The following is a 69,652-nucleotide window of genomic DNA, read 5'->3' on the forward strand; positions in this document are numbered from 1 at the left end:
TGTGGAAGATAATCAAATGACTCTATTGAAAGAATTGGAAAATTGCCGCCAATTATGTACATGTCTAATTCGCCTTTAATTGAATATAGGTCACCAAACTTTTAATTTTTTGAATTAATTTATTAACCTTTGACATCATATTCAATTATGTGGCTTCATTCACGTCCTAGTCATACATTATATATAACATCATACATACATACACATATATATACACTGTTTGTAGACTTTTCTTTACATATGTGCAATCAGGAAACACAAACTTCTAATACTTAATTTTTTTTCTTTTATAAACGTTTTGTGAGGAATAAAAACTCTCACTGAAGAACTTATCGTTGGGTGTGCTACACTAGTTACCTAGCCAGAGTTTAGAAAAGCTGCAAAAATTCCTAATTCAACAACTACTGCATTCCAAAGGAAAAGGAGAGCTCCTACGGTGCGGTAAGAAGTCACAATGGTAAGAACTTCAGTTGCCAACTAGTTACACAATTTACAACTCATGATAACCAATATCCTTCCAAAATCAAAAAATTAGAGAAAAAATGATACAAAAAATATATATAGGATAACCTACGAAAATATAGTTAAAAGAATTACATTCGATGACTAGAGTAAAGCACTAAATTACTAGCAGGAGCTATGTCCAATAGATACAAAATGCAGATTCCACCAGGACTAAGTCAACTTTCTCCACAAAGAACCCTTAGAAGATGCTAACGACTTCACCTTGGGGAAAAGAAAACCTGCCTTAGGGGGGTTCCCATCAACGAGTGAATTCTCATAAATCTCTTTACACTCTTGAACAACCTGTTCGACAAGAAAATACTCATTAGATCACGCCACGGGAAATTTTCACGCATACATTTAGCATCATGAAAAACCAGAACTAAACAAAATCTGCGGATTGGAAAGAAGTTCGATTAGATGCTCAAATATGAAAAAAAAAAAATTGAATCTTAAAAGTTTCCCTAGCTCCCTACGATTTTCCTCCAATAAAACGAAGAAGGGACAACACAAGACAAACTTCTGAGCCAGCAAGTTAATTGTTTTTCCCGGATATAACCTAACAACAACACATGCATGCAATCTTTGCTGCTATGACATTCTTCCTTTGGTTATTCACACAACCACAGGCCAATCATGTAGCTTGTCCATTATGGAGAACTTTATGGAACACAATATTGGTGATTCGTGAAGCTCACATGCACGCTGTGCTGCTTAAAACCAGAAGATCAAAACCTGAACCCTCTGAATTATTAGCTTTCCAAGGTCTACACCACCTATATTGACCTATATTTATTTACATGGTTGCAGCTTGAGTTCCTTATATAAAGCTAAAATATCTCTTAGTTATCTTTCACCATTTGCACTTGCTTTTTCACTATTTCATATACATTTGTACGACAACCATTACAGATGATTGCATTGGGTCAAGAGAAGCCGTGATGATCTTGTAGATTTGATTATGACAAAATTATGGACAGAGACCAAGCAGAGGAGCCTCTCTTGACAACTCTGATAAAAGAAGGGACTATTCTGCCAAAAAATAGTATGGCAATCACTTCACAAGGACGTAAAGTCGAGAATTAGGGCACGAGAGAATTGGATTCGGTTAGACTCCAAAAATGCTCTTTTCTCCCTATGAACTTAACTTGCCAATTTACATTAGAAGAATGAGAAATGAATAAAGATAAGTTCCAAAGGATTTGCAATTTTCCTTTTCAAGTTGCAACTCTTCCTCTCTTTATACTGTCCTATTTTTCTAAGGTAGGTAATTCTACGCGAGGAACTTCGACCACTTGAAGTTGCAAACCGACAGCAATTAATTAGTTCACTTGATCAGATTATTCACATAAGGTTAATGGTGAATAGTATTACTAGATGTCTACTCTGGAAAACTTAACCAAGACAAAGAAATCAACAGTCAATGTCCCCTAATATCTCAAGACAAATTAACTGAAAATCTGGGCATACCTCCTTAGCGTCCTTTCGTGGTATCCCTTCTCGGAGACCAACAAGCTTCTCAACCACTTCCGGCTGTCATTATGGAATGAGAACATTGCACATATAAATTCAGCAAGTTCAATACACATCATTGCAGACAAGAAGCAAATCAGCAAGTCCTGCTCTAATATCTCTTCATAAAGCTTCGCATTAAGAAATAAACATCAAACTGGGTTCTCCAACTATGCCAAAATGGAACACATGTCGAAGCAACATACCGGGCAGTCAGGTTGATGTTCGAGAATATTGGTGTAGATGAGGGTGAAAGTATCAAGGCTTTCAGCAGATGCAAGTTCTCTCAAATCACTCAGTATTCTGACTCTGTTCTCAACTTTCTGTGGCAAATTTCAAAGAAATCACGGGATGGAAGCATTAGTGAACAAAATAATAAAATGCAGATGCTACTACACTACAGGAATTATAGATGTATTTGACGAGATTGAAGTCACACTTACTGAGACATTTATGTACTCCCTAAAGAAGTCCATCAGAACCTCTTCATCCAGCCTCATCCGTTCAATGGTTTCTTCCTTGATATAATTTCTCTACAATCACAACCATTACCAATTCTTCATACTACAAGGAAAGCACACCAGAAGCATTGTTGATATTCACGCAAAAATGATCTAGCTATGGGCAATGCCCAGATGAACCTTTCCAGGACACAGCTCCATCAGACAGGAATTTTATTACCTAGATTAGTTCCATGGAAAAGCATATTATCATAAGAAAGAATCAATGCCCAACCTGTGTCAAAAGATGGTCAACATAAAGAACCATTGTTTCCTCCAAGCAAGATTCAACAAACCTCCTAAAAGATCTCTCTTCAATGTACCTTGAGTAAATAGAGCAACAATCCAGCACAAGGTCAGCCTTGGAACTCAGGCCACATCACATGATGATTTTGTAGATAAGAATGACAAGTAATTGTTTCTAAAGTAACAGGACCATAATAGGCAGCCATCAGCACGCTTACAACCAAGCAGACAATTCATCGAAAGTTATTAACAACACAGCAAGCCCATTGAAATATTCATCATTTATCCAAACATATTGAGATTAGTGGCACGTTAATGTACTATGCGTACTTAACAGAAAAGCAAAGAAGCTTCAATTTGGGGCATCTAATGTTTCTGCATCAGATCAAATCATCATTTATCTCTCTTACCAAGACTGAGACCTTAAGGAACCGAAGAAAAACGCTTCTCATATATCACTGGTGCATTCAAGCAAAGAGAAATGCTATTGGACACCACAGACAAGAACTTGACATTTATGTCACCATTGTCTCTTTTACCATTAGTAAAATGAAACAAGAAAGAAGCATGGACAAAAGGAAATCAGTTATTCTGATTGAAGCGAGTTTGATCTTAACAGAACAGACTCTGAGTAGGAACAACTCAGTACAATTGAAGGAAGGGAAGATAGGTGGTTAATGGCAGCATGATGTCAAACGAGCAGAAGTTAAAGTTATAGTATGATATTTCAGTCATTGATCAATTAAATAATGTTTCAACCAAAAAAAAAATCAATTAAATAATGAGCACTCATAATAAAGATGAAAATAACTTAGTATTATTGTTATTTTTTTTTAGTTTGTCTTTCTATTTTTCTAATTCCTTCAATAATTTTTACGTACTAACAGATTCTCTTTGAATTTATTACTTATCAAGTAATATCTTGTAACTTTTGAAACCCACAATTTTAACCAAACATTTTTTACTTGAAGATAAAAACAACAATTTATTGTCCAGAGAGAAAGCAATGAATACAGTTGACATAATAACAACGCGATGTTGATCAACTGCGCAACTGGACAATTTTTTCTTGCATCAAACTTGGTTTGTAAACCATGTGGTTTATAAAAAGTCTATATAAATAAATCCACAACATATTCTATTCCTTTCAAAAAAAACAATTGTGAGATGGATGATGTGTGCATTATCTTTCAAAGTTTGATCACTTAACACTCAAAAGCATTCTTGATTGTTACATAATTGACAATCGCATAACTCAAAAGTTTATTGATGACAAATTTCACTTTCTCCACAGTGTTGTGTGGGATCTCTTGCTAGTATAAGCATGAATGCGCCAATAATGCTTGAAGCATCCAAGAATGCTTAGAGCATGGGGAAACCTATGTACTTTATAGAAAAGAAAAACCTTATAGCAGCACAAGCTCAGGTAATGAGACCTGTGGATAAAAATTTGATGAGAAGAAACTTCTCTCAATACTTCACTGCATTGCATAATGTCAAGTCAAGCATCAATATTGGATGCACGCCAATGGGACCCTACAAATAAGTCTAATGGCGGTTCTTAGATTTCTAAAGGTCGCTTACATGAATTCAAGGCACAAACGTTGTCTGTTCCAACATAGAAAACTAAGCTGACTAGCCTTATGCTTATTTGCTATTAAAGTATCCCACATCGTTTGTCTATGGGGTTTATAATGAGCCTTATTTTCATGTCATCTCTCTCCAGTTATTGGCTTAATATTTTGATTTGGACATTCTAACGTGTTATTCGAGCCAAGTTTCGCCCCAGATTTATTTCGCGTGTGAGGCTACCCGTTCATCTATTCGACGTGTCGTTGGCTATCAGATTTGCGAGTGACAATGGGCGTTAAAATATCCCACACGCTTGTCTATGTCGTTTCTATCGGCCCTATGAGATTATATGAAACCACCGCTAACTGTTCTAAAAGTTTAAGCTGTTAGATGAAAGCATGATTAATATTTAACTATTCTACCACTCCTCCCCATGCTTAATATGGTCTTTTTGCCTAGTTCTAAGCATGAAAATATTTGATTGGGGAGACAAATGGGTCGTAGAAAAATTTCAACTTAGGACCTCCCGCTACGATACCATGTGAGATTATGTGAAACCACTACCAACTGTTCTAAAAGCTTAAGTTGTTAGATAAATGCATGATTTAATATTTAATTATTGTATCAAGCCTTGTATTTGTGGTTGTCTCGCTCAACATATTGGCTTAAGCTTTTGGGTTGGACACTCTAACATTTGCAAATAACAAACAATCACGAATTGAGAACAAAATCGGCTAGAGCAAACTAGGGTGCTGCTTATATCCCAGCACAATGCAACTCCACTATCACAATCAGCAGGGATCTCGCAAAAGACACGATATTAATAGAATTTAGTGGCATAAAAGTATTCGAGTAGCTCACTTCACTTAGATAATGTTTGTTGCATCCTTTTCTTTTTCAAAGAAGAGAAGAAACAATTACTGCTTTGCCGTTACTGTTAATGCCCAGACAAGATAAGAACTTCTTACTTAGACAATGTTGGAATAAGCTCACTGAATTTTATTGACCTATTGGCTCTCAAGAAGAGTCAAATTGGGCTAGGCAAACCCATTTTTTTGTGCATTTTAGGTCATCCACTATATATGCATCTGCAAATGGAGAAATAATGACGTTTGCTTAAACTGAAAGAACTTACATCTTTACATCTGTAAAATAATCACCAAATGTGGCCACTAAATACTCGGTAACCTGTCCTTCATACCACTCTGAAACAAAATAATGAGAGCACATAAATATGAAATCATAAGCCATATAATTTGAAGGATACATCAACAAGGATTTAATTATCAGTAGATAAAGCACCAGATCTCCCAAAAATACCAGAACAGTAGTAAAGCCAATTACAATAAGTACTACGGAGCAACAGTTTGGCCAGCCACGCAGTTAATGGGATGACAGTGGCAGCAAGGAAATTAGACATGCAGAGGAAATGAATATTTTAAATGGATAGCTGCTGCACGAAGAGATTATTAAGAGATAACAAATGATGTTGAGGCTCGGAGCATCTACAGCTAGTCTAGAAATTAGGATCACGAAAACTGAGACTTAAATGCACCAAAAAAAAATAGAAGCGCCTGAACAAAGCTAAGGGTTTGAACTGCACCAAGAGGAAGACAGTGAAAAACACACGAGAAGCAAATTGAAAAAAAATTATTACAATGGATATAAGCCCCCTGTTAGAGTAAATTGAATTGATAAGCTGCTACGACACAAAACCATTTAGAGAGTGCATCAAGATAAGAATCTCAATTTCACAGTGATCACCAAGCACAATACGAATAAGGCCTGCTGAAATTAATAACAAGTGAAAACTTCACTTTCAAAATGGAGAAGGTAACTCTGACAAGTAAAATTTGTTGCATGAAATGATTTTTAAATAGTGAAAGCCAATTCCAAGCGCTTAACTAAAAAAGGTACCATTTGATAGATTCGTTATGATGGTGGCGACTACTTTTAGCACCAGAAGCTTAATATAGTGACTAAGTAATTACGCAAAAAAAAATTAAAGAGAAAAAAAAAGGCTTAAACAACATAAAAGAATATTGAGAGCTTTCAGCAAACTTCAAGATAATTGGTAGAAGTTCCCAGTTTATGTTGCCTAACGTTAAAAATCGCCAGACAAATCCACTTCACAATCTCTCATCCCCCAAAAGAAAAGAAAATCAACTAGCCCCACAAGATACTCCATGATGTACAGGAATAATAGAGTACACATATGTTATGGTATGTTGGCAATGCTCTTCTGCACTGAGAATTTCTAGGGTGTGTTTAGATCTTCCGAAATTTGCTTTGTGCTATCCACAAAAGTAGCTCTTTTAAAACTAATGAAATAATTACAAAGTAACTCTAGCTGTCCGTAGTAAACAGTAGATATACAGTTACAAGATAATTTCAAAGAGCTAGAGTGTTTGAAGCTAAATAACATTTAACCTAAAATGCTACAAGAAAAGGTTAAAGCAAAAGGCTAAAAGCAAAAGTCACTCCAAGCATACAGTTATGCTGCGAGTAAACAGTTTGTAATGTACATAAATCAAGGTGATATATTCATTTTACCTCTCTGATAAAGCTTAACAAGCAGCTCTTGCACTCCGGGATCTTCAAAAATAACACTAACAGTTTGATGGACAGCTTCCTGACATTAAATACAAGCCTTCAGTTGGCGGCTTCAGAAGTCCAGAAAGATGCATCACAAATTGCTATTATACCCGTAGTAGCAGGGAAATTAATCATACAATAGATCTATTATAAGATATGCAGAGTGATATAAAAGAATCTGTCAAGCCAAGCATCAGAATCAATTATAAACTAATGCAGCACAAACATCAACCAGGTAGACATAGATAGCAAATAAATACTTTTTCTAAGTTCTAATATAGGGGTGAATGTTTATGCATTGCAGGCCATATACTAGTTTGCCTTCTTATTTAACAATTGTTTCCACGATATTAATATTATGATGGTTTGGCGTGGTAAATGTTTTGCATTAGGATGTAATAGTGGTTAAGTGCAACTTCAAGATGAAGTGTTTTGTATGCAAACGCACGCTCATACCATGTATGTGACCACAACAGAAGTGTCGGGGTAATAATATTCATAAGCATCAACATACCTTTGCTACCTCCAAGAAACCCTTGCATGTGTCTTCAAAATTGACCTGTCCATGCATTGAAAAGGTTAGTTGTTACCAGAGAATATGCCAATCAAATACAATACATCTTTAATGCACAAACTAAGACGGAGGCAAGCGCATATCATTGTGGGTGCCTAGTACCATAGTGCGAAGATTAATCAGGTAATGTTATGCTTAGAATGGATCTACCAGTCTTCAGAAGATTGGCACACCCTCAGTTCCTTTCAATGTACTCATACTGGTATCATTATATGCAATTCATAATTTTGCTGGTGAGCTGGCTGATGTAGTAACTATCATGGTTGAAATGCTAAAGGATTGATCGCCTGTCTTACATTCAATTTTTTAGCATTGCATCTAGCAATACAACATTCTAGGCATGTGCTACGACAAGCAACAATCTATCAAGCTTTACATTTTCTAAATGCACAAGTTGATCTGCTTACAATGTAGATAAAGCACTTTTTCCCAACTTCTGATACAAAGATTTATGCAGCCAATATGCTAACATTTTTGGAAAATTGGGATCAAAATGGAGCTGTAATGACCATTGGAACGACATTGAAGTATAAAACCTACATTATCCATAATACTGGGATAAAACATGCAGCATGGAGATGAAGGCCAACCTGCTCTGCATAATTTTGTGGAAGCGCTTCCATAGTGCTGTTGCTCAGCTCCATTGCAAGGTCATAGCAGCGCAAATTGTTGTTTATCTGTTAAGAGAGGAAGGGGAACCATAAGTTGTAAAACACAAGCATGTAACAACATCTGGAGAGAGGAGACAAGCGAAATCTCTAAGGGGACCAACCATCGCACATAGTGATTCCAAGCCAATTTCAGAAGCCGGTTCCTCAAGTCTTTGTCTTTCTGCTGCTTGAAAATCAATCATAACCTGCAGGAAGAGATAAAAAAGATAACATTTGCAACATCTACAAGTCAATGAAGATGATTAGCTAACTCACGCGGCAAAATACTATAAAACCATATGAAGAAACAGAAAAGCATCCAAGATTGAATGCAGGATAGGAACCATTTTGGTGATAAACTTAATGGCATAAATGTTGAGGTGAAAAAACCATTGACTAAAAGGGAAAACCTGAAATATGATATGCAACAATAGCAGGTTCCTGTCCAAAATTATGGAAGTTCACCTGGTTTTAGAGAGTAGGCATAGCACAAAAGTCATCTACTGACATTATCCCATGTACATACAAGTCTCCCATTTGATCTCCTTGCTTCCTAGTTGCAAGGAGGTCAAGATACCTAATGACACTATTGCATATCTATGCCAGCTCCTAATAGGCCCACATAGTTTTTATTGACTTCAATTTATCTCTGTGAACCACCAATTATCATGCTTTAGTTCTCCAAGAGTAACAGCTTCACTTAATGATGTCTGTCTCAAGGTGTAGACATAGAGAGCGCAAACATATGCTCCTCAAAGTCTAATAATTATCACATGTTTAAATGGTCCAAATGAAATGGTAATTGCTTAGTTATGCATGCTTTACTATAATGTCTCAACTAGAGATTGTTTGAGACGATGACCCAAAAAAGAGAGACAAATCATACCGTGGTTGCACAATTACATATAATCACTTAGTTATGCAGTTGCACAAATTCAATATCTTTCTTTGGACTCTGTCTTGTCCAACTTGGGCTGTAGAAAGAATCTGCAAAGAAATGACCCTAAGGCAACATGTTTAAAAACATTTCAGCAAAACTTGCCTGAATAACAGCCAAAGCAATTCTGTATAGCATTAGATCAGTGCTATTGTCTCGGACAATTTGAACTTGCTCTCCTAGAATCCTAAACAAATCAACAGCAGCTGGTGTATACAACTTCCCATCTTCAGTTTTCTTTGGTGGATGCTTCTTATCAGCCTCGAGAATATTCATATACCATTTCTGGAAAAAATCATAAAGTAAAACATGTTTCCAAGATGCCCTGGCTCCTATAAGTTAAAAAAACTATTCCACAATCCAAAAATAAGGAGTGCCAGACATAAACTCACCCGCGTAGTAGCTTGCATTCTTTCAACATATGAGTTCATAAGGGGATCCATGGAACCACTCTCGGAACAAACTTGTGCCAGGGACTCATCAACACCAAGCCCAATCATATTATCTTGGAATTCAACTACCCAACCAGTTACCTAGAAGCACTTTATCAGCATCACAGTTGACTAATGAAAGAATAACAGGTGCCCATACAAGTCATATCACAGTCTCCCCAAAAGGAATGTTACTTGCATTGAACTCGTAAGTAACAAAAGGTGCAATAATATGACCCCTATGTGGCACTGAACTACCCTTCCCAATATGTAGCATATTAATCAAGTGTTGTTACTTAGAAATTTGCTGCTAATTTCCTGCATGAAATTACAAACAAGTGTTTCAACTGAATGGTTAGCATTTATTTCCAAGTAGACTATCACATCTACCTCCTATGAGTTCTTGGGAGTCCAAGGAGGAGGCAAGTATAGTAACTTCTTCAGGAGTTTGATTTTACCAAGGTTGCTGGAAAAGATTACGGGGTTTTATAGATTGATTACCCCAATTTTTAGTACATTGAAGTATAAAAAAGGCAGCACTTCATACTTAACCAACCACCATTCACAAACTGAAGTTGTTGCTGGAGATTCCTTAATCTGTTGAAAGTGTTGGTGACAAAAAGTAAGTACCGAAAATAACTGTCTGGCGGTAGCTTGTATTCACTGAGGCCAGAAACTTAAAGATAGGTAATAATATTAAGTGAAGATTGAGATACCCTTTTTCAAAACTAAAGCTTTCTGCTGGTTTCTTTAAAATTTGCTACATAGCTAGAGCAATATAAATGAGATTTGGAATTGGTCAACCTAGTCATATCAAATTTCAGTTATCCAACAAAAAAAAAAATCTTGAATTCATTAAGTTAAGCCTCACTTGTTCAACGTTTTTCAAACAATGCAATGATCTAAGGCCACATCCCAAACTTTGGGGGCATACTGCTACAACTCCCATATTTTGGGGCCTTTGCTGTGGATGACCCAACAAGCAAAAGAAGTTTATCACACCAAAACGACAACAAAAAAGATAAAAGACTGTTTGATTAAGCATGTTTGTCTTTGGCATACATGTGTATTGGGGGAGGGAGGGAGGGAGGGAGGGAGCGAGGGAGGGAGGGAGGTGGCAGACGATTAGAACTGCAGAAAATGTCAATTTTCTGTGTTTCTTGAGCAAACGATGATACTTTGATGCTAACAGAAAAGCATGATGGATCTTTTTGCAGAGAATATATGAATAACTGGAAAAACGAAGCTTTTTCGCAGACTCGTGGGGATGAAAAAAGGTTCAATTTAAGGCAAATTGTTTTTTTTTGGGTAAGGCAAATTTAAGGCAAATTGTTCTGTCCTGTTTTGACTATGAAAACTAAGGAACATGCATATGATGATGTCGCTGTGCATCAGAAAAGAGTACCTTTAATATCTCTATATTTGTTAATTCATTTGCCCGATCGCTGAGCAATCTAAGCATCTGAATGAACCGCTCAGTATACAAATTCACCATGAGCTGGAATATTTCATATCTGCCCATAAGAAGAAAATAATGACAATTTGTCTCCATAGAAAGACATCACGGAAAGAGAAACACAACAGGCTTGTAGTTGAAACACATTACAGAGAATCAATTGATGTATGCAGAACTAGTCTTCCAAGTATGGGGAAAAAAGGCAGTTTTGCACATGGATAGATTGGTTTTGAGGCTCAGTGAATATAAATAGCACCGGCATTAAAACCTATAACCAACATGATAATATGATACTTATGTGTGTGGGGTCACATGCCAAAAGGTGCCAATTTGATCACAAAAGTCATTTATAAGCACCAAGCACGCGAATCATAACTTTGCAACCAATGGCCTAATACACAAGAAAGCAAAATTAAAATCTAGCAGTTGAATCATGCACATGTTATCTGATCAGAGAGATTAAAAGATTTCTGGTGAAGAAAACAGGTCGCGAGTAAATGTCTACTTCATCCAGCAAATGACAATTGAGTTATGTCAGGTATGCCAAATGCATCTTCGTACCTATACTATTCATTTTACATAAAAATCGAACCCCAACAGTCAAAACAGGATCAAGTTAAACGTATAAATCGCAGTCTTTATATTGGTTAGTTGGCCATGAAAAAAACATGAGGTGATCTCCAAGAAGAACCATTGTAATCTCAACAAAGAAACATTATACAAGGAAAGTTAACTCAACATACATGATGCCTGACAATTTAATAATTAAGCAAAAGATTTCAGATCTTTTATTCGTACTTACAATGATCTGGTACTCCAACTCTTATATCAAAGGGGAGTACTCAAGTCTATTGGAGAGGACATAGTGTAGGTGTGTGTATGGGACACTACATCTCAAGCTCAACAATTGCAAGTCCATGTCCTATTGCATAACTGTGCAAGTTTTGCTAGTGAAAATGCACGTAACCTTATGTTATAATGTAACAAAGTTCTACAGCTGGCCAAAAAACATGAAAAGAATAAAGTTCTGCCATTCAAGTTTTCTAGATTTATACAACAAGACCATTTATCCTCATCCTGATACATAGACAAGTCAGGCCAAGATCCATACCCCAATATGCACCAATCTTAAGATTGAAAAGATGTCCTAACATAATCATCAAAATAGGATCAACCATAATACTGATAAAGATACGCTAAATTGTTAGAACACAAACCTTGGAGGAAAACAGGGAGCCACATAGTCATATATATCCCCCAGCTCTTCTCCAATCTCCACAAGAAAAGGAAGCGTCAAATTAATAATAAAAAACCAACTCAAATAGGAAAAGAACAGAAAGAACACTTATCATCTGAGCATGGCAACATTATAAGAAGACCACAAACATCACCAATTATCTAAATAACAATCAAGTGAACAAGGACACTTGTTTGGCCAAAAGGCCCTTATCAAGTCTGATCTCATTAGGTTAACCAACTCCAATGCTGAGATAAGCAAAAATTAGGTAAAGACCATGTCATAAGATGAGGCCAACCACGAAGCATATCGAATGATTATCAGTTCTTTGATTGAGCAGATCAGTTTAGCATACCATACGAGCTTCTTCCAGTGCTGCTTTCAAGTCCTCAAACACAAGCTGATGGACATCAGACAACACAATAAGACATTGCAAAGCTGAAATATTTGAACATCTCTTCTTTCTTAATCACAAAAAACAGGCATCTTTGAAGTACCACGGTCAGAAGCTTGTTGAAACGTTCTTCCACCGTTTTTCTAATCTGCTCATAGCATTTATCCTTGTACCCTTTTCCCTGAACCTTCAACTTCTGCTGTGTAAGGTTTCGGGAGGAAGCCATTGAATTGGTAGATTTTCTGCAAGCAATAAGGAAACAGATACCCAATTGTTAATAATCACCATAATTGTTACAAGAGTACAAGTTCCTGTTGAATCAAGTTAAAATGCATCTAACTTGATAAATCAAAGAGCCAATGCTGTTTTAAGAAGACCAAAAATTGAATACTGGAAGTAAGACAGATAATATCATGTAAATGAGTTACTTGGCACTTCTACGTGGATTCGCAATCGATGCCATTGCTCCACCACCCTCAGCCTCAGCTGCTTCCTCAGCAAGTTGTTCGTCGAGGATCTCTTGCATTTCAACGACCCTATGTGACATACATCGGTGAAACATCATGGCTTCATATGTAGAGATAAATTGCGTAAGAAATTGGAGAGAATCGCAGCTCATTGCTCTTGCTCAAGAACTTTTATGCCTGCAACATGTTGCACAAGAACCTGCTTCATGTCCACCTACTAATTTCTATTTGCATACCGCATTAGATTGGCCAGCTTTCTTCTCCATCATATTAGATTGGTACGTTAGTATCGATTATAAGTAACCACCAAATCTTCCCAACAAAGTACTTTCAGGTTATCATAAATCCATCTTGAACTGACTATCTCATATATGCAACAAGTCAAAGCAGTCTTGCCACCAAAGTACATGACACAAAAAGATTACAGAAGTGATAAAATGGGAGGCAACAGCCTTAGATCAAAGACATTGATAAAGCATGCCCTCCCGGAACATACCTCAAAGCACGGACCAGAGTTTGTGGGCTGCAAAAGACAATGCATAAGTACGTGGTCAGTTCTAGATCAAAGAGGTATAGGATGCACGATGTATATATGTTCGGTTTTTGAAAGCTGAGGAATACAAGCAGTAATTTGTCAGCAAAGGCATCTATTCCTAGGTCCCATATGCAAAATGTCTTCGAGGACGTAAACACAGAAAAGGCCTCATTGTTATCCATCTTTCTCTCTTGAGGCAATTATCAGTACATCAAGTAGATAATATCAAACTATCTTCCAAATATGGAAAGCCTATATAGTCATGCAGGTGCCACATTAATGCAATCTTGTGAAACCTCAAGGGATAATGTCTTTAATATTTTTTCCTGTTTGATTGACCTAAAGATCAACAGTATATTTGGAGTGAGTTCTCGTTTTAGCTTTTAGCTTTTAAGGTTTACTTTTAGCACGTGGGACTTTTAATACAAACTCCCTATAACATTGGAAGTCATGAAACTCATGAGTGCGCGGTAATTTGTCAGCAAAGGTATCCAAAGATGGTATTCAAAAATCTAGGTCACATTTACAAAATGTCCTCAAGGAGGTAATACAATCACAGAAAAGGCCTCTTTGCTATCGTCCTTTCTCTCTTGAGGCAATTAACAATACGTCAAGAAGCTAATATGCAACTAGCTTCCAAATATGGAAAACCATATTCTCCATTGTAATTCATGTACATGCTACCTAAATGCAATTTTATAATACCTCCTGCGATGACATCTTTTTCTATTACTAGCAACAATATTTTGCTATTTGATTGACCTAAAGATCCACAGTATCTTTGGAGTGAGTTCTGGTTTTAGCACTTGTTACTTTTATGCAATACAAGCTCCACAAATCCTTTCAGGTGCATAATCATTAAATTGGAAGTCATTTAGAATTATTCCATTATTTTTTACCAATCAAAACATCTTTCCAGTTATTACAGGAAAGCCAAACTACAATAGTATTTTGCATCATATCATAAGTTTCTCTGACTAGTATCCGGCATCAATCAAGTTCATCTCCTCCATTAGCCTAGCCAGAATGGGAACATATGTGCTTATCAAGCAGAAGTAGGAAAAGAAAGAGAAGAAGCAAAACATCATCATTTATCTCATTCAGCCAAGATTAGGAAGAAACTGTCCACAACCACCCAGACCAAGAAATCTTAAATGTCTCATTCAACACAATGTTTGTCACACTAATGCATGTCGAACTCCTGGTCAGAGTCAAATGGCAAACCAAATGGAATGATAGTAAATTCTATTAAGCCCATAATATATCAGGCAACACACAAACTCTCAAGTGCAATCCACAACAAACAAAGGGTAACTTTAAGTAATTAGCCTAGCACAATTCATATAAATCATGAACATGAGCACCAAATGCGTGAATAACCCCTAGTGCCCAGGACAATAGACTATCCACACAGCATAAAAGGTCTTTCTAATCTTTAAGTAAAAGAAACCTACCTCTCTTTCGAAAGTTTATAGAAGTTAGAAATATGGCCCCATAATGTCTTCTCAAATGTCTCCCATGTGCGATCTACATCTTCAAAATATTCTCTGGTATTAAAAGAGGAAATCAGAAAAATCATTGCATCAAAAGAAAGTCATTCACAAGCAAAAGCTAAGATGAAGAGAGTCAATCCTTATCTCAAGGACCAAAATTAACTTAGAAATATTTTCTTGCAATCAGCATAACTTAGAGAACCCTTAACATAATAGCAATCATCAAGAGTGTGGCAGTATTGAATAATAAATTATAGAGATCATCAACTTCTTAAATTGATTGCTCTGAAATGCCTATGCCAACATTTAACAGAAAGGAAGCAGCTTCCGTATTTCGGTATCTGACTATATGGTCAGATTGAAGTACATGATCCTCATTCCCAATAGAAATGATCATTTAAAAAAATATCCAGATTAGAAAAGACATCTGAATTTGTTGCTTTTGATTAGTATTTCCTATATTTATCTTAAAAAACCATGATGAACAAGAGAATGAAAGACAACCTCAGTCTGCCAACCTCATCTCTATGCGATGCTGCTGCAGCTAATGCGAACCTTCGCTTCCCATCTAAAGCAGTTAACCTCTTGAAAGTATAAATGAACATGTAAGTACATTTTCACATAAAATCAAGTCATTGCACTTGAAATTTATTGAAAAACACTAACTTCATAAGTGTTAATCAGCTCTTTATCATCACTCAAAGAATCCCGGGCCTCAGATGCTTCAACAGAAATGGACATCATGCCCTCTATATCCTGCATTAGACCAACAAGTACGTCATTTAGCCAATAACTATTGAAGGGATGGACAAAGGTCCAAAGACAACAAAAAATTGCAAATTGATATAGATTGACGATATTCTGGTCCTAGGACAGTAGCCATCCTTCTATTCTAGATGGATATTTAATGACCTTCTTTATCCAATCTCACCTACAGGTTATGTAGCAGCAATATATATTTATTTATAGAGACTATCAGCTTTCCCTAGTAAAGCTGGTATAGGAGTAGCTCAAGCACACACACTATTGGACAACAGCCTTCTGAAAAAAGATCCTTTAAGCTAATTAAGTAGCCGGATCCTTCCATCACTGAGATGGCAACTAGGAATATAAGGCAGTAAAAATTCTGCAAAGCCACGACCAACTGATATAAAAGCATAAGTTGCTAGATGGATGCGTGATTTAGTGTGTAAATGTCGCAACACTCCATGCAGAGGCTGGAATTTGGCGGGAGACTGAAGCATGGAAATATAAAATTAGGGAGGCAAACAAAAAGCCTCAAAAGATGAACTCAGGACCTCTTACTCCGATACCTAGAAATATTTGTGAGGCGACTACAACATGCTCCAAAAGCTAAAAAATGTTAGATGAAGGCATGATCTAATAGTTGTGACAAAGGCTAAACTTAGTCTTTTAATTGGTAAAGCAAGGGAAGAAGATAGTCTTTTGGCTATCATGACTTCACTCTCATCAGACCTTGGAGTGTGGGAAAGGAAAAAAGATTCAGCATGGTGGCTGCCTGAGTCCACAAATGACAACGATTGACGATCTGATCATTGTAATGCCGAGAAAAGGACTGACCTTCAGGGTTGTAGTTAAGTTGTTCCTGGTATTGCTCAGAATCTTTATTTGATCGTGATTCTCAATCAAAGTTTGACATTCTTGACATAACCTGATACGAGAGGCCAACAACCAAAGGTATGAAGCTAAAGATACACTGAAAATAGGATGAACTAGCAGATAACAGACAACAAAAATTCTCCTAGAATAACCGCCAAATCTCTGCTTTATTTATATTCCACATATGGTAATAGACAATCTGTTCTATCAGCAAAAAGAGACTCCATACTGTTCAATAGAAACGAAGTTCTCCCTTAGCTGGCCTATAGTCTTCTGAGATAAAGAAAGAGACTCAAGCCCAGACTGCGCCTGCTCAACCTGTAATCAATGGGTGGAGCATAATCAGCATATGCTCAACTACACCACAGACCATATTAAGATCCCAAATGATAACCGAAAATAACATGAGGTAACCAAAGTGAAAGCAAATTCCGTATATGAGGAATGTACCTGCTCGGCAACCATCGTACTGAGCTGCGCATCATTTGCCTAACAATGAGGAATACAGCAACATTATATAGCAAACAAACGCGACCAACTTTCTCGCGTTGACAAGGGACGAAATCACCACCCAAGTTGGACAAGTAGTTCAAATTCGGATTCGGATTTGGAAATACGAATTTGCGTATTACCTGTTGCCGCGCGATGTAGTCCGCTTTGATCGAGGCGATGGACTGCAAGAGCTCGGGAAGCGGCAACAGCTTGGCGACCTCACGGACCGAAGCTTCCTTTGCTTCCACGCCCAGATCTTCGGCCATCATCTTCGTCGATCAATCCCCTGAGGACTGCACAGTGACGCGAAGCTCAACTACAACTCCAGAATCGCAACCAAACGACCGACCAACCGCCGCCGGAACCTCGCCATTCTTCCAGCAAGAGACAGGAAAATGGGAAGATTTACCATGAAATTCGAGCGCGGAAGTCCGAACAACAATGGCGATCCTCGAGACGATGGTGAATCCTCCCGGTCAAGTGAAGCGAGTTTGGATCTGAGAGCTTGTGTGCCGGTTCGAACAGGTAAAGATTGGGATTTTGCAGGGTGTTTCGGGGAAGCAATGAGAAGAAGAAAATTCTCCGGCTCTTGCTTTTTTATGATTTTACCCTCAGAATTTTTATGTGCCTTCACGGGGGGGGGAAAAATAAGATTGTGCGAAACAATGAAAATTGTTTTGGTGAAAAACAAGTAAATTTACTTTACGGAAAATAAATAATTATAAAAACATACTTTTATAAACTAGTCGTGTTTATCGCCTAAAATAATTAGTTAGTCGATAATAATTCATGTCTAAATATTTTCATGAACAATAAAAAAAATATGTTCGTTTGTTCATTTCTCTCGAGCGATGTATCATTTTTCAAAAGGTATTATTTTTTATATTATTTATTTATAGCGAAACAAATCCATTTAATTGCATTTTGGATATAGTTCGCTTTTATTTTCATTTATAATCAATAATATTAGTAAACAAGTTTTCAATTTATTAATTAAGGAGCGGGACACTACGACATAGGTAATTTGTCCGGGATGGATGCATCCTAAAAAGTAAAGGTAGTGGGCGAAGATAGGCTCAAGCTAAGATTCTACTCGTGAGCGTAATGGTATAAGCCTACTTGACAGAGGGACCGATTGGTCAAATAGAGAAAAAAGTCGACCATAGTCATTAAAGAGATCGGTCAAATAGAGAAAAAAGTCTACCATAGTCATTAAACATCTGTTAGATATAAGTAGTAGTCAATTTTTTTTTATTTTATTGCTCCTTGATACTTTTCACTGAGACTATATGGTTAAATAAAAGATCGGTTAGATAAAATCAACAAAGAACCACATTTTTGCATTAAAATTTATATATAAAAAGCGCAATGAACATACAATACAACTACATAAGTTAAAAAACGAGATAAAAAAAGGAAAAAGAATTCAAAGAAGCGATACAATTGCGTGAATTTTAGGACATGTATGACCTAAATGAATTGTTGTTCACAGTGAAACTCTTTTTAATCGCTTTTCAGTGATTAATTATTTTAAACGATACAATCAATTATTTTAAAACCATTCATTTTTCATAACGAAAAGGTGAAGCCATAAAAATTAATTATTGAGAAACAAAGCCATAATAGTGAACATTGAACACGCATATCTTTTCTAATTAAATTTAAACCTGAATTTCTTTGAGAAATACGACATACATAATACTTGGCGGATGGTTTAATAAATAGTGCAAGGCAAAGTTTAATTAATGAAACAGGAAAGTTTAATTCATCTCAGCAGCTTCTGCACATCCACGTTTCTGGGTAAATAAAGGGAGGGCCAACAAAGAAAAGGGAAAATAGGAAAACGAGCATACAAAAGTCGCCGGTGGACTTTTCTCGTGCCGCGACAGCCGCGATTGACCGACAGCAAACAAAGTTTGACGTCTTCCTCATCCAGCGTCTTCATTCCACCGAAGGAGAACGGAGACGACCACCCAGCCCTGTCCAACACGAATTCTCGCTCACTCCCTCAAATGCTCCGCCAAGAAGACGATTTGCGTGCTTCTCCATCATCCCCGCTGATGGACGAATTGCAGCAAATGATCTCCTCCACCATCGTAACCCGATCCCTCCTCCTCTGCCTCCCGCTCCTCTTCCTCTGTTCGTCGGCCTCTGCTCAAGTCTCCCTTGGCTCGACCCTCAACGCCTCCAACCTCGCCCAGGCCTGGCCCTCCCCGAATGGGACCTTTTCTCTCGGCTTCGTCTCAGCCGCCGCCGACCCTTCATCCTTCCTCGCCGCCATCACCTACGCCGGCGGCTCCGCCGTCGTCGTCTGGTCCATCGGCTCCGCCGTCGACTCCTCCGGCTCCCTCCAGTTCCTCTCCACCGGCAACCTCCGGCTCGTCAATGGGTCGGGCTCCACCGTCTGGGAGTCCAACACGACCGGCAAGGGAGTGACCTCAGCTGATATTGATGATACCGGCAACTTGGTGCTCCGGAACGGCACGGCTTCGGTCTGGTCGTCGTTCGCTCACCCGACTGATACGATCGTCCCCTCGCAGAATTTCACAGTCGGTCAGACCCTGCGAAGTGGGCTGTACTCCTTTAATCTATCGAGCTCTGGTAATTTGACCCTTTGGTGGAATAATAGTATCGAGTATTGGAATCAAGGGGCGAATTCGTCGATCCAGGGGAATCTGACTCATCCCACCCTGGGATTGCAGTCTATAGGGATTCTGTACATATCTGACCCTTCTTCGAGTAGTCCTGCAACCATGGCTTACAGTAGTGATTATGCGGAAGGGAGCGACATTTTGAGGTTTCTGAGGTTGGATTCCGATGGGAATTTGAAGATTTTTAGCTCGGCGAAGAATAGTGGGAGTATGACCTTGAGGTGGGCAGCTCTTGATCAGTGTAAGGTCTTTGGGTACTGTGGGAATCTGGGTATTTGTAGTTATAACGACTCGAGCCCAATGTGTGGGTGCCCGAGCCAGAATTTCGTGCCAGTCGATCCGTACGATAGCAGAAAAGGGTGTAAGAGGAAAGTAAACATAGAGGATTGCCCGGGAAGCGCGACGATGTTGGAACTGGATCATGCTTTGTTCTTGACCTATCCGCCTGAGCTGTCCTCACAAGTTTTCTTTGTGGGTATATCGGCATGTAGGTTGAATTGTCTTGTGAGTGGTTCTTGTACGGCTTCAACTTCACTGTCTGATGGGACAGGGCTGTGTTACTTGAAATCTGTGAATTTTGTAAGTGGTTATGAGAATCCGGCATTGCCGAGCACGTCATATGTCAAAGTTTGCGGACCAGTAGTCCTGAACCCATCGTCACTGGAGGGAACCGGCAAAAACAAGGGATGGAGACTACATGCTTGGGTGGTAGTCGTTGTTGTTTTGGCCACAGCTTTTGGTTTAATCCTCTTGGAGGGTGGTCTGTGGTGGTCATGTTTCAGAAACAGTACCAGGTTTGGTGCATTGTCATCTCAGTATCAACTCCTCGAGTATGCCTCTGGGGCTCCAGTCCAGTTCACATACAAGGAGCTTCAAAGAGCAACGAAAGGGTTCATGGAGAAACTGGGTGCTGGAGGATTTGGGGCTGTTTATAGGGGAGTCCTTACTAATAGAACAGTCGTTGCGGTTAAGCAGCTAGAGGGAATTGAACAAGGGGAGAAGCAATTCCGGATGGAGGTGGCAACCATAAGTAGCACACACCATTTGAATTTGGTGCGGTTGATCGGCTTTTGCTCTGAGGGACGTCACAGGCTCTTAGTCTATGAGTTCATGAAAAATGGTTCTCTGGATGATTTCCTCTTTACTAGTGAAGAAAATTCAGGGAAGTTGTTGAATTGGGAGCAACGATTTAATGTTGCCCTTGGGACTGCAAGGGGAATCACATATCTTCATGAAGAATGTCGAGACTGCATTGTTCATTGTGACATAAAACCTGAGAATATTCTTTTGGATGAAAATTACAATGCTAAAGTGTCGGATTTCGGCCTCGCAAAGCTCGTAAACCCCAAGGATCACCGGTACCGCACATTGACGAGCGTGAGAGGCACAAGAGGGTATTTGGCGCCTGAGTGGCTTGCGAATCTCCCGATAACTTCCAAATCAGACATCTATAGTTATGGGATGGTCTTGCTTGAAATAGTGAGTGGGAGGAGAAATTTTGATGTTTCTGTCGAAACCAACAATAAGAAATTCTCCATGTGGGCTTACGAGGAGTTTGGGAAGGGCAATGGTGAGAACATTATAGACAAGAGGCTGTTTGGTGCTAATCAAGATTTAAACATGGAGCAAGTAATGAGGGCAATCCAGATTAGTTTCTGGTGCATCCAGGAACAACCATCGCATAGGCCGACTATGGGGAAAATTGTGCAGATGCTTGAAGGGATTACAGAGATTGAGAGGCCACCTCCTCCGAAGGCAGCAGTTGATGGGTCCCATAGCGGAAGCAGCATCAATGTCAGTAGCAATATAAGCGCACTCTCGACATTCGCAGCTTCAGCTCCTCCTCCTTCATCTTCATCTTTCCGAACTTCTGGAGTTTCACCTGTTGCTTCAGGGAGAGATATGGAAAAGGCATCTTCATCCCATCTTAACTCAGATTCAAAGTGAACCAATCAATATCACGTGATCATTTTTGTAAGACAGAATGAGCTCTGGAAGGAAGTTATATCCAATCTGTATCTTAGTTGTACACTGTCTATTTGCAAAATGCCTTGTTATACCAGCAAAGCTGGCTGTGGGTAGATGAGCATCTTAAGTCTTGTGTATGTATATTTCCTTTGTTACCTGAAACTGTGTATTCCACGTCGATAGCTATAAAACTTTTGAGCATTTGTGTCTTTCAAAAAGATCATGGTCTCTTTAAGATGGTGACGGGCCAATTTGATAGCCCTGTGCTGAAGGAAGATTTTAAAATCAACTACTGTTACTCATGAGGAGGATCCTGGGAACTTGCTGCGGGGAAACTGCTTTGGTAAGAAAGGTGCTAATGGAAGTATTTTGCAGATTGATACTAAAACTGCTGCACAATAGTGAAATGAGTAGAACACAACAGCACCAGAAATGCACATAACACTTGCTCTATTCATTAAAGAAAACTATAGAAATGGGCACGCATTTCAGGTAAGTGGAGGGTGCTGTGTTGAGTAGATACTTTATAATGTGATTTCCCTTCTAAGTCTAAGTAGGCAAAGGGTTTACAGTTGCTGCTGCCTATCCACTGTGATGTTAGTTGATCTCGTGTGATGCTGTTGGATCAGGACTATAAGTTTCTTTTAAATATAATGACCCATGAGCTTTGTTAGTTCTGGATAAGTTTGCGCTGCTATTAATTGTTCCTTCTCAATGGTGTAACTGCACTGTTCCTTGATCGTATCATCTAAATTATTATAATTGGCCATAATGCCACAACTGTGATTCATCCTTTTTTCCACCGTATGGGTGATTCTTCGGACGGTGCCGTCGGATTCATGCTTAATTTTACATCTGATCATTGGTTCTCTGCACGATTGACAACCTTGTTTCCATCAACCACCTGTTTTCCCTCCCTCCTGTGCTCGGTGTTGCGTATACAGTTATACTCAAGTCTATGTTGTGAACTGGTTGTACCTGCTTCAATCTGGGTGCATGTTTGTCTCATTTTGGTTATGATAAGAACACGTGACGGCATGAATGTCAAGTTTTTGTCTGATAATGTCCGATGGGGTGATGCTTTCTTTGACCCTGTTAGATGCTTCACAGAGCAAATGAAAGAGGTTCTGTTTGGTGCCGAGCCTTTTCCTCCAGTTCTTTAATGACTCATGATATTCAGTAAGACGATGCAATCTCATGTCATGCAAACGCAGGAAAATTGCTTTTCAATGCTTTTATAACGGATAGTACAGTCCCCTATTCTTTGACTAGTAACTACATTCTCTTGGACTGTTAAATGCTTTTATGAGGTTGCTCTGGTAATCTTTAAACTTCAAATGGGTTTTTCGGCACAATTTTGTGAAGGTTACATAGTTTTCTTTTTAGATTTTGGGTTGAATTAGCATGATCAGGGCTGCCAATATTAGTGCTGTCGTTTGCATTCATATTGAGCATTCCGTCAAATAAACGCACTATGATCCAAGTTCAAACACCGACAGCTTGCTGGTTTCGTCTTTGTATTTATTTAGGTGGATCAAAGAGATACCACTTAAGAGGCTTGCCAAACCTTGCTGCGAGGAGAACGGTGCCTGTTTAAACTGATCATCTCTTACAACGGGTTTCTCCACTTTAAGACGAACCCTCTGGTGTCAATTTAATATGCTTTTGCATGCCATTTGATCTCCGAAAATGGTTCCAGTCTGGTAGGGCAGGGTTAAGGAAGGGTTCAACCGGGCATCGCCCGATACCTAAATCGATTCTGCATCATCTGCTGGTCTTCGAGTTGGTGATGTTTGGCTTAAATCTAGAAGGGCTGACTCTGCAATCTATCAATACACTCCATAGCCAAGCTCACCTTACAGTTCCCTGAGAAATTGCTAAACAGGTCCATGGTTTCCCTCTAGCTATGATATCGAAGTGGCATCTGGTCTTTTGATGGGACAGGTCATGAAGGATATCCGAGTCATCCGTCATGTACTAGGTTGATGGCTATTGCAAACGAACTGTTCTGTTCTGGTTTTGTCACCTTGTCTCATGGCCCTCATCACTGTACCTTGGACTCTGGTGGAAAGAGACATCAGTTGCATTGTAACGGTAGACTTTCTTACCACAACATGTTAAATTCTTCAGGGGGGGCAAAAATTAATATGTTAATTGTAATCAAGCCCATCACCTTTATAAATATATGACTTCCTTCTATTTCCAATTGCCAGGGGTCAAAATGAAAAGCATGCCTGAATGTTGGGGGGCTAATCTTATAACCAAAATCGACGCGAGGGACTTAGTTGAAAAAATAGGAAAAAAATTCATATCAGGAATGAAAGTGAAAATCCACCCAAAACATTATTACTCCCTTCTAGAAAATCAAAATCGCTTTCCATTTTCCACCGCACAAAGGACCCCAGTCAAGCCAACACAGCGCCGGGGAGTTGTAGCCCGGCAAGATTGATGCACATGCATAAAGTTTGTTTGACCCGAGAAATGCCACTTTCTACATTTTTGGCACTTCTCATCATTGCAAAAGGCCATTAACTTTTCAATTGGGTCCCTCCACCAATATTTGAGGATTGTGATGTTTTTGTTCCTTGTTTTCTTTGAATGTTCCCAATTAGTTTGTGAGGGACCTTTAGAGCAATGACACCACAAGATCCCCCCCAACCATCAATAGAAATATCTGTATGTGGTGCCATAAATATCAGAGAGTGGCCAGTATCTGCTAAATTGTCTCCTAGCAATCTTTTATACCTATAATTAACTCAAACATAGATAAAAAGAAAAGTGAGTACAAAGGAACGTTTATTTCACGGGAAACAATTCGACAAAATTTTTTTTATCGATAATGAAAAATATCATGTAAAAAAACCGTATTTTCATCGTTTACGAAAATGTTTAAAAAAAATTATTATCGATAATGAGAAACACCATATAAACGACCATTCCAAGAGAAAACCTCAGCACGTTATTTCCGAATGCTCTTATAAACCGAACTACATGTAGTATGAATACGTAAAAAAAATGAAGAAAAAGAGTAAAACAAAAATACCGATTTGATTGGTATTGAAATTGAAATACACCATTTGTTGTAATTTCTATTTATACATAACCATCGGTATTTGATTCCGGGGAACATGGAAACGCACGTGTGTGAGGAATTGGATATGCCAATGGTCGCCCCCACCTTTGAAAAGGAAAGGGTGCCATGCTTTTCATAAGCAAATACGTTATAAAAATTGGAGGATCTGTTCTGACCGATAGATTTCAAACTTAAAACCTATGACAAATTTTATTTGAAATTGCTAGTCTGAGTTTTCATTTTCAGCTATATTTATAATTAAAATTTTTACTTTATTAATATTTCATATTTATTCGCGTGTCTAAATATGAGTTGTAGTAAATAAGTTTTAGAAACAAACGGTCATCATTAAAAGTGATGATTGAATATAATCGTTCAACTAAAAATATTGGTAGAACTTGGATAGACCCTGGAACCTATGATATAATAGGTTTCGGATTTCAAAAAAATGATAAACATATTCCGATTGATAGATTTCGGGTTTTCGGGAGGAATCTGCACGGAAGAAAATTAGATTGTTTCTAACTACTTGGTATATTGATCCAACGTTTCAACTTCTCACGAAACAAAAGAACCTTGTGGTGATAATCAACATCGATAGCCAATTGCGGTATGCATCATTTATAAAACGAATATAATCACGATAAGTAATCACGAATTGTCGGGATACTTAAGATATGAGTATTTCGAAGACGTAGGTTTCGAATTTGTCATTTTTTGTGAATCCTGTTTGGGGGCTTACGTGGGCAACTCGTCAAAGCCAACATAAAAAGAAAAAGAAAAAAAAAACCGCTATCATTTTATGTGAGAATGGAAATCTGCAAACGACAACTTGGGCTGGCAATGGCTAGAATTTTAAGGATAAAATGGTGCTTTTCTTGATGAGTTATTTGACTGGACAATGCAATAAAAGGGGCACGTACGAGGCCAGCACGTGTAAGAACAGGAATGAGACAAACTTGAGAAAACTGGGGGCTGCGTAGTTGGCAAAGACGTCAAGATTAGACAAATTGGTACCATCGTTTGATGATGAGACTGAAATATATAGATGAAATGAAAGCTAACTACGCGTATGATAACATTTCTACTTTAGAAATTAATTTTTAATTAAAATTTAATTTTTTTACTTTTACTCAAAAGTAAAAGTTGATTTTTCTATTTTTATTTCAAAAATCGATTTTTGATCATAAAAATTCGTTTGGTAATGATTAAAAATTTCTACTTCTAAAACATTATTAACATAATTTTTTTATGAAGAATTAATGTTGGTGGCCGAAAATTTTCTACTTCATTTTTAAATTTTTTAAATTTCTTTTTAAAAAATTATTATTGATATTTTACTTCAATGGCAGGAAATGGCAACTCGGTAACGGCGGCCGGCGGAGGGCGGTGGGGGGTTGTGGTGGTCAACATCCACGAGCGGCGGCCAAAGGCGAGAGGCGGCGAGCGATGGTCAGAAGTGGTCGCGGGCACCGATGGGCGATGGCCAAGGATGGTTGGCAATGGCGGTTGTCGGTGACAATCGACGGTTGCCAACAGCAGCGGTGGGTGTTGGTGGTTAGCGATGGGCGGCGGCGGAAGTCGGCGGAGGCAAGTTTGATCAAAAAGAGGGTAAGGGCGTAATGAAAAGAAGGTGAGACAATTAGTACTTTGTAAGGTTTTCTTTTGTCCAATAAGTACTTCTTGAGTTGAGAAGCTACTTTTGTTAACTTCTTAAATAGGGGGAAAAACAACTTCAGAAGTGAAAATTCACTTCAGAAGTAGAAATTTCTTTCAGAAGTACAAGTTTTTACCAAATGGATTTCTACTTCGGAAGTTATATTACCAAACGGATTTCTACTCCAGAAGCACTCTTGAGTAGAAATCCACTCCCATAAGTGTTATCATGCGCACCCTAAATTAATTTTGGCAAAGGTTGACAGCGGTGGCAAGGCCCTTGTCTAGTTTTCTTTTTGATTTAGCTTAGTTGTTAATCTAATTTAAAAAAATTTTGGTCTAAAAAAATAAATTCAGACCAAAATAATGTCGTTTTAGCCTTATATTTCTTGTTTTAGCTACGTTAGTACCATGTAAAAAATATAAAATAATAATAAAAGTCACTTCAATATTTTTCGTTCGCCAAATTGGACGAAGTTAACGAAATGACTTGGTTACACTAATTTGACAAGTTTTAAGACTTATTGCATTTTTTTTAAATTAGAGCCTAATTATATTTTCGTAGCAAGTTTTAGGATTTCTAGTTTACTTATCCCCACAAAATTCAAAAACTTCATAAGGAAAAATAATAATTACAAAGGAAAGGAGTCATTCAACGAAAGGGAGTCTAGGAGAAACTCCAAATGCAAGAACGAATCCAAGAAAGCCAAAGTATTTGCTTCAAATGCAGAAAGCCCGGCCATATCAAACTGGAGTGCCCTTTGTTGAAAAGGGATGGAGCAAAATCTGTAGATGTTTCACTAAAATTGTGTGTTGACCCAAATAGTGAAAGATTTTTCACTAAAGGTCGATCTTTGATTTTTTGGTAACGGTTCAGTGACGATTCGGACAAGGATTAAACTATGTAACAATGATGAAGTGGTAACGGTTCGGAGACGATATGGACAGAGATTGAACTGCATAACAATGATGAAGAACAATAAACTTAAATGAGAAGAACTATAAATACCGAAAATTGAAAATATATTAACAAATCGGATATACATGGAGAACTTTTTATGGTGCATCCTTCTAAAATTGGGTGTTGACCCAAATAGTGGAAGATTTTTCACTAAAGGTTGATATTTGGTTTTTTGGTAACGGTTCGGTGACGATTCGGACAAGAATTGAACTGCGTAACAATGACGAAGAACAATAAATTTAAAGGAGAAAAACTACAAATACCGAAAATTGAAAATATATTAATAAATCGGATATACATGGAGAACTTGGTCTTCATAAATCTTGATTTTATGGTGCATCCTTCTATAGTAATCACACACTACATTTTATAATAGAAGGCGCTAGCCTGACGGCCTAGCGGCATCGTTAGTCATTTCTGATCACACAATCTGTCAATTAATGAGTGCTTTATGCAAAATACTCGATGATGACGTGCGGATCTATGATTGAGATTGTATTATTCGTGACATTATTTTTCCTTTTATAATCTACTAAAAATAGTTGCCTATAAACATTTTATAACTATGCATGCGATTACAGCTGCAATTCCACAATTCTAGGCCCCATGATCACAAGTCAACATTATCCATGAGTGGTTACAACTCCTTAAGTGCCATTGGACTTAAGGTTGGCATAATTGTCTTCAATCGGCATCTTCACTTTATCCTTTTCCTTCATTTCCCTGGATCTAGCACATAGCCAAATTCGCTATGACGTTGGCCATGTTGATTTTATCATTGAATCAATATGTTTGTTGAGCATTCGCCATCATATGTTGATAGATGTGTATTTTACGGTCATCGATAATCATTTTTCATAGTCATCGATGAAACTTGCCACACGTTGATAATTGCATTATATAGCCGCCGGTGACTGTCACGTTACTCAACCAAATCGATGTCATGCCAATTATAAAGAATTGGTCTCTTTTTTTTTTTTTTTTTTGGGTGTAAACATGCAAATCCAGTTACAAGGATACAAATTAAGCAAATACCCGTTTCATGGCTGAAGCGGATGTCGGCGAAGATGAGGTAGATTCTGAACTTATATACCACAAAATGCATGAAATGCTTAAGACAGGGGAAAAAATTTATGAGCTTGAAAAGGAAAATTCGTTTTGAACTGAAAATAATGATTTGCAAAATGAAGAAATTCTAATACTATAGAGAGAACGAGATTCTCTGCGAACTGAAAGATTCTCTATTGGCTCAGGAACTTTGGAAAGGATTTCGGTTCATCGAATTCCTTTGTATAACACAAAAGTAGGTTTAGGTTTCGTACCCCGACAAAAAGCAAGAACCTTTGAGTCTTTGACCGAATCAAAAGAAGAGAAGAAATTCGATTTCAAAAATACAAAAACCCATTGTCGCTCTCATTCTAACCAAATCTAAAGGTGCACAATATCCGTCCTCCATGCCCTTTTCTTTTTGTCTAAATAGGACAAAAAGAAATTGGCAAAACATCCTTTTCGTAGCCTAAGTTGTCACGTCCTTTGCTTCTAACAAAGGAAGGACCACGGTTTGTGTGGGTACCAAGGAAATAAGTAACATCTTGATAGTAAGTGCTCACTGCACATTGCAAATGATCTAACCGAATTCATCCATCTCTCTATTGAAATATTACTGGTCAACCAACGGCTAGTTGCCTGCGTTCAGTGTTGCTACCGTGCTTGGTCTTTTTAAGAGACGATCGCGCATTACATCATCTAGTTCTTGCATATCGATGTTATTCGTATCGTTTTGACGTGTCGAAATATAATGTTAACTATGAACTTCCTACGTTGTATTCCATGAATCGTGACGTCTCTTTTTATGACCAATTACTTTGCGTTTGTTGCTACGAAGTCGCTATTGGGAAATATGATGAATGAATGGGAAGAAATAGAATCACACTTTGAGGCGTGATAATACTCTTTGTAAGGAATTATTTGCCCCACAACATTGCTAATGATTATTGGCAAAAATCCTCATGGATATAATAAAGTCTTGGAATGAGAATATCAAATAGAAATTTTGATATTTCCCAAAGAACTCTCAAAGGGAAACTAAAATGGAGGAAAAAGTGTAAAAAGAAAAGCCATAAACTTATTGCATTGGTATGGATTCGGTGATAAACCTTTTAATTGTACCAATTTAGTCTTGAACTTTGCATTTGTGCCAATTGAGTCCGTCCGGCCAATTTTGTTTAGAAATTGTTGACATGGACATTGATCGTCCCACAGGCACGACCGACGCTAATGTGAACTTTTTCATATAATTTTTAACTATTTTTTATTTTTTGATATTTTATTGGTTTTTTCTTTTTCTTTTATTTACTTTTTTTATTATTGAGGGTTGGCGAGGGCATTGTAGCCCTTGCCATACCTCGACAAGGGTCACTGGCCCTCGCCTTTGGCCGGCGGGGATCTCGCCGGCCCTCAATAAAAGAAAAGAACAAGAAAAAAATCAAAAAAATTTATCAAACATTAAAAAAATGTCCATGTCGGCGTCCGCCGTACCACGTAGGATGATTGACATCCATGTCGATCATTTTTAGCTAAAATTGGCTGAATGGACTCAATTGGCACAAATGCAAAAGGTTTATGACTAAATTGGCACAATAAAATGTGTAAAACTGAATTGGTACCAATGCAATAGGTTGAGGGTTTTTTTTTTTACACTTCAAAAATGGATGTTGATGTAAGTGAATATTGCACATAATCATTTGACACGTAATATCATGTATGAAAATAATACAACTCAAAACTGTATATTCGAACACAACTCTTTATGTCCGAAAAAACAGGTTAATTCGAACAAAACTTTTCATTTCTACAAACTGTCATGTCTGGAAAATTGCAACCTTTCAAAACTTGTAAGAGCACCTAATAACTGTTAGGCAAAATATATATTCATAATTAATAATGATAAAAACTAATCGTAACTCCTTTGTGAACAATTTCGCTAGGATACAACAGTTATTTTATAATTATTAAATTTTAATTTTAATAAATATAAATAAATAATCATTGATTAGTGCCTTCATTTGAAAGCCTCGAATAGCTTTTCACTTATATATTGGCTCATAATCTCCCATATTTTGTATGTTTTACAAGCAAACAAATAACAATTGTGTTACTTAAGGTTTAGGGTTTAGGGTCATGTGTTAGCATGAGTTAGAAAGATCATGCGATTCGTTAGACTTAGGTACCAATCAAATGCTTGCAGATCTCATCGAGAAAGGGTCATGAAAATCATGGGAGAGGAAGGGCACTCTCACTGGTTTTTAGAGATGATCTGAGTAGAATCCCCCTCCATTGCAATGGCGTCCGTCGAAGCCTTTTATTGTTTTTTCCCTTTCATGATCATGTCTTGAGAGTTTTTTTTTTAATCAGACATGTCTTGAGAGTTCAGAGGTTAATTCTATTACGGATTATCCGAGAAATGTAGTACATGGATTGGTGGATTTTGCATCGGAGGAATAGGAGTTATCAATTCCATCAGTTTGTGTCCCATGTCGGGCTATTGCATTTTCAATTGAAATCGAGATAGGCTGGATTTTAGTTGTTAATAGTACCTCATCGCTTTTAGGTTCTATTTATTTTTGTGAAAAATGAATGATTTGAAAAATATTTTTTCTAAAAATGATCGCTTGTAATTCCTTTAGATTATTAGTCAATGGAAAGTGTTTTCCTTATCGACAATAATTTATGTCAAACATTTTCGTAGACAATGAAATATTTTCCGTCCATTTATTTTCTTAAGAGATACAAGATATCATTTATTTTTAAAATGACTTCTGAAACACTAATTTTCCGTGAAACAAATGGAATCTTTAAAGTAATCATGGATGCTTTTGATAAGACTACCTTTGCAAATAAGGAAGTGAGAGGGCGCTTTCTACATATTATACCGATAGATCTTATGATTGTGTTTGGTCGATTGTATTCAATTTGGGACGGGTTCGTTAAAAATGTAGTGATTGAGAGCGGTATGATGAACTCGCGTATAGTGTGACCATGAAACTTCTAATTTTATATCCAACCCAAAGGTTCAAGCCAAAATCGACCTATAAGCATGTATAAATAAATAACCCATCATATCTTTAGGAATGGGAAAAGAGCCGAGTTAAGTGAGAAACCAGATTCTATTGAGGTAAGGACAAACTCTCGTATTCCTCCGTTAAAGCAAGAGTTAAAGTTTAATGTAGATGGTGCATGGAAGGATAACAAAGGGGCCATAGGTATTATTGCACAATCAGACGGAGGCTTGGTTGTTCAAGCATGGAGAAGACAAGGAAGATGGAACTCAACATTGGAAGTGGAAGTTGCAGTTGTTCTTCTCGCTTGCAAACTTCCGCTTGCAATGCTGCTCAATCTCTCGACATTCACAAAGCAGTCTTCAAAAGTGATTGCAAGGTGTTAATAAATGCAATACAACATAGGTATCTTTGCCCTTGGTGCCTTCATCCATTCATTTCGGACTCTCGTCTCCTTCTAAACAACAACCTAGGATGGATTTTGAAATGGACCAGCAAAACATATAATGGAATTGCTCATGAGCTCACAAATTGGGCTTTTCATTAGATAGGAACTATATCTTCTTTTCTTTATAATAATCTCCCATCTAGAGTGAAAAATAAAGTATTAGTAGAATCTTCTTTCATCAATTATCTTCATGTGGGCTCCTTTTACTCCTTGTAATATTTGCCCAGCTTTGATGGAATAAAAGTGTTTTTCTAGTGGAATAAAAAAAACCCATCTTATTTGTATTTATTAAGTGGGAGCACATCATAATTTATTGAGTCTATGCATGCTTATTATTAGTAAATAGGTAGAGAATTTTGGTCAATATAAATTATATAGTAAAAATAACTAGTGATGTGTACTATGATTGATTTTTATGTCAGAATAATTAAATATTAAGTCATGCCTTCATCCAACAACTTAAAATTTTAGAACAGTTAGCAATGATCCCACAAAATTCCATATGGTATCGGAGCAGAAGGTTTCGAAAAGGCCAAATCAAGAGCAGTTGACAATAGTCTTACAAAATCTCATATTTTATATTTCACAAAATATATTTATGTAGCATCCAAGGCAGACATCGATACAAAGGTTTAAAAAAGTAGGAAATTTTCACTTCAATCTACAACATTGGTGTTAAGCCAATTTGTTCAATAACATGCACCAAAGTAAAGAATATGATAATCCCCAAATTTCCCTGAACATCTCTTACAAATTTAGTTCATATACATTCCTAGAAATCTGCTAGCGGTCTTGCGCGCGAGAATGCCCGAAATTTTTTAACCCTAGGGATTGGTTTTATATTGCGTTTATTGTAAAAGATTGGGCTGAACACAAAGATTCTATTTAGATAGACATATTTATCTAGATATATAAAATTAAAATAAAATAAAATAAAAAAAATTCAAATGCTTCTCTTGTTTGTTCTCGTTCGTTGTGTCGGATCCATAATTAATCTTATGGGTTTATAGGATTGGTGTATTTTTTGAATCCCTTAGTTTCGGATCATGAATGGAGCCAAGTATCACAACCTCTCCTACCCATCTCGTACATTGTCCTTTTCGTTCCGTGGATTTTACGAAAAAAGTTTTTGACGAAAGAGGACAAATATTTCTCTTTTCTTTTTTCTCTTTTTTTTCCTCATGTAAATTTGACACGAGATGAAGGATTGGTAGTGACTTGGATGATGGCTATGGTTCCTGAAAAAAAAGCCAAAAACAGGGGGGGAGGGGAATTTATTTTTATTGTGGGTGGGGGATGAGAAATAAATTCGTTTTCGGGCCGAATCTGACATGGCCACCAGTGGGCCCCCACCCTTGACCGGAAAACGGGGTTCATCTCACGGTCACGTCGCTTTCCACGGTATAGCGCGAAGGGGCGTTTTGACTGCGTTCGGGCAACGGGCAGGGCCCCCCGCTTCGGGCAGTCTCCCTCCCCCAGCACGCCTTCAACACACTCACTCACTCAAAAAAAAAAGAAAAAAGAAAAAGCGAGAGAGAGAAAGAGAAAAAAGGTTCTTAAACAAAAGATGACACAGCACAGCGAGGGACTCTCTTCCTCACAAGAACGCTTATCGTGCAGGTGAAAAAGTTGCACGGAGAGAGAGAGAGGAGGAGGAGAAGAAAAGATGGATTCGAAAAGGGAAAGGGTTTATTTGAAATGGAAAGTGAAAAAAAACGCAATTTTTCTGAAATTTGTTCAGTGAAATTTTCAGTCTTAGCCCCCCTCTTCCACCACTTTTGGGCCTTGGCAGTGCTTTTGGCTGTAATGTGATGCCTCTGGATCGAAGTTTTGTCTGGGGATTTTCGTGGGTTCTCTGCTTTTCGGCGATGGGTGCTTTGTGCGAGTGATTCCAAGCAGTTCGGTGCGAGATTCGAGTCGGTGGTGGTGCTTTTGGGTTGTTCTTGGTGATGGTGTGTTGGACGCGGGTTTGTTTCTTGGATCTGGGAAGATCGCTTCGGTGTTAGTTCTGGAAATGGAGAGAGAGTTTTGCATTTCGCTCTTCTTGGTTCTTTGTTCATCATGGATGGTGCACGCCAACATGGAAGGTTTGTTTGTATCTCTCTGCTTTATTAGCTCAATTTTTTGTGCTTCAAGAAAATTTTGATCTTTTTCTTGTTCTTCTGGGTTCGTTCGTGATAATGTATGTGGCCTTTTTTTTTTTTTCCTTTTCTTTTGGGTTCAATATCGCTCTTCTAAGATTTTTTGGGTTGCGAATGAGTAGACCGACCATTATGTGGTCACTGTTGAGGATATTCCAAAACTGTAATTGCTGTGTTTATGCTTTTTTCTACTCTTGTTAAGTTTTTCCATGACTAACCTTTTACTCGTGGACTTAAATTGAATGAGTTTGGTGGCTTGATAGTCTCTTTTTGGTGCAATTTTGTTGCCCTCATTTAGTTGAAGCACTTTCGGTAATGTCTAGAAAGGCCATTCGAAGCAATGCTATTATGGAATGCCTTCTCTTTATAATGCCGGTTGCATTTTTAGGGGGATAATTTCAGGTCTTGTTGTGCAAAAAGTAGAATGAGGCCAGCCACTGCCAGTAAGGAAACAGATGTTAGATGATGTCGGGTTGACATGATTCATGAACTAGTGCAAGTAATGAAGAAGTTGTTTCCTGGAGTAATCTTATTGCCTTTTGAGAGGTTTGGTATGCTATTCACTTCACAGTGCATGGTTCCCTCTTCTGTGATATATGCGAGTGAGCTGCCTACTTTTTTTCATCACAGTGGTCTTGGAAATTGGAAAGGAAATACCCTTTTGCTAAAAAAAAAAATAATATTCATGCTAATGGTTACTGTCTGAAATTGATTGACAGGTGATGCTTTGCATAGCCTGAGGACAAGCTTAGAAGATCCCAGCAATGTCCTGCAAAGTTGGGATCCCACCCTTGTCAACCCTTGCACATGGTTTCATGTCACATGTAACAATGATAATAGTGTTATAAGAGTGTAAGTTCTCTCCTATTCTTGTGTTTTTTAATCTTTTCAGAGGGCTTGTCATGCATACTGGTGGAGCAATTGTTAAAGCTTTATTCCGTGGGCAGTTATTAATGAGGTTTATTCATTTTGACAGTGATCTTGGAAATGCAGCTCTATCTGGTCAGCTAGTCCCTCAGCTCGGTCTTCTTAAGAATTTGCAGTACTTGTAAGTTTGTTTGAACTTTGAAAAGACTAAATTTTACACCTGAAGTTCATACAGCCTTGATTAAAAAAAATGTTAGGAATTTCTTTTTCATTAATTTGTTTGAGGTTTTTCACTCCTTGCTAGTTTTTCCAAGTTGTTGACTGCCAGTTTAGCATGTTGTTGTATGGTTACTGTAGGTCATTGTACAACTGAAACGTGCTATGAGTGCTTAAGAGGACTTAGTTGAGATAAAATTCCTGTATAAGCAGTAATTTGGTATTCGTTACTGATGTAACTGCAAACTTTCCTATAGACTAGATGCTTGTCACAAGTAGCAAACAAAAATATTACTCTGAAAGCATTTGGGCCTGGGTTTCCATGTTGTCAAGGACAAGAGTCTCAGTAAAAACTCTTCCATTTGCACTTCACTGCCTTTTGTACTTGTGCTGCCTAGATACTTTGTAGACATCTGATCACCAATCCAATTGCTTTTGGCAGGGAACTCTACAGTAATAATTTGAGTGGGCCTATTCCTAGTGACCTTGGTAATTTGACCAGCTTGGTGAGTTTGGATCTTTATATGAACGGTTTTTCTGGTCCCATCCCAGATACATTGGGCAAGTTATCCAAGCTGCGCTTCTTGTGAGTTTTCATCTCCTCCCCCCAACTTTCTGAAGTATAGAAGCAACAGAAGATCATTAGCTACTTAGTCTCAACACTCTAATATATTTCGTGCTTTTACTCTTGTTAACTCTTACTTTATTCTTATTGAATTTTGTTTTATATGCCCCTGCTGACCGTGGGATTTAATTGGTAGGTGATGAAAAGAATTTTCTGTTTTTTTATTAAGGAAGTTATGCCTGTTAAATGATTAGAATTCAAAAGTTTAAGCTATTCGGGGTAAAAGCAACATGCAAGCAGATGGACTTTTTGAAGGGGGATGAAGGAATTGAAATTTGGCTCAGATGCCATGTGGGAGGAGTCACTCTAAAGCTAAGATAATAGGTCCAGCAGGGTACGTATGTATATTGGCCAGGACAAACCTTTCTGACAAAAAATGTCAGAACTTTAGTATGAGTTAGAATGATGTAAAACTGTGCTTTATAGTTTACCTCTCGCCTCTAATAAAATGGCAAAGGATTTGCATTTGACACAGTACTCAATTCAATCTATCTCTATCAAGGAGATTGCCGTTGTAGCTTTACATTTTCTTAACTATTCTTTTCCAACTGTATTTTGATCATTAAGCAAAACCATAGTGAGGCATCAGGAAAGGAAATACCTTATTCCATTAGGGTATAACTAGTGGTATTTCTGAAGATTGCACATTGTGTCTTTTACTTGAAAATAGAAACGTGAAAAGTGATTGAACTGAGGAATGCGTCCTTAAAATCTACTTGGTTGCTAAGTGACCTCCAAGCATGTGGACTATGTGATAACTGGTTTTCTTGCTTTAATGCTTTCTAAAATAAAGAGCGCATCTTGGGCTCAATGATTTGTTATTTTTTTTTCTTATTTTATTTAAATGTTTCTTTTTCTGGATTTAACAATGCGCTGAGAAAAATTTTGTGGAATGATAGGCGGCTCAACAACAACAGCCTGACAGGTCCAATTCCGATGTCTTTGACTAATATCTCTACCCTGCAAGTGCTGTAAGTGATCTCAATACTTGTGGATCAGTAGCGCGAAGAATGCTAGACATGCAAAATAATGCGTCTTTTACGACTCTTTGCAGGGATCTATCAAATAACCGTCTGTCAGGAGAAGTTCCAGATAATGGTTCCTTCTCCTTGTTCACTCCTATCAGGTTATTGAATGAAATTTGATCTGAGCTGTTATAATGATTATTTAAGAATCCACTTTGAACTTGATTTTGTTTATGCAGTTTTGCCAATAATTTGAACTTATGTGGGCCAGTTACTGGGCACCCTTGTCCGGGTTCTCCTCCATTCTCTCCTCCTCCTCCATTTGTACAACCACCACCAGTTTCTTCACCAGGTGATTGTCCTGTTATTGGTTCTTCCGATTTCTTTCAAATCATGAAGCCCTTTTTAATTGTATAGCTGCAGCTTGCCCTGGATGTTCCTGTAATAGTATAGTCGGCTTCTCTCAGAGCTACAGTGAACCAATTTAGTGGTGCAAAGCTACCAATTCAAATGCCATATGAATTTTTGTTTAATAGCTTGTTCCTTGTCATCTTCTTACCATCAATTTGACTCCGGATAGGTTCTCGGCATTGTTTAGTGTACCTTATTATAGCATCGATTGAATCATAAATGGATCTAGTAGCTTAGATAGATCGAAAAAGCTGTGAATAGGGCTTCAGTTATTCTTTTCTCAAGATAGTTCATAGGGAAGGCAACTCAATACAATAGGTAGCTCGAGCTGTTAAAGAAGCTCAAACCAGGTGGCCTAATCCAAGAATGCCGAATCCTGGACGGGAGAATAGGTTCATCTGGAATATGATACTTGATTATCTTTATTGGGGAATTGTTCATTTGTTTAGCATTGCTTAATGAGATATACATGCTTTGAATGTTTATACTCATATTCTTAGAATGCTGCAGGAGGGAACAGTGCAACTGGAGCAATTGCTGGGGGAGTTGCTGCGGGTGCTGCCTTACTCTTCGCCGCCCCAGCAATTGCCTTTGCATGGTGGCGCCGAAGGAAGCCCCAAGAATTTTTCTTCGATGTGCCGGGTTAGTGATTCGGAAGGAGGTTATTATTTTCCTTGTAATGGATATGCAGGGTTCTCATTACTTGCCTCTGAATTTTCTTTTAACAGCTGAAGAGGATCCAGAAGTTCATTTAGGACAACTAAAAAGATTTTCACTACGAGAACTGCAAGTTGCGACAGATAGCTTTAGTAACAAAAACATCCTAGGCCGCGGCGGATTTGGTAAGGTTTACAAAGGACGTCTAGCTGATGGTTCTCTTGTGGCTGTAAAACGGCTGAAAGAAGAGCGCACACCTGGGGGAGAGTTGCAGTTTCAAACAGAAGTAGAGATGATTAGTATGGCGGTCCATCGTAATCTCCTGCGGTTGCGTGGGTTTTGCATGACTCCTACTGAGAGACTTCTTGTTTATCCCTACATGGCTAATGGAAGTGTTGCATCGTGTTTAAGAGGTAGCATTCATACAACATTCTTAAAACATCTAAGGGTGGATACTGCATGTCCTAGTTTAACGTTTTTTCCTTGTAGACCTTCAGAGTATAGGGTGTTGCCAGGAAGTGCCTTCTCTGCAGTCTTGCATATATAACGTTAGGATGCTTTGTTATCACAGGCTGCAGTTAATTGGACAACTCAAACGATGTCAATATTACTTTTGTTTATTTCTTTGTAGAACGGCCTCCATCTCAGCTACCTCTTGATTGGAAAACTCGTAAGCGAATAGCGTTGGGATCTGCCAGGGGTCTTTCATATTTGCATGATCATTGTGACCCTAAAATCATCCATCGTGATGTAAAAGCTGCCAACATCTTGCTGGATGAGGAGTTTGAGGCTGTGGTAGGTGACTTTGGGTTAGCTAAACTTATGGACTACAAGGACACCCATGTTACAACTGCAGTCCGTGGAACTATAGGGCATATAGCTCCTGAGTACCTCTCTACAGGGAAGTCTTCAGAGAAAACTGATGTCTTCGGTTATGGTATCATGCTTCTAGAGCTGATCACAGGGCAGAGGGCATTTGATCTTGCTCGACTTGCTAATGATGATGATGTCATGTTGCTTGATTGGGTATGTGTTGGATATGACATTTATTGTTTGTCTGTGCTTTCCTTTGTTATCTTTTTCCTAGTGGCCAACAGTGTTATAATCTTTCTTTTTCAATTTTGCAATATTGAAATTCTCTTAAATAGCATCCTGTTTAGAGAGATGTCCTCTTTTTTTCAACTTCAAAGGACCTATGAAAGTTAAAGTTAGCTGCACTCCTTCAATAGATGATGCCTTTATGATTGTTATATTAGCTTCTTTAATTAGTTGACTGGTTATTTGGAGACAGGGAATTTTGTTTTTCCTCTTTCTGTAATGAATATAATGGGTTTAGTAATATGTTTTTTTCTGTATACAGATGAGCTAACAGATCCACTTACTGATTTCGATTTGCATTGCCATTTGCCATTTCCTGTAGTGGGTACATAAGTGACTGTCGATTGATTATTTTCCTATCTGGACCAAGATTTATGTTACCAAACTAGGCATGTCATATACTACACAAACTGATGCTAGATGAATTATGTTGCTTAGATTTGGCAATAGTAACCGAATCTCAAGAACAGATGAGATTTGTTTGCCTTTTTACTGTGTACAGCCCTGAAACCTGTTGACTTTGCTATAGAAGCAAGGTTCCAGTACAATATCTCCAAGCGTTATAGTGTTTCGATTTAGTTGAAAGGACTTCTCAAATGCTTTCACCGTGTACTTTATTCCTGAATCTTTTTTTGACTTTGTTAGATAAGCAAGGTCATAGTACAACACCTCCAAATAATTGAGGCATTTGTTGGATCTCTTTGAGCCATGCCTTTTGTTTAGTCTCTGCTGTCTTTTTCAGCATTCCATCCTTAAAAATTTGATGATCCCTCCAGGTGAAAGGACTGCTCAAAGAGAAGAAGTTAGAGATGCTGGTTGATCCTGATCTCCAGAACAATTACGTGGAATCGGAGGTGGAACAATTAATCCAGGTTGCTCTTCTATGCACACAAGGCTCTCCTGGTGACCGCCCCAAGATGTCTGAAGTGGTAAGAATGCTCGAAGGTGACGGCTTGGCCGAGAAGTGGGACGAGTGGCAAAAGGTGGAAGTCCTTCGTCAGGAAGTGGATTTGGCCCCGCATCCTAGTTCCGACTGGATCATCGACTCAACAGAGAATCTACATGCGGTTGAGTTGTCTGGTCCAAGGTGACCCCTGCATAGTTCAAGTAAAGAAGGCAATTACTTACTACTTTATTATTATTTTTTTTTAGTTTGAAAGTTTTTCTTTTACCTGCTTAACAACCATGTGCTGATTTGTCTTTGTGTAAGCCCAGGGGCGTTGTATTCATTACAAAACTTGTGCATATGAGCTTATCTTGTTTGAGGTGCATTTGCATCATCTCATCTGCTGCTGCTCTGCTGATATGATTTTGTTATACACAAGCAGTTTTGCCATTTGGCAGACTAGTCAAACTCCTCTATTTCCATGGTTGGGATGGCAGCGTAAGCGGGGAGGAGGGAGAGAGAGAGAGAGAGAGAGAGAGAGGGGGTCCTAATTTCTACTTAGAATCACACTTAGAACTTGGCAAAGTTGCCTAACTTGGATTTGGAAAATCGATAGCTTCTTCCAGTTATGGATCAGAGGAGCTCCCTCATTGGAATAACGATCTATCCTTCTTCTTAACATGTTTTCCTGAGCTTTTTCTTCAATGTTTTCTGCACTTTTTATGTTCCTTCTCAAAGGCAGCAAAGTGTAGCAATCATTAAAGAAATGCTCAAGATAACATTTCAGACAGTGTCAATTTAGCTTCTCCGGGTAAAGCGGCTTCTTGGATTTTAGAATGTCACCCACCACGATTTAGCACGATATCATCCCATGCCAACAGTATTTCCTGGGTCTAAAGTGTGGATTGTCGTACAAATTTATGTCTCATGGGATGAAGAAACGTCATAACAGCTAAATGGATTCAACGTAGTACCTGAAAATTTCATGTCGGGGACTCGAACAACGGGTCTACTGCCCCCATCATTACTTGGGCAAAAGATATGAACTTTCGTGCTGTCACATGATTTTAAGTAAAACTCGCATAAACTTTTGAAGCTGTGAGTGAGACTTTCTTCCCCCTACTTGTTGAACCAGCTGGCAATGTGGTATAACCCCTCTGGTTCTCTAATAACACCGGGAGAGGATCGTGCAATACGATTCTGGGTTTCTACGATGACATCTTAGAAGAGCCAATCTAGGATGGTTGCAAAGGACCACCAGCTTTGAAGTGTTTGTAGAATGCTACTGGTACTCATGGGGTCGTCCATATGCATCAGTCAAGACAGTTCAACGAATCGAAGAACGATGAAGATCCAATAGCATCAGCCATAACTAACAATACTTTGGGTAACAAGCCGCTGATTCAAGCAAGAAGGGGAGCAAAACACTGCCTTGGTCCCCTCTGCAAGGATTTATCCGAACATTAGTCACTAGCTATCAGCCCTGCTATGCGAAATGCAGCAAGTAAGATGAGCATGCGTATCAAAAGTCTGTGTGATTCGCAACAATATTCGATTTACATGGCATAAACCAATTGTTATCGTCATGTACTCCTATCGGATGCTCCTGCACAGAACACCTCAAATACCAGCCTGCATGGATGAATTCAAAGGAGCAATTATCATCATACAGCAACAATTTTCATAATCCTCATGTACTTCCCTATACAAAAGGCCGATGAAAGCTAAACAGTGAAACAATATGCAACGGGCCAACTCAACACAGTAGCATATAGAAGTATCTCACCAAACTTTTTACAGACAAATTCACTCATGGATCATATTTTGGCCGGGAATTATCCTTGAATGAATGGGAACCAGATCCGACATCGATGCTCTGTGATGAGAACAAGTTTGGGTACGAAAAATATGGTTCATCCATTGAGGTGGATCTCTCAGGCTGGTGATATTCAGAGTTATGCTCGTGAACCTTGTGATTGGACACTAACGACTCAGTATTAAACTTAACCTCCTCAGGCGGTGGCTGATTTGACACACTGGACTCCTCCAGGTCTTTATGAACCACTTGGTCATCCAACGAATCGAAGCTCTGATCAGAATGCTCCAAAGATCTTTTGTGTTCGAGTTCAGGAGTTGGAGCATTAGCAGACTCAGGTGTGGCCGCATAAAATGGGTTATCAGAATCACCCAGGACTGCCGATTTTTTCCTGGTGAGCTCAGTGATTCTGACTTGCGCAAGACTAGCTGCAGAACGGGCGGCAGCTGCTGCACGCTCAGCAGTTTCAGCAGCAGCTTGAGCAGCAGCAAGCACATCTTGAAAATCCACATCCTGTGTGTCGCTCTTTGTCCTTGGAAGAGAGCATGGAGGAGCACTTTCTCTTGCACAGAATGACGCGGATGAAAGTGATGGGGGAGAAATAAATGGCAGGAACTGTTTATCTTCCTTGACATCAACAGAACTGTTAGCAGTTTCATCTTTGCGGTCTATAAGATTCTCTTCCACTACATCCTTGGGATCCAAATGCTTCTGAAGGGACAAAGTTTCCACATTTCCAGAGAGCTGTGAAGATTCATCACCAACTTTGTGGTCGGCAGGGCTCGCAACAACTGGATTGGGTGGAATAATCTCTGGTGCTGAGGCTGCATTTGAATTTGGCTGTACTGAAATCTTGGGAACCTCCGGAAAATCCAATGAATCAAAGCCTGTATCAGAATCGGGCTGTTCATTAAGGGCATGATCTGGTGTTGAGTACAGCGAATCATCATGCTTCTCTTTAGGCAGGGGTAATTTAGATCCACTTCCAAACTGTGTGGATCCATTCTGCAATAGAGAGGTTGCATATGAGATGCCAAGTTAATGTAAGCAATGCCAGGAAAAAATTGAAAAATGAAAAACCGCTATTCACCAGCAAATCTTCATGGGATTTGAAAAGCTCAGATTCTGAGGCAGCAGGATCCCATTCTAACCCATGCTCTTCAGCAATTTCTTTAAGAAGCTTTAGTTTGGCTTCAGGGGCAGGGGCTCGAACTGATAGCAGCTCGATTAACTACAGTAAAAGATATGTATTTCGAGATTAACCAACTGAAAAAGCTACAGATTACTCGTAATTAGCAAAATAAACTGGAACTTTAAAGAACCTGTCGATTAACTCCACAATCTGGCATAAGTTCAGTAGCAGCAGCTACAAATTCTTTCCCATACTTTGTTGCAAATAACATCTGAACCTGTAGCAGCTCCGTTAGATCGGCACATCTGGGGGCAGCAAAGCACACACTGGATATTGCTTCTTTTAGGTCAATAGGACATTCCCTGTAGAAAGACCAAATTCAAAGATCAGTTAAGGCCGGTTGGCCGAGAGAGAAAAAGATCAGGTATGCCCATCGATGCTACTTACAACACTGCTGCATGGCAAGTTACAGAACAAGCTACAAGAAAATGCAAGGGCTAATGAAAATGCACTTGAAAGATCCAAAGTTAATAGTGAACCACCAACTAAAACAAGCAAAGACCAAAGCAAAAAAACTGCAAGGAAAGACGAAAGCAAAAACATACTGAGTTTTGGAACTTGAAGCATTAAGTGTTCCATTCAATTCATGTTGCAAAAGATTGATAATCAAATTCTATACTGGCCATACATATATCTCATGGGGTTGGGTTGTGTTGAGGGGGCTTTAGAAATAAAGTGAAAAAGAGACAAGCAGAAGCCATAAAAACATCCTCCGGCACATTGTTCAATTGGAGAACTACTAATGAGCAATACACACTTTGATTCTACCCTTCCAGTTAGCTAACTGAACTTTTTAACTTAGTCAACCATTGCCATCATTCCCTACAACAAAGTATGCATGAGGCGAGGAACGACCAAGCCAAACCACAGGAAGTTTCATTAAGCTTAGGCAACTACACGAATTCTTGCCAATTGACTATACTTTCTTAAAGGTTAGACTTCAGACATAATCTTCAACATGTCATCCTTCACACAGCAAAAGATTGAACCATGAGTGAAGCTTCCCAGATAGTTTAGAGATTACTAGGCTTAGCCACTCATTCTAATCAGTCTCAACATACTAAAAGAGCACAATTTATTAACATCACAACCTCTGTGCCTCAATGATCGGAAGGCGAACAGAAATGAGCTCACAAAAGAGCTCTAGGATCTCTTGAGCTGCCATCATTTTCTCTTCTCTTATGATATGCTCCACCTGAAAAATTACGAATAGAGAAAAGATGAAATTTCAAGTATGAACAGAACTTTCAAAGTCTTCCAATCAGCAGACAACAGGCATATCCCAAAATTAGGATCAAGAGTTCACTAACTGAAAGTCGCAAAGGTTTAGCAAAACAAGAAAATACCCTAATACGAGCAGTAGCTTCTTGACCGGTTTCAAGCAGCTTCGCAATGTCACGGCGCATCTGCTTTATCTGAATCTCCCTCCTGTTCCTCAGCAACTTTATCCGAGGAACGGTCAACTTCAAAAGGGTTTTACTGCAAAACACAGCACGAAGTACAAACATCAATACACTATTCAATGCCAAAAGGCTATGAACCAAAGACATGTCTCCACATCGATAGAATCTTCGAACTCGGCAGCATGGAGGGCAGATGAGGATATCAGCCAGAGAGAAACAGGAGTCGGCATCCGAATTTCAAATCAACTGAACACAAATCCCATTTAACCCACCTGAATGCGAAGTTCCAAGCAATAAAAGAAACAAACATGCCCATCTAATCGAAAAAGGAAAACAGAAACAAGATTGAAGACCATAGCTCACGACCCGGTCACAAGAACATTAAAGGAGAAAAATTGAACCAGCTTGAGAGATTGAATTACCATTTTGCAGCTTTGAAGCCCTTCGCGAAGAATGAATCCAGCATCGACATGGTTAAGAAACCCAGATCACTGCAGACCCAGAAATGCACCAGTCAAGACACGCAAGAAAGTGAGGGAAAATCTCTGATCGGCCGCTACTTATAAAAGAAACCCAGAATCAAGCGATCTCGACTGACGCAAGAACGCAATCAATCAATTAAAAAGGAGGGAGAAGGATGACGAGGGAGCCAAGAAACGACGAAACCTGCCACGCTAAATGGACGCGCAGGAGCCAGTTTCCTTATGCAAGAAGGTTCCTCCGGAGGGTCCGTGCGTAGGCTCTGGGACTTTCGGATGCCGACTCATAAACTCGATCCATCATTGAGCGCAGCGCGTCGGTAAAAAAGCCACGACAAAAGTAAATCCATGGTCGCTGCTTGGTTTAATTTTGGCTGTCTATCTACTTTGGCTTTTTCTCCACTGAATTACCCGATCAGTGGGGACAGTTGCTGACGTATTCTTAACTTACGAAAGCCCAAACAAAATCTCTCTATGCACGCATTTCGTACGTCGTAGAATGTCTGATTTGAGTCATGAAGAATCAACCCCCGTGTTAATCTACATAAGGTGCTCGGCGTACGCTCGATGAGATTTGAGTCATAGAGAATCGGCATCTAAATTTTGGAGTCGCGGGTAGTAGGAGTGGTGATGGGGTCGAAGGTCTACTACGCCCGCTCATGCTCGATCGGCCCAAAGAGCCGTTCGGAATGTGCCTGGATGAGTAATTCGTTCCTTACGCTTGGTCCGTCCCTAGCTCACCCAGCCTAGTTAATTTGGTACTGTTGAATTTGGAAATTTTTTGATCGCGGTTGAGTCTTTGCCAAAATTTTTTATGCTTGGTATTAAGCTAGCTCGCTCAAAATTATGTAGAGATGATCGTAAATTTTTCAATGTATTAGGAGATTCGATCCTTAAATACCTCCAAACTGTCTTGTTTCTTGGTTCATGCCTAATTCAAGGTTAGGTTTGAAGGACCATATTGAAAAACTCAAATATTACGTAATGCAATTTATCTAATCGCTTAAGTTGTTAGGACGTCCGATAATTACAGTTTGATCGGGGATGGTAGAAATCTAGATTTCATCTAGATGAAGCTAGGAACATGCGTCGGTCTTGGTGACCTCGCATTTGGTGACCACACATGTGGAGTGGTAATCGCAGGAAGTTTAACGACTTATGGACCCTGATGCACCTAAAACATTAGTCGAATTCAGAACAGCTCGTCAGGAAGAACGATCCTTGACATTTTTCCATGCTCAAGGTGGATTAGATAGATGAGCACATCGTGCTTGGAATGCAACCCGAAAGGGAATTTTTCTTGAAGAATTTTGAAGTGGGTCGGTGACGAAATCACGAAGCGAAAGCACTTTGGTGGTCGGCAAGATGATTCGGCGATGAAGGTGAACGGTACGTGATTGGCGCTAGGCATGGTAAGGTCTCGGGGGTCTTGTTCAAAAGTCGAATTGTTTTGAGGGTCCGTTTGCCCGACGAAAGCTATTTTCGAGAAACTATTTATCGATTTTTCGTTATTTGGATAACGGAAAATTAATCGATGCACGAAAAAATATTTTTCGTGGATCGAAAACAATAAGTTTAAATTGGGAGAAAACGTCTTCCCTTTATGATAAGAAGGAAATCATTTTTTTCTAAAAAAACCAAACAAATGAAAACTAACCATTTTCCTTGAGAGTGATCTCATCGAGAAATATTTTTCTTTGTACTAAAATTTTCAATGAAACCAAAGCACCCTAAGTGAGTCTCATAAATGATTAAGGGTGTGTTTGTTTCACTAAATAATTCAGAGATAAATGAAAATATTTGTCATAAAAACCATTCTCAAAGAAAAACGGTTTGTTTTAATTTGTTTGGTGGAGTGAGGAAAGTGTTTTTCCTTGCTAGAAAAAGAAGTCATTTTACCCCGATCTAAACATGTTATTTTACGTCTATAGAAAACGTTTCATGTAGATTAATTAGTATTCCATCATTCAAATATCGAAAAGTCGAAAAATAATTTACCGAAAATGATTTTCCTTTAAATAAACGGACCATAATAGCAATCCCAAGTTCCAAAAGATTTTGATCAGGGGAGTGGAAGTGCATGATTCATACATTTGGCAAAGAAAAAAGACACTTTTGGCTAAAAAAAGAAGTAACGCCCAAAAGGTCGAGGCCATTACCAGCTCTCCTAGGTCCGAGGCTAATGTTTCCGAAGTACAAAACCAAATTGTTATGGCAACCTAGAATTTGACTGGATTAAGAAGCATGCGATGTCAAATTTCGATTCTACATTGCGTAAGTTTTTCATTAATCCCATGGTTATGTTGTTTCAATTAGGTGAAGAGGCAATTGCAAGTTCTTTCATTAATCACATGGTTATGTTGTTTCAATTAGGTGAAGAGGCAATTGCAAATTCTTATGGTTCAATCATTTTTGGTTCGACCGATGTTTTCTCCGCCAACTCCAACAAAATTCCTTTTCCAAAAATATCTGCAGTTTAGACTATTCTTGCTCGATTCCTTCTAAAGTTCACGAAGCCTCTTAAGTAGATGAGATTTTTCGGAGGAATTTCATCTTGTATGATTGTTATGGTGGTAAGAATCTAGTTACCTACTAACATTGTCTAAAAGCCGATGAACAGGGACTACTTCTTATCACCCTCCATCTCCGAACCTCGGAATTTGTATAGGTTGAAGCAGTCCGCCTTACACCTTTCGCCCGGGGAGATCGCCAAGAGAGAGCCTAAGTCTGAGCCCATCAACATATTCGGTTGAACCCACCTTCACTTAAATGGTTAAGCCAATCTCCCCCTCACGTGTGAGCATCAGTGTTAGGTTTGCTCTCATCTTGCATCTTCAATTCAGATTACTAACCGTGATAGCAATTTCAACAGAAACATGCGTAAATTATGACATATTCACCAAATTGTAGACCCATCAATTAATCAACCATCGGCTCTAATATCATTTGTTGGGAGAGCGCAGCAGAAGCCCGATACCTTTCGCCTAGGGAGATCGCCAAGAGGAAGCCTAAGTCCGAAGCCATCAACATATTCAGACGGACTCATATTTACTTAAAAGTTTAAACCAATGAGTTATGAGTCAACTAAGATAGATTAACTGCTCAACACCACACCAATTATCCGATGTGGACTTTTTCTAACACAACTCACACGTGCATCCTAACACTACTTAGATGACAATGTTGTTGCTAAAACTGGTATAGATAGTGTTACTCGGCCGGAAACACACATGCAGCAGCAATTTCAGACTAAGAGTCAACTTTTTCTAGGTATTAAGATTGAACATTCTCTCAATTGGGTATCCACGTTTGTGAGAGAAACTACATAAACAGATTCGTGAGAAGAGATGGATGCTCTCGAGCCGAAACCGATCAGCAGTCTTGCTGATCCAAACGTGAAGTTAGCCCAAGATCGAGCAGATGTCATTTAAGATGTTGCGGGTCAAGATCCGCTAGTTGCTAGACTGAATTGTCTTACTCAAACTCAGCCAGAATACGTGCAGTTGCTTGGTTCATAGATTCATCAATGCATCAGGACGTAACGATCCGCGTACTTAGATATACCAAAGGTCCGAGAGAAGAAGAGGAGGAAGAATTATAAAAAAAAAAGTCCTAAACCTATTGTAATTGTATTCATTAAGTCATAAACATTTTTTTTTGCTAATTCAATACATATGACCGGCCAGCGTAGACGTGACCTATTTTAGATAATATTCTAATATGTTCTTCAAAATTTTTATTTTTATTTTATTTTCCTTTTTTATTTCCTTTCTCTTTCTTTTCTTTTTTTCTTCCTTCTTCCTCCAGCCGGCCTCGCCATGTCAGCATACCAACCAAATGAACTTAGTAAAAAAATTCGAAGAAAAATATAAAGATATTATGAAAAATTGGTCACGCCGGTATCAATTGGCCAAATGGATTAAATTTGTACAAATGCAAAAGATTTAGGATTGAATTGATAAAAAAAAAAGATTTAAGAGTGCATTGATATAATTAGAAAGGTTAATGATTTTTTTGATAATTTTTCCTAGAAAGGGAATGTCGTATCAAGATCGTGAACACAATATCGGAAAGTTAAAATGGAGTCAATTCTGTAAGAAAGCTCAAGTTAGATGGCGATAAGCATGGGGACTACATCGTTCCACCACTCATCTTTCCAATTAGTCATGGGGCGCATAATTGCTGGTGACTTCTTGCCAAGCTGACGCGGTCATTGCAATGGTGCCTGATCGATCTAAATCGCAACGTCATGCACTCAAAGAGGAACAAGCATCCTTCTTTCCTTCACTTTCCAGGAATCTGAAAGAGGAGCCACCCTGTGATTTGCTGTTTCTGATTGTAGAGTGTCCTAAAGACATGTTCCGAGAGCAGGTTTGGTTCGATACCTTTTGCCATTTGGATGATTACTTCGCTTCGTCGGAGGATCTGGGATGGACCGAGACCGTTCATCCAACGCGTGAACGGAGCCGGAAGTGAGTAGGTAGGATCTTTCTAGCCAACCTGGTGCGAAATCACAGGAGGGGTCATGTTCGCTTTTCAAGCGAAACTTGTTGTGAAAAAACTGTCCGAAAGATGAATCCTCTTACTTTTTTATGATGATTCGCCGTCAAATTTTCAGTTAAATTGTTTTGACAACGCTCAGTTGAATGTTAGAGTCACGAGTTGGACAGAGATTAAAATTGATTCCTAACCCAGAATCGAGAATCGATCCGTTTGATCGTCGAACCATGGACTTTTTAACCGGCCCCATTTTTTAGCAAAACAAGTTATTTTTCTTAATGAAATAAAATCGTGTCATCTCACCATAAAAAAAGACATTTTCCTCAAGTGGTTTACAGTGTTGTTTTGCTCATGTAAAAAGATAATGGCTCGATTTTCGATAACAACACACGTACTTTCTTTTTTCTACAGTGGGCTTCAAAATCGAAAAATTGTTTGTGAAATTGGAAACCGAACCGGCTCTCACCGTAACCGATCTCCTACTTATTGGTCTAGGCCAGTTCGGTCCAATTCTTGAGTTAGATCGGACCCGATACTCACCTATCCCGACACCAACATGGACAATTAGAGATATAAAGGAGGAGAGGCATGTAAATACAAAACTTATAATCTCCTCCATTTAAATAACTACAATAATGTTATATATCGGCATAGATAGCTACTTAATTAACTCTTTGTCCATTCGGACAATTAGTGCATCAATTGCTATTTCCCAACATCAGTCGCATCACATACATAAGAATTAAAAACCGAAACCAAGAAATGAGAAAAAAAAAAAAAAAAAAAAAAAATTCGACGAAAAATTATTACAAAACCAAAAAAAAAATTGAAATTGAAAATGAAAATACCATCGACATCATCGTCAATCATACGGCCAATTGGATGTCCCCCAAATCGAGCTGAGCGGCGATGTCCTCGAGCTGCTTCTTCACGCTCATGTCGATCAGCTTCGACCCGGAGCTGCCGTACCGGATCGTGAACCCGGCGACGAGGCTCGGGTCGATCACCGTCTTGATCCTCACGTTCTTCGCCCCCGTCAGCTTCTGCACCTGCTTCGCGATATGCGCCAGGTGCTGCGACTCCAGCTTCACCACCGAGCTCACCACCGCCAGCTCCGTCTCCGTCAGCGTGTTGTGCACCGTCTCGAACTCCTTCACGATGTCCTTTATCAGGTCGATCCGCTTCGCCTCGATCAGGATGTTCAGGAAGTTGGCCGTGTGCGGCTGCAGCCCCGACGACGCCGATATCTCGTCCACGACCTCCCGCTTCTTCTCCAGCCCCACCGTCGGGTTCGAGAAGAACTCCAACACGCCCTCCTCCGAGAAGATCTTCTCGACCTTCTCCACGTCGGCGCTCGTGACGTCCAGGGTGTTGTTCGACTTGGCCACGTCGGCGAGGGCCGCCGCGTAGCTCGCGGCCGCAGTGGCGGACATGCGGGCGCCGGCGGCGGAGGGGGAGGGGCGGTGGCGGAGGCGGGCGGGGGCGAGCTTGAGGGAGGGGAAGGTCGCGGAGAAGGAGAGGTTGGAGGGTTTATGGATGAATTGGGTCTTTGGGGACGGGATTTTGGACTGGAGAGAGAAGGGTATCTGTTGCAGAGCCGCCATTGTCGTTTGCTGCTGCTCTAGGGAGCGAAGGAGAGAGCGATTTGGTGGGAGGAGGAGGAGGAGATGGAGACGACGAGGGAGGAGTGGATTGGGGTTTTGAGGGGGAGAGCGAGGGAATGGAATTCGTCTTATCTTCTTCGTTTGGGTAATCTGGTGGAGGAGGAGGCAGGAAGGAGCGAGAGCCAATTTTGTCTGCGTGGGATACGGAGTTGCCACGTGGATTTTTCATTTTCCTTTGTGCAGTCGTCATTCGTTTGTTTATTATCTATCATTTCGAATGGCTTTTGCAAGTATGGGCAAAGGCATCGGACCGGATTGAATCAGATCGAACCAATCGATTTTGGGCGGAGACCGATTCCTAAAGATCGAAATTGATGGATCGATCCGATTCCCGATTTCATATGTGGATTCACTCACTCGAATTAATTTGTCGAGATCTTTTTTTTTTCTCTTTTAGTTCTTAATATTTCATATTTCCAAATCCTAGTTCTCATTCTTCTCCCGCTCATTTTAAAGTTATCATGCTCATCACTCTCGACTCTCACTCTCACTTTTACTTCTTTCGATCTCAGTCACCCAATATTCACGCCTCTCTAGTAGCTTGACGCCTCTCGATTATGCCTCCCTCACACTCACATCTCTCGTAAATTTTGTGGCAAACTCGCAGACTTTGGTTTTTGATTATAATCATAACTTGGTTCATGGAGATGATGATTATGTTTAACTTATCACGAGGTTGTTCTATCAATACCACTCGTGCAATGTTTTAGACTATATAACTGCACTTGTAGTCTTGCATGGAATAGGAAGTACAAAAAGAAAGATATATGGCCGGTTCCTGATTCTAACGTGGAAATCATCCCACTCTGGAATGGATCACCCACGGGCAAGTTAGTGCTAGTGTATCCATTCTCACATTGACTTCTCAAGTCCCCAAGAAAATATTGGGAGTGGGGTGGGGGGAGTGTCAAAAAAGATCTAAACCCATTGTATTGATACCAATTTAGCTCTAAATCTTTTTTTTTTATATCAATTCAGTCATAAAATCTCTTGCATTGGTGCCAATTCAGTCATAAATCTTTTGTATTTATGCCAATTGAGTCAATCTTGACAATTTTAGCTTGACATCGCTTATGTGGAAGTCGATTATCTTACGTGACACGGCCAGCGCCGACATAGACATTTTTAATATTATTTTAATATTTTTAATAATATTTTAAAACATTTTTCGTTTTTTTAAAAATATAAATAAAAATGTTAAAATAATATTCAAAAATGTCAACGTTAGTCTCAACCGAGCTACGTAGGGCAATCGACGTCTATGTCAGCGATTTCCAACCAAAAATTGTCGAATTGATTTAATTGGCATAAATATAAAAGATTGAAAACTAAATTGACACACCATTAAAAAGTTTAGGATTGAATTGATATCAATACAAAAGGTTTAAAACTAAATTGAAATTAAAAAAAAAAGATTTAGGACTGAATTGACATCAATATAACATATCTAAGACTTTCTTTTGACACTTTTCCCAAATATGGGGTGATGGTGTGAACAAACGGGGCACCTGAAAATGCAGTCTTCTTCGAGCAGCCCCAACACTCATAGATAAACCTCGGCAGCGACCCTCGTGGCTGAAACGCCGAGGATTCAAGTCAGGGAGAATAACTCGAGAGGAGAGAAAGAAGTACGATCAGTTAACCATCGACACGGAAGTAACATGTTCTATAACAACACATTTGACTCGCAACAATCGTTCTTGAAACATTCAGATGCATTGGAGCCTGTACGATTGCATTGAAATAGCATTGACACGTCAGACTCGTGACATGAAAAACTTCTAAACTTCCGACAAATTTCAAGGCTCATTTTGTGCCTAGCACCTTTTCCTAGAGAATGACAGTCCTCGGGAGTTGCACTTAATAGTCGAGGCCAAGAACTGTCGATCAACCAGACATCCCCAAGCAAAGTTACCAATCCAATACCACCTAAACTGGAAGACAATGGAAAGAGTTAGCAAATTCTTGACTAAAGAAGCTTGGAGAATCTGAGTCCCTGGTAACGAACAGATACCCCGATCCCATTTTGAACCTGAAATAAGCACGCTCGCGTGTGCACACAAACACATATAATTCACAAGGAACTGCTCTGAAGCAGCAGGGGACCAAAGGAAGTTAGGGAAACTTTTAGGGATGATGACACTGCTAGTCTATAAGCTTTTGTTCAATGTGTACTTGTCATCTTGAACTGTGAATTAGTCAATTAGATCCAAGAATACGGCAAGTTCATGAATACATACAATACAAAAGGCAAATTCTTAGGCGTCATTAGCTTGAAAACTGCCATACTCACGGGGACGAGTAGTCCTTTGAAGGCTGATTTTTTCATCCCAATGACAATTACTTGCCTGCAACTACTTTGAGACATCTACAGAAGCAGTTCTTGGAAAATATGAATGCTATTAATCACAGTTAAACCTATCCAGACAGGAAAGCCAAGAAATGTAGATAAAGTTGGGCATTTACTTCTGTCACAACGTTACAACTAGCAAATCTGAAGACCCTCCCCAATAGAAATTTCACTTTAGATATCCGTAGCTAATCTACGTGGAAAACAAGTAGTATAACACAGTTCCAAGATAAAGAGCACCTGCTATCCTGACATTGACGCGAAGTGTCTAGCGTTCCATCCTAGTCACGACCTCATCAAAGTTCCAGTCCCTCACAATATCCCTTCTAACGGCATGACTCCGTACAAGCCGTGGTGCACCAGTAATTCCAGCAGGCATATTTGGCTGAGGTGTCACTTTGGATGTCGATATGGCAGATCTTGTTGGAGGCAAAGGAAGAGATGGTTTCATGGTCAAGCAGTTGGCGATTGCAGAGCACCTTCCATCGTTTTCTGAACTAGAAACAGAGTAACTCCTAAAAGAATGAGACGGACTTTCAGAACTATGGCACACAAGGCATGCCAGACTCATACTTGGAAGTTGCAGCAGTAGCAAAACCTGTAAAAATTACTGCTGAAGTTGTAAAAAGTCAAGATAAAGAATACACCAATAAAAGATTCGTGTACATATAACAGACAGACGAAAATCACTCTTTTGCACACAGAAACACACATGGAGACAGAGAGAGAGAGAGAGAGAGAGAGAGAGCACAGAAAATGAAAGGCTAACAAGCAGATATTCATAGGATCCAAGATGTTCAAAAGTTGAGACATTATGATTAGGAGCAAGAAGAGGCTAGAATATAATGGAAGACTACAAGCAGATGTTTGTAGAAGATGAAACATCAAAAGATTAAGACATTAAGCTTAGAAGAAGCAAAAGCTTCTCTTCATATCCTACGACCGATATTTGGAGTTCATCTTATCATGTCTTGCGTAAATAGGTTAAATTCCCGCTTAGTTGCAATGCCTATTAAAGAAGTCACATTGAGCATCGTTAATACTGGTCCTCTACCTCATTTAGACAGTTATGAATGTCTTCGTTGATTTCATGCAAAAAATTTAATGATTAACCCCTTGGTCACTGAAGAGTCTTATTTGGTCTAAGCAAAAGTTGAAGATCCAAGAACTGCAACATGTACTTCTTATTTAGTTCTTCTTAAACGCAACTTAAGAACAAAAAAATTCCACTCACTTGAAAAAGCTAACTCAACTAAATAGACTTCCTCATGTACTGCCATGCTGACCATGATCTAATCAACATATAAAATACAAGATGAGAATCTGGAACCTGAGGCAGAACAACATCACAAACTATGCACACATGAGGGAATTAATTTAGAGATCATACAGTCCAATGACATTGCTGTGATGCAGAGAAAAATCCTTAAACATAAGGAAGCTTTCGGGGTGAGAGTAAAGATTTTTAACTTTTACTCCTCAAAATCACCTTACTCCTTCTCAGATGCCTTTAGGCAACCGTTTCCAAAAACTTTGATGAACTCTCAGATTTGATCCATCAAATATTTACCCCCTACTGTCCAATGGTGTTCACAGCCAGAAACAGTACCTCCAGATCTTAGTTCTATCCAATAGAATGTCCAACGTGGGAATGCAAATTCATACATGTAACAGCCCCACCCAAATAGCAAACCCAGACCCTGAGGATTAGACAACTCAAGCATCAAACGTAAGGATGACAAGAAGAACTGAAATGGACAAGGCAAACAGCCCTATGATTTCTCCGGCCAAAAAAGAAGAAAAACAGCCCTATGATTTTAATTAGCTGACAGAACTGGAAACCTTGATTATCTCGAAGAGGAATTCTACAATAAGACTACTTTCCTCAATAGGCTAGATAAGTAGTACTTCATCAATGAAATGCTCATTGCACTCCACAAAATATTGCATCCCAAGCAAGGGAGAATTAATAAGAACCAACTATATGAAGAGTTCATTGCCAGTACAAACAAATTCTCACAGAGGTTACACAACTAACATCAACTTATCCAAACAGCGCCAGCATCCCATGTTTTTATCTTTTGTTTGTTGCTTGACAGAGATGTTCAATCACAAACACAACCTGGTAAAGTTTCAACATTTGAGTTATCAAAAAGAAGGCCCCGTGGGCTGTTGGTTGTCCATGCCCCTTCAACTTCTTCTAACTTTTGCTTTTGCCTGTGGGAAGATTGTTTGACGGGAACTAAAACTGAAAAGTTGGAAACCTCTAAAAGTCAGTGTAGTTTTGAGTTGAGCTTCTGATCATGGGCGAAAACAAAACGGGGGGGCACATGTCAATATTACTCCCATAGTATTAGACACATTACATTTTGGTGATATCATCTGTTTACACATGAACACATTATGTGCATAAAAGCCAATTCAAACACTCTAATATTCGGCACAAACCTCAGTTCCCTAAAAGCTTAAGCACCATAAAGCCAAAAGAAAGCCAGCCAAGCAAAAGCTACAAACACTGTCCCATTCCGATGGGCGTAAGCAAACATATCCGTCATTTTATGGCTTGAGATTCAGACTAGTGCTTTCCAAATCGTGGATATCCAAAATGATTTGTGTAATGCACGGGGAAATTCGCGCAATCTGAAAAACGTCTTGGGAGAACTCACTACTACAAACTGGTCATTAGGATAAGAGCGCAAGATCTTCTCCATGCACTCAAGGATTCGACCCTAATGTAATCGTCTTCCCACTTTCGAAGCCCACCAGTAATTCTAATGCAGTTTAAGGTAGCCCTTCCTAAGATAGATGCGTTTCAAGGTGGCTGCCCAACCATAAGTCCTCCCTTGAAATTCACCGGTGTCTTACCCTTTTACACAAGCTCAAAATTACAGGTGTCTAGGTCTATCCTCCTAAGTATGTCGGCATTGCCATCTAACCCTCTACGTATCCTTTTTCCAGAGTCAGCTGGGAGCAGAAATGGCCTCTCACACCATTTAAATATTTTGTCCACATCTTTAGCAAGTTTACGGACTGAGATAATCAGAGAGTAGCATGACGGCGTCCACTATCTCCGGTGCAAATCAAGAACACGTCCTGTGAACAACCGTAGTGCCCTATGATGCTTGTTATCAGCATCCCGACAACACGGAAACAACACAACATCGACCCTGAACAGAACCTTGGAATCCCAACATTTACCATTAACAGAAAAAAAAAAAAAAAAACCGAAACCTTCGACGATAATCCAATCCGACATGGAAACGACAGCATTGCACGAAGCCATGCTGAAATTCCAATCCCAATTTCGGGAAGATCGAAACCCCAACAGGGGAGTAATCTGGGAAACAAAGAACCGGAGGCTGAGATCTGAGCGGCGGGGGAAGGGGGGGAGTACTTACGCTCGCGATCCTCAATTCGATAGCGGCGCGACTTCGACTGAGCGGATGACGATTGGGGTCAGTTGCTCGGATTCACGCGTCGTTGGAAGAGGATCTGCGGAAGTGAGCTCTCTGAACTGAACCTCCGCAATTATCGAATCTAGTAATTACAGGAACGAGTGGGAGAATATTTCAATTCCACTTTTTTCCCAAAAAAAGAAAAGAAAAACTTTCTGTTTTTGGGGTCGAAAAATAAAGAGAGAGAGAGAGAGAGATGATTCTCTGAGCGCGGAACAGGGGAAAGGAGAAAGAGTTCCACGTACGGCGGTGAGGGATTGGTCGTACTGCTGGCCAATCATGTCTTGCCACGTCAATTGCCCGCAAATTGTAGCGCCTTAATGATAAATGATGATAATAATGACTAGATTTCACGCACGCCCTTATTTTTCCTACCATGTGAATTTCCTCGATAACGCTGACGACAAGACTTCCTACGTTTCACTAAAAATAAATAATTTAAAAATATATATATTTTTAAAAACTTTGATTGCGGGCATCACTTCTAAAAATGAATATCGGTAATGAACATATTTTTTTATTAGTTAATTATTTTAAATAATACAAGCGATTATCTTTTGAATTTTTTTTTTCAAGTTATTAATTTTTCATGAAACGCACGGAGCCCACATAAATATTTTTCAATTCCTTTTATAATTAAAGAAAAAGGAAATCGAAGAACGAAAAATTTTCATAAACTATCCCTAAAATATCCTTAGGCCACTAAACAAACCTACCGTATCCTAGAGGTCTAAATATTTTCTCAACCTTCAGTTCAATTGTCTTATAAAGATCATTGAGTTCCCAAAATCCCATTTATAATCTTCATGAGTCGTCATTTCAAAGTGCAACGAAAACCTCAAAGCTCTATGCTAAGAGTAAAATGTCAATCTACATAGCTATACACGAAACCCATTCGACTTTTCATGCGAAATTTTATTAGGCTGACAAATTTGATTAACGCAATTATGATAGGACACTCTCTCGATATTGTGACTATTTTTCATTAAACTAAAGAGTCGATGTGAGCAACTGTTGTGTGTGACCCTCTATTTCAAATCAAATTCTATGTTTTAGTTATTTTATTTCTCATGATCGTCATTTGTCACACAAACAATTTAATTGCCATTTTAATAAGATTAATGCAAGTATAAGTCCAAGGCACATATCGAAGCCCTAGCTCTTAGTCGAGGGGCTGAAGCTCGTGTAGGAGAGAGAAAGTGAAGTGTTCGAGTTAGAAATTTGACTATTTGAAAGGGTTCAAAGAGGAAAAGAAACGTGTTAAAAAAGTCATAAATATATTGCGTTAGCACCAATTAAGTCATAATTTTTTTTTCTTGTGCCAATTCAGCACAAAACCTTTGCAATGGTACCAATTAAGTCTTAAACCTTTTATTGATGCCAATTTAGTCATAAACCTTTTGTATTAGCACCAATTTAGTCATAAATCTTTGTGTATTTATGTCAATTGGGTCAATTTGATCAATTTTGATATAAAATCGCTGCGTGGATGTAAATTATCATATGTGGCACGAATGGTGCTAATGTGAATTTTTTTGAATATTTTTTGATTTTTTTGACCGGACCAAGGTGGGTCCCGCCATCTACCCCTATCCGGTCCCGGCCTCGACCGATGGTTGCGGCCCTCGATCGGACCCGGGAGAGGGCCTTGACCCTCTCCTAGCTTAAGCGAGGGCAAGACCCTCTCCTGCCGATTGGTGGGGTCGCCGACCCTCACCGAGGCACCGGCGACCTTGACGGCCACGCTGCCGCCTCACCTATGGCGGGGGGCGGCCACCTCCCACTTGTGTTCTCTTTTTTAAAATATATATATATTAAAAAATAGAAAAGGGAAAAATAAAATAAAACAATAAATTATCAAAATGCCCTTAACTAAAGTAACTCATGCTCTTTTTTTAGACTAATATAGTCATTTTGAGCCTCTTTTTAAAATAATGTGCACTTCAGGCCCCTTTTTTTTAAAAAATGATAGCACTTTGGACTCTTATTTGAAACAAGGTTTATTTCAGGCCATTATTTGAGAAAATTAGAGTACTTGGAACATTTTTTTGAAATTTTCCTTTTTTTCAATTGAATGAGAACCCGCTTCCACATTAAATTCATATCTGCAGTCACCCTCCAAACAAACACACCTTGCATAACAAGTAGGGGTGATCGATTCTCGATCCGACTCGGTTCTCCTAAAAAATCAAAAATGGGACCGGTGGTCTCGGTTATCAAATTTTCAGAATCGAGAACCGGACCACCGGTCTTGTCACGCTCCGATCTCCGGGCCCGCAACAACCCTACCAAATCGCCTCGGGTAAAAAAGGATGATGTCACGGGCACATTCATCGACTCATAAATTTTATCTTTTATTAACGCATGCGGAACATGTAATTTTCCTAAACAATAAATTAAAGGCGGGGATAGAACAGTAGGAAGTTAAATCAATCAACATCAACCAAAGATTACTTTTATTTAATTATCTTATTAACCCCGGTAAAATACATATGCACAAGCCCCACCTCTGGGCCACTTTCTACAATTCTCACAAAAATACCAGTTTAAGGTTGGGGTTTAACACTACTTCATACTACTAAAAAAGAAGCTACGCTCACTTTCAGTTTTCCATAGCTAAGGCCTAAAAAATTATTAACAACAACGAGGATGAGATATATAAAATCTCCATGAGTCAACGCCTAAGTCCGAGTAGGACACTAACTCGCTCAAGGCATCATAAACATGTAAGATAATATCGATGGCGGATCAATAGCGTGCAACTCACGCCACGCTATAACTACTACATGAACAAGTACAATATCACAATGAATCCTCAATCACATGCGAACTTACCACGCCTTAATCCACAAGACGAACAGTTCATAAGTATACATGTAATCGTTTGCATATAGTCAAGGCAAATAACTAGAACACTCATCACAACTTGTATATGCAATGCACCACACGTATTCCAGTTATTAGAGGCCATTAGGCCTAACACACTAGTCAATTGGTGCTCTTCTAGCATAACCATACATTGTTCCATTCTTTCGACGACGGTGACTATTAAGTCGTGTGATTCCGATCATCACAGCACGGCTAACGGACATTCCTATAAAGAGCGTCGGTCCTTCATAAGCTGCGATCGACATCCGATTAGTCCGACGCCATGAATTGTCCCGCATTCAATAAGTCGTGTGGTTCCGATCGTCACGGCATGAGCTTATTGGGTTAACCCTCATGTGACTACACAAGCACGCCAAACAATCAAATCAATTTATATCTTCGCATTTAATTCAATGCACATACACAAACAGTTGTGCTCAAAACTTAGCTCAAAGCTGTTTTAATGCTTAAAATTCAGTCCACATGTGGTCACACAAATACAATTGTCATCCACAAGATTTTACATCTATAAACGAGGTGATTAATTACATCAATCTAGACAAACAATAGCCAATATATAATCACCCAATAATAATAATATAGTAATCACTCAATAATAATAATAATAATAATAACAATCGTGCAGTAATGATTAATTGACGATAATTAATTAACCAGAATATATTTAATTAATCCGACTTGATTAATTAATCCGGATTCCGATTAATAATGCCAAAATATACAACGAGCTCGTTTTCGGATAATTAATTCGATCACGATTTAAATAAATATATCCGACACCAATCAATTATTTCGATTGACAATTAATAATAATTAATCTAATCCTTAAATGTAGTTAACACCATATTCAAAGTTTATGGGTTAACTCATAAACTTTGACGGTTGGTGTCGAGTCAAGCACGACAGTGACGTGAATTTGGATTCAAATCCACGTTCAAGGTCAAGTTCAAGCCTGCAGTAACAACGGTACTCGCACGTCGGGTTCTTGAATTGGCGTGGCGTTAACAATTCGAGCATTGGATCAACACGTCTTTGGGCTGGATTGCATTGGAGGCTCGCGGGTTGGCGTCCAAGGTCAAGTTTTGGGATTACGGGTTGGGATTTCGGATCTCGTACGGAGCTCACAGCTCACGAGCAGCGGCTGGAGCCTCGGTTAGGCGAGACCTGGCTTTGGGTGCAGGAGGCCAAAGGAAAAACGGTATCATGGACCGAAGCTTGCCTGGATGATGGCAAGACGAGGGAACGGAGGAGGGGCTGTGGGTTCGGATCTGAGGTGGTTACGGGGCCGACGGTTTGGCTCGTGGGTTGCGAAGGGCGGCCATTGAGCTAGCTGGGTTGGTTCGGATGGGCGTCGGGGGTGTTCGGCAGGCTCGGGACTGCAGGCTCGCGAGTCCAACTCGGCTGACGACGCGACAATGGGTCGCGGGCGCGGCTGTACAACGGCGGTCGGGTGACGGAGGCGGAGATGGAGACGTCGAGGCTCGGGTCGTGGCTAACCACAAAGGGTGCGACGGCGTCGGGATGAAGTGGCTGGCGACGAGCGAAGTGGACGGCTGCAGTGGGTCTCTTAGCCGTTTGGAGTCGCGGGTTCTCGGCTGGTCTCGAGCGGCTCACGGCCCTGGGATCTCACTAATCCGATGTCGGGGTTCGCGGTGGCCGACGCGGCGTGAACCAGCAGCTGAAACCAGGTGACGCTCGGACGGCGCAATGACAGGCGGAGGCGGAGTGGCGGTCGGTGGTGTGCAGGGGGGGGGGTCGCGCTAGTAGCAGCAAGGGAAAAACGAAGCAGAAGATGAAGGTTGAACATGAAGAAGACGAAGACAGAAGGAAGAGATGAAAAGGGGTGGGGTCACGTTCTTGGGGGGTTTTGAGAGAGAAAGAGGGAGAGAGAGAAAAGAAAAGAAACTTGGGGAGGGGGGTTTGACTGCGTGCAGAGAGAGAAGATATAAAGGAGTGCTGAGAACAGTAAACAATTTTTTTATTTTGCCGTTATTGTCCTCAAATATCTTTTATGATTCCAAGTTTGCCCCTTCCAATAGAAACCCTAGATCTGCAATATCTTTACTTTACCAGATCCGAAGTTGTCGTCGTCCTCATCTCTTCTTCGTGTCGCTTCTGTCCTCACTCCATCGCTCGCTCTCCGTCTGAAAATCCTTCCGATCCTCCAAATTTCGCCTGCATTTCTGGTGAGTTTCGTCGTGGACGCTTCGAACGATTCTTCATCATGCTTCGTTTTCTCTCGCATTTTTGGAGAATTGAGTAGATCTGGTAGTTAGGCTTCGTTTTCTACCCTCTGCTTCTCGTCGCTTAGAGCGAGACTGAGAAGACTAGTCGGTGCTCCAACCCCACCTCCCCCCACAAGCTCTTCACACTTGCCCTACACACCTTCCGTTTGCCCTTCACATTGAATCGCCGATCGTGTCCCACAATCTACAGGCGGCTTCGTCCTACTCCAACTTCTCGTAAGCACCGTTTCGAACTTTCATTGGAAGTATCTATTAGTGGATTTGAATTGTTTGTACAGTAGGTTTAATTTCTTGTTCATTTCGTTCCTGTTAGTGTTGATTTCGATGTCTATTTCAGTTTCGACAAATTGGGATTTCCCTTTTTTAACTAATCGTGCATTGATTGTATTAGCATATTAGTTGTGGATGTTGAATTGCTTTTTTTTTTAGGTGTTTGCTCTGCAATTTTTTTTTTGTTTGCGATTTTTTTTTGCTTTGAGTTTTAGATTTCGATTTAGAGTTAGCGGTTCGTTTACAATCAGTTCGAGTTGATAATGGGAAAGAAAGCGAAGAAGAAGCCTCTGTTCCTCACTGTCCCCCTAAAAAAAATAAATGGACAAATAGAAGTCCCCTCATGCATAAACTGAATGCTTCACTACTGAGATATCTTGCAAGATTAGAACGATATCTTGCAAGGTTTTGGGAATTGAACAATAATAATGAGTACTGCTTCCTCGTTTTGGATGTTGTTGATCATGCAAAGGGCCGGCATGTAGTTTCTATTTCTAGCATTAAGTAAACAAATGCCTATGTGTGACTAATGATCGACTCCCCACAGTTACTCTTCCTCTGTTCATATTGAGCATGTCCCCGAGAAGCCTACAGGAGATGTGTGAACTGTTTAGAGATATCCGAGTTGGTTGTGATCATATAAAGCTACTTCTTTGAAGGTAGCAATTGTTAGGATCAATGTCTATGGCTCTTGCTTTGTGGTTTGGTGGTGAATTGGTGGAAAATCCTTTGAAGTAGTTGCGAATTTGCTATCGGGGGTTGATTTTATCTCTGTTTCCAGCGTCATTAAGGGACTTTAGATTTGAAGTTCTTTACTTTGGGTACAAAAATGGAGAACACTGTGTCGTGAGGTTTAGGTTCATTGACCAATGCGGCAAATACTTGTTGGACCTGATTTGAGGTAAAATTTTCCTTTTATCAAGGTCCTCATGTAAGCAGCTTGCTGTAGCTTTAGTTTTAGCCCTTGAGCTGGATTTTGCAGTATCCTGTTTCACAATTTAAGTGGAAGAACCAGATCCTCGATCTTCTTGTGGTGTGATATTTTAAAGAGAAGGCAATATCTCTTTCTTTGTTGATGCCTTGCCCCTTGCATTGTAGGTGATTGATGTTCTGCACCATGGAACACCCAATTTTTCCAAGGTAACCACAGTTTGGAAGTTACAAACTTCAGTGTTGTTATAGGTTCTTTTTGCCTGTTTGATTGTTTTATTTCACAATTAATTTTACTTAAAGCTGTTGGTTTGCAACCTTGTGTTTTGTTTTTTTATTTTTTTAATCTCAGGCCAAGCCTAAGGAGAAGCTTGGAAGGATGTACGACGTGAAGGATCCCAACTCAATGATACACATTTTGCAAGAGCTAATTTGGATCTTGATTATGGATATTTAGTTAACCTTAATGATGTAAATGAGGGGACTAGTGCTTCAAATGGTAATTTATCTTTTGACATGGAACGATTACGTGATCGAATAGCCATGAGTTTAGTAAATATTTTAGAATGCTTGTAATTTTCAATAATAATGTAAATCTTGTATCGGTGCATATGTGACTATGTTTATTATAATGAAAGTACTCTTTTTAATTGCGAAAGAAGTCCACTTTGATATGATTTTTTTATTTATAAATTTGTTCGTACGTTTGTATCACATTATTCTCAATGCAAACATGCAATAGTGACAATCATTGTTTCCTTTTTTCAATTTTATACAAATTAAAATAAAAAAATCTTAATAGGTTACATTAAATGACTTTTCAAATATATATTTACCAAATAGCATTTTCCCAAAAGCCTTTCTCAAGGCATTTTTCAATTATAGTTTACCAAACAGCTTTTGCATTTCATCAAATCCCTTCAGACCAAAGACGTTTGCATTTTGCTAAAGGCTTTTCCCAAAAGTCTTTCCAAACGCAGCCAAAGTCACGTGGGGAGGGGAAAACTTGGAGAAGTGGGGATGGTGATGTCAGCAATGGCATCAGCAGAAAAAGTTGGGGAGGAATGAGGTGACGTGGGAGAGCCGGTGGAGATTAATAGGGCCCACAACAATTCAAAATTTTATTTTATAAGAATAAAGACCCAAGGGCATTTTAGTAAATTGACAAAATGGGTACTAATAGTCATTTGGCTCAACCGACTGGGCAAAAATGATGTTTTCACATTTAGAATTCGAACAAAGCTAAATTTGCGTGCGACGATTCTCGGTAAAACGAGTCAAAGTTTGACGATTCAAACTTAACTTTTTCGGGACAAACGCCTCGAATAGCCAATCATCGACTACTAAACCATCAAGATCAAAATTTTATTTTTCACGTTGGATTTTATAATTTTTCCTATGGATATTGAAATTCCAGGATGTCACGAGTCCAGGCCGGTTTCCAGACGGTTCCATTAGACCGGACACATGTAAAAAAAAAAATCTGCACCATTCCTAACATGGAGCACATGAGCTTGGTTACTTTCAAAAAATAAAAAGAAGTATAACTAAAAATACTTCTATAGAAGAGAATAAAAAATAGAAAGTGCTTATAGCTTCTCATTTTGATAAAATTTTTTAGACACCTTTAACAAGTAAAGAGCGGGTAATTTATAAAAGAAAACGATAGGTCAGGTCCTGAATAGTCCGGTCTTAGGACCCTAGAACGGGAAATCGGACCGCTCCTTCTAGAATCGAAAATTGGACCACCGGTCTCGGTTTGGTCCTGACGATCCCCATTTGGGTGGTCCGATTTGCTCGCCCCTTCTAACAAGCAAAGCAATAGAGACAGGGTCAGAGACAGAGACAGAGAGCTTTGAAGAGAATATCGGTCCTCATGTCATGAATTCAACGTTCAAAGGCTTCTTCAGTCTGACGTTGCGCTCTCTCTTCCCAGTTTCTTGCCCGATTTTCCTGAGAGTTCCTTCACAAAGCTGCCCAAACCCAGAGAGAGAGAGAGAGAGCCGGGGCGGGGGGTTATTACATGGATATGGAAACAGAGCAAACGAAGCAGATGCAACTCCAAGCTCTCATCTTTCTCTGCACCATCACAGTTGCCTCATCGGATATACTGCCGGGATCTGCTCTCCATGCATCCGAACCAGCTCGAGCCTGGCCGTCGCCGAAACAACACCTTCTCGCTTGGCTTCGCACCTACCAAACCCACGACCAATCCGCCAACATTCGTTGCAGCCATCACATACTCTGGAGGAGTGATTGTCTGGTCTGCAGGCCATGGCGCCACCGTGGACTCTACGGGGTCCCTCCAATTCCTTCCCTCGGGTAATCTCTGTCTCGTCAGTGGCTCGGGAATCGTCATTTGGGAGTCCAATACAGCCGACCACGGAGTCTCCTCTGCGTCTCTCGATGATTTCGGGAGCTTCTCCCTCAAAACCGGCAATGTCTCCGTCTGGTCCTCCTTCCAAAATCCCACTGACACCGTCCTGCCGGGGCAGAACTTCTCGGCGGGCATGGTTCTGAGATCTGGGTCCTACTCTTTCACTCTCCTCGGGACTGGCAATCTCACCCTGACGTGGAACGACAGCACGGTGTACTGGAACCGCGGCGTGAACTCGTCGGTCGACGGAGACCCGTGGAAGATATCCAACCCTAGGCAGGTTCTGAATTTCTCTGTCAAGTTGAGCTCGCCCACTTTGGGACTGCAATCGATAGGGATTCTGTCGGTTTCCGATCCGATGCTCGAAAGCCCCGCGATTATGGCTTATAGTAGTGACTATGTAGAAGGGAGAGACATGTTCAGGTTTCTGAGGCTGAATGGGGATGGGAACTTGGGGATTTATAGCTCTGCCAGAGGGAGTGGAACAGCCACCATGACTTGGGCGGCTGTGCCTGATCGATGTCAACTGTTTGGTTATTGTGGACATATGGGGATTTGCTATTACAGTGAATACGACTACGAGCCTTCCTGTGAGTGCCCATCTAAGAATTTCGAGCCGGTCGACGAAAATGATAGCAGAAAAGGGTGCAAGAGGAAGGTGGAGATTCGAGATTGTCCTGGCAATTACACTATGTTGGAGCTGAATCACACCCAGTTCCTGCAGTTCCCTGCACAAGATCCTGCGGAAGCGAGCGGATCGCAAGAAGTTTTTGCGGCTAGCTCGTCGTCTTGCCAGATGCATTGTTTCGGAAGCAATTCTTGCGTGGCATCGACTTCCATGAATGACGGAACGCGCCACTGTTACATCAAATCACTTGGCTTCCTCGGCGGGTATAGTGCTTTGATGCTCCCAAGCACATCGTACCTCAAGGTCTGTGGACCCGTGCTCTGGAACTCACCAAATAATGGCAAGACCAAGAGCAATTACTCAAGATTGTCTGTGAGTGTTTTGATTCTTCTCGTTTTGGCTTCCCTTCTTGGGTTCCTTATGTTCCAAGGTGGATTATGGCTGTGGTGTCGCGGTAATGGAGCCAAGTTTGGGCGGCCATTGCCGTGTTATGCTCTTCTGGAGTATGCATCGAGCATGCCGGTGCAATTTTCCTTCAAGGAGATACGGAGATCGACAAACGGTTTCAAGGACAGAATAGGAGCAGCAGCAGCAGGAGGATTTGGTGTTTACTATAAAGGGACTCTGACCAACGGGACCGTCATCGCGGTGAAGCGGCTTGAAGGAATCGAGCGGGGCGAGAAAGAGTTCCGGGTTGAGGCCACAAAAATCTGTTGTACCCACCATTTGAATTTGGTCAGATTGATTGGTTTTTGCTCCGAGAGGACTAATAGACTCCTGGTGCATGAGTTCATGAAAAATGGTTCCCTTGATAGCTTTCTCTTCACTGCAAAGGAAAATCCGGGCAAGCTACTGAGTTGGAATAAGAGATTCGCCATCGCCATCGGCGTCGCGAGGGGAATCAGGTACCTTCACGAGGAGTGCCAAGAACCCGTAATTCACGGCGATATAAAGCCGGAGAACATCCTTCTGGATGAGAGCTACAATGCCAGGGTGTCGGATTTCGGCCTCGCAAAGCTTTTGAGTCCAGGCGACAACACCGGCCCGGCTTCGCCCAGCATTGGAGGTACGGGAGGATACTTAGCCCCCGAACAGCTCGCCAACCAGCCTGCGACGCCAAAGTCGGACGTCTATAGCTTCGGATTGGTGCTATTGGAGACTGTGGGCGGCAGGAGGAACTTCGAAGTCTTGGCCGGAACGGACGGGAGGAAGTTCTCTGAATGGGCTCGCGAGGAGCACGGAAAGGGCAACGCAAGAGGGATCATAGACGAGAGGCTTCTGGAGGATGATTGGAACGCGGCGGATTTTGACCAAGCGAGAAGAGTGGTGGCGGTGAGCTTCCGGTGCGCTCAAGAACAACCTTCGTTGAGGCCAAGGATGGGAAGAGTAGTGCAGATGCTTGAGGGAGCCATGGAGGTTGAGAGACCACCACCACCACCATCTCCAAAATCTGCTGATGAATTATGTCTGTTCTTAACGTGAAGTCAGCTCATTGTGAATGTGGCTGCGCAAATCACGCGTAGATTACGAGGTTTAATCGTCGATTTATATGAACCGGCCTGTTCATGCTCTTCTTCAAGAGAATGTGTTAAGTAAGATGATTCGAATAACTGATTGAAATTAAAACCATGCGATGTTTCGAGTCTGGCCTTCAAGTGATGGAAAACGAACGAGGTTTAAACCTGCTATGAACCAACCCTTAAATTCAAGCAAAAGTGGGTAAAGGGAAGATTATTTAACTGGGAAATTACCTTAAACGACATCTTAAATCGCGAAAATTCAAAAGGATTTCGTTAAATTATATGATTACGAAAAGTTTATCGTTTTCAATGCACGGTCTATTTGGCGCGTGTTAATTATGATCATTGCATTAAAAGGTAAATGGTTTCTTAAATAGGCATGATTAACGAGCGCGCGGAGAGTTCTTTTTCTTTTTTTTTTAAAAAAAAGGAAGCAGCATAAAACGACATCTCTCAGCTGGCTCGGATATAAAGAAACGACATCACTGACCCATAATTGCTCGGAGTTCAACAAACCCGATTCACGATCTCAACAACCGAATCGAATCCCCTCCGTGCGAAGCTGAATCCGAAACCATTCGCCAATCAACAAACACCAAATCTACCCAATCAAAGCCACAATCACGAATCGGGCAAAAAGTAAGTTGAAATCGATCCGGCCCACTCCCACTACGCGCAACTGGGGAACTCCGTCTCTCGCCGCTCTCGCCGCCGCCGGCTGCCCGCCATGGCCGAACCCTCCGCCGCGGTCTCTTCCCGCAGGCCTCTCGATTTCTCGCCCGATTCGCCTCCGAAGCCTGCTCTCTCGCCCGATCAGTACAAGTTCTGCGCTGAGGCCCTGAGAGCGCTCAAAGAGAAACTCCAGATGCCCGAGAGGATCTTGCAGGAGTTCGGTCACTTGCAGGTTCCATTTCTACTTCCTTTTCCTTTCGTCGTCGTCGTCGTCGTCGTCGTCGTCGTTGTCGTCGTCGTCGTCGTCTTATTTCATCCGATTCCTCTTGCTTGGGATGAAGAATTTTAGAGAACTGTCGAACTGAAAGACTCTTCGGTTGCGATTTCCAGTTTGTATGACTATGTTATGCGCATTCTGGAAATTTTCGATTTGAACTATTTAGCGGTTTCCGAATGTGGTCCTGTTATATGTTCAGATGCAAACTAAAGTTATTTATTTATTTCATGGAGCTGATTGTTGGGCTTGTCATGTGTTTGCTCTCCTACAATTTAGCGATTCATGTTATTGTTGGCGGCAGGCAAGCAGAATAAGGCCATCTGAGATGATGAGGAGCTGTACCGTCGCTCTGGATGTCGTCAATTTGAGCAAAAATCGCTACACAGATGTTGTGCCATGCAAGTATCAACCTTTTGATCTGAATACTCAGTCGTGGATTTATTGCATGTCCTTTGCAACGTGTTAAGGTTTTTATGTTGCTTTCTGGTGTATTGATTTCAGTTGACAAGAATAGAGTTGTTCTGGACCCATGTAAAGATTACAGGCCTGCTGCGAGGGGTTACATTAATGCAAGCCTCATCACGGTGAGTTGGTGTTCAGGAAAGTTCATAAGGATGATTGAATAGTCTTTTCATATTCAAATTTTTATGGATCCTCGTATCAGGCTTCATCAAGTAAAAACATTAGTCAATTCATAGCCACACAAGGCCCATTGCCACATACCTATGAGGACTTTTGGGAGATGATACTCCAGCATCGTTGCCCGGCAATTGTCATGCTTACTCGGTTGGTTGACAGCTACAGGGCATTTAATTCCGCAGGTGTCAAGGTAGTTTGGTTTTGCTAGCTGCGCACTCATTGCTTTTCTTATGTTCTTTCCGTATATCATGCGTACTCGTTTTATCTACTTTCAAGATGCCTTTAATCCATTAGCGGTAAAAGTTAACCATGCCTTTGGCAATTGCAAAAGAGAATCAAGGTTCATGTTTGAAGAATGAAATTATGATATAAAACAGAAACGAGCTAATCTATCTTGTTTTTGGATTTTTCCATTGATTTGTCCAGCCATAATGGTGCTTTTTATTTAA

General features: G+C 39.8%; 8 protein-coding genes across 22 annotated transcripts in view; 4 read left to right on the forward strand and 4 right to left on the reverse strand.

Moving 5' to 3' along the window:
* Positions 1-392: 392 nt before the first annotated feature.
* Positions 393-17,804, reverse strand: LOC115755519 (exocyst complex component SEC6). Of its 3 annotated transcripts, none has more exons than XM_048275302.1 (26): positions 17,625-17,804; positions 17,356-17,508; positions 17,174-17,212; positions 16,953-17,041; positions 16,685-16,775; positions 15,770-15,859; positions 15,608-15,687; positions 15,065-15,157; positions 13,572-13,598; positions 13,037-13,144; positions 12,712-12,850; positions 12,570-12,614; positions 12,195-12,250; positions 10,927-11,035; positions 9,483-9,623; positions 9,196-9,375; positions 8,276-8,359; positions 8,094-8,183; positions 7,444-7,488; positions 6,888-6,966; positions 5,470-5,539; positions 2,752-2,839; positions 2,460-2,549; positions 2,223-2,339; positions 1,975-2,037; positions 393-807 (listed from the first exon to the last, which is right to left on the reverse strand). In XM_048275302.1, exons 2-26 carry the CDS (start codon positions 17,482-17,484, stop codon positions 676-678), a joined length of 2,274 nt encoding a protein of 757 aa, XP_048131259.1. In that variant the 5' UTR covers positions 17,485-17,508; positions 17,625-17,804; the 3' UTR covers positions 393-675. The 3 variants fall into 3 exon arrangements, with proteins under 3 accessions (XP_048131259.1, XP_030550818.1, XP_048131260.1); XM_030694958.2 differs by having other exon boundaries at positions 8,094-8,180; positions 17,625-17,803; XM_048275303.1 differs by lacking the exons at positions 16,953-17,041; positions 17,174-17,212; positions 17,356-17,508; positions 17,625-17,804 and having other exon boundaries at positions 15,608-15,685; positions 16,685-16,705.
* A 1,339-nt stretch (positions 17,805-19,143) lies between these two features.
* On the forward strand, positions 19,144-22,052 carry LOC115755518 (G-type lectin S-receptor-like serine/threonine-protein kinase At1g34300). The gene has a single exon (XM_030694957.2). The coding sequence runs from the start codon at positions 19,228-19,230 to the stop codon at positions 21,811-21,813; it is 2,586 nt and encodes an 861-aa protein (XP_030550817.2). The 5' UTR covers positions 19,144-19,227; the 3' UTR covers positions 21,814-22,052.
* Positions 22,053-33,561: 11,509 nt separating this feature from the next.
* On the forward strand, positions 33,562-40,290 carry LOC115755469 (somatic embryogenesis receptor kinase 2). Its single transcript, XM_030694877.2, is given in 13 exon segments — positions 33,562-34,117; positions 34,891-34,956; positions 34,959-34,996; positions 34,998-35,023; positions 35,148-35,219; positions 35,697-35,840; positions 36,779-36,850; positions 36,934-37,005; positions 37,084-37,196; positions 37,766-37,897; positions 37,984-38,325; positions 38,544-38,938; positions 39,787-40,290. Coding segments are annotated over 13 exon segments (1,860 nt in total). The 5' UTR covers positions 33,562-34,044; the 3' UTR covers positions 40,102-40,290.
* Positions 40,291-41,537: 1,247 nt separating this feature from the next.
* On the reverse strand, positions 41,538-45,120 carry LOC115755470 (IST1 homolog). 3 transcript variants are annotated; one of them, XM_030694881.2, is made up of 7 exons: positions 44,974-45,120; positions 44,730-44,798; positions 44,251-44,383; positions 43,996-44,099; positions 43,035-43,206; positions 42,803-42,943; positions 41,538-42,717 (listed from the first exon to the last, which is right to left on the reverse strand). In XM_030694881.2, the coding sequence occupies exons 2-7, from the start codon at positions 44,777-44,779 to the stop codon at positions 41,707-41,709; spliced, it is 1,611 nt and encodes a 536-aa protein (XP_030550741.2). In that variant the 5' UTR covers positions 44,780-44,798; positions 44,974-45,120; the 3' UTR covers positions 41,538-41,706. The 3 variants fall into 3 exon arrangements, with proteins under 3 accessions (XP_030550741.2, XP_030550742.2, XP_048130516.1); XM_030694882.2 differs by having other exon boundaries at positions 44,978-45,062; XM_048274559.1 differs by lacking the exon at positions 44,974-45,120 and adding an exon at positions 44,881-44,936.
* A 4,784-nt stretch (positions 45,121-49,904) lies between these two features.
* LOC115755523 (ATP synthase subunit delta, chloroplastic) lies at positions 49,905-51,034 on the reverse strand. Of its 2 annotated transcripts, none has more exons than XM_030694962.2 (2): positions 50,129-51,034; positions 49,905-50,010 (listed from the first exon to the last, which is right to left on the reverse strand). In XM_030694962.2, exon 1 carries the CDS (start codon positions 50,888-50,890, stop codon positions 50,153-50,155), a length of 738 nt encoding a protein of 245 aa, XP_030550822.2. In that variant the 5' UTR covers positions 50,891-51,034; the 3' UTR covers positions 49,905-50,010; positions 50,129-50,152. The 2 variants fall into 2 exon arrangements, with proteins under 2 accessions (XP_030550822.2, XP_048131152.1); XM_048275195.1 differs by having other exon boundaries at positions 49,905-50,059; positions 50,114-51,034.
* A 2,295-nt stretch (positions 51,035-53,329) lies between these two features.
* Positions 53,330-56,870, reverse strand: LOC115755507. 8 transcript variants are annotated; one of them, XM_048275087.1, is made up of 3 exons: positions 56,699-56,870; positions 54,790-55,000; positions 53,330-53,898 (listed from the first exon to the last, which is right to left on the reverse strand). In XM_048275087.1, exon 3 carries the CDS (start codon positions 53,869-53,871, stop codon positions 53,569-53,571), a length of 303 nt encoding a protein of 100 aa, XP_048131044.1. In that variant the 5' UTR covers positions 53,872-53,898; positions 54,790-55,000; positions 56,699-56,870; the 3' UTR covers positions 53,330-53,568. The 8 variants fall into 8 exon arrangements, with proteins under 8 accessions (XP_048131044.1, XP_048131043.1, XP_048131042.1 ...); XM_048275086.1 differs by having other exon boundaries at positions 53,330-53,910; positions 54,731-55,000; XM_048275085.1 differs by having other exon boundaries at positions 53,330-53,913; positions 54,731-55,000.
* An 8,164-nt stretch (positions 56,871-65,034) lies between these two features.
* Positions 65,035-67,595, forward strand: LOC115755526 (G-type lectin S-receptor-like serine/threonine-protein kinase At1g34300). Its single transcript, XM_030694967.2, is given in 2 exon segments — positions 65,035-65,254; positions 65,256-67,595. Coding segments are annotated over 2 exon segments (2,463 nt in total). The 5' UTR covers positions 65,035-65,113; the 3' UTR covers positions 67,578-67,595.
* Positions 67,596-68,099: 504 nt separating this feature from the next.
* Positions 68,100-69,652, forward strand: part of LOC115755498 (protein-tyrosine-phosphatase PTP1) — a 5,414-nt gene continuing 3,861 nt past the window's right edge. For 2 of the 3 annotated variants that reach the window (XM_030694921.2, XM_030694920.2), the window contains exons 1-4: positions 68,101-68,519; positions 68,866-68,962; positions 69,066-69,148; positions 69,229-69,393. In XM_030694921.2, coding sequence (XP_030550781.1) covers positions 68,343-68,519; positions 68,866-68,962; positions 69,066-69,148; positions 69,229-69,393 — 522 coding nt within the window. In that variant the 5' untranslated portion in view covers positions 68,101-68,342. Of the gene's footprint in view, positions 68,520-68,865; positions 68,963-69,065; positions 69,149-69,228; positions 69,394-69,652 lie in introns of all 3 variants that reach the window. The other variant, XM_048274790.1, reaches the window with a different exon arrangement.

This window comes from Rhodamnia argentea, chromosome 2 (assembly GCF_020921035.1).
Source record: "Rhodamnia argentea isolate NSW1041297 chromosome 2, ASM2092103v1, whole genome shotgun sequence".
Lineage (NCBI taxonomy): Eukaryota > Viridiplantae > Streptophyta > Magnoliopsida > Myrtales > Myrtaceae > Rhodamnia > Rhodamnia argentea.

What these genes read in the sequence shown, in the direction of transcription:
- LOC115755470 (XM_030694881.2), bottom strand. Translation starts at nt 44,779, where the DNA reads ATGTCGATGCTGGATTCATTCTTCGCGAAGGGCTTCAAAGCTGCAAAA. An exon ending in GGCTTCAAAGCTGCAAAATG is followed by an intron (nt 44,384 to 44,729) that starts GTAATTCAATCT and finishes TGTGTTTTGCAG; the next exon opens with TAAAACCCTTTTGAAGTTGA. An exon ending in CCGATCATTGAGGCACAGAG is followed by an intron (nt 43,207 to 43,995) that starts GTTGTGATGTTA and finishes GTCTTTCTACAG; the next exon opens with GGAATGTCCTATTGACCTAA.
- LOC115755523 (XM_030694962.2), bottom strand. Translation starts at nt 50,890, where the DNA reads ATGGCGGCTCTGCAACAGATACCCTTCTCTCTCCAGTCCAAAATCCCG.
- LOC115755507 (XM_030694944.2), bottom strand. Translation starts at nt 53,871, where the DNA reads ATGAGTCTGGCATGCCTTGTGTGCCATAGTTCTGAAAGTCCGTCTCAT.
- LOC115755518 (XM_030694957.2), top strand. Translation starts at nt 19,228, where the DNA reads ATGCTCCGCCAAGAAGACGATTTGCGTGCTTCTCCATCATCCCCGCTG.
- LOC115755519 (XM_048275302.1), bottom strand. Translation starts at nt 17,484, where the DNA reads ATGATGGCCGAAGATCTGGGCGTGGAAGCAAAGGAAGCTTCGGTCCGT. An exon ending in GATGAGGTTGGCAGACTGAG is followed by an intron (nt 15,158 to 15,607) that starts GTTGTCTTTCAT and finishes TTTTAATACCAG; the next exon opens with AGAATATTTTGAAGATGTAG. An exon ending in TATAAACTTTCGAAAGAGAG is followed by an intron (nt 13,599 to 15,064) that starts GTAGGTTTCTTT and finishes TGTCTTTTGCAG; the next exon opens with CCCACAAACTCTGGTCCGTG.